The sequence below is a fragment of the Pollicipes pollicipes genome, unplaced genomic scaffold (genome assembly GCF_011947565.3).
Source record: "Pollicipes pollicipes isolate AB1234 unplaced genomic scaffold, Ppol_2.1 Scaffold_5724;HRSCAF=6776_pilon_pilon_pilon, whole genome shotgun sequence".
Classification (NCBI taxonomy): Eukaryota; Metazoa; Arthropoda; class Thecostraca; order Pollicipedomorpha; family Pollicipedidae; genus Pollicipes; species Pollicipes pollicipes.
In genome coordinates, this window is record NW_023596746.1 from 3244541 (window position 1) to 3302626 (window position 58086).

Consider the following 58086-nt stretch of genomic DNA (forward strand, 5'->3'; position numbering starts at 1 on the left):
CCAATACAGAGCTCCTGCCTGCTATGTTACCGTGTCTGGAAAACTGAAACCCGCTGCGTATCGGTCGATAGAATGTACGGCCTTTTGTGTGAATTTGTTGTTTTCTGGTATATACCCATTGCTGAGAGAGGCACTTTTCACAATATTGGTGCGTCACCAATTTAGGCTGACGATTCACCCCTTCGGGTTGCTCCACTGTGAAGCAGTTGTTAGTGTGACAATAGCCCCAGGTCCAGACTCTAGCCATGTGTGAGGGAATGACTCAGAAAATGGGCGTGCGGTACCTGAGACCCCGGTATGTCATCATCGTTGCTGGTGTTTTTAGTCCCGTTTTAAACGAACCTTATCCACATGGTTGTGCTCTCCGTCTTCGTTTCGTAATTTGATTCATGAAATGATGATGGGCTATGAGTTGTTGCCGAGCGGTATAAGTGTTTTGAACAAGGTTGCAAACCTGTCAAGTCTAAACGTCAAACATATACAAATTTCGCAGCTTAAGTGGTCTAGCATAGCCAAGCCTGGTCAGTAATACTTAGACACAGTACGCAAAATTCTTTAAAAGTTGCGTATGAAAAAACCTATGAAAAAAATGCCCTAACTGCTGCTCTTGCCAGCTGCTGCTATTCTAGCTGTCTTGACATTGGCAGCTGTTCGGACCGGTTGCCAGATGTGCTTGACTTTATGAGATTTAGTTTTCGCAATATCTACATAAATACTGATCTCTCTCCCATCAGGTATCGCCTCACTTATTCCGCATAGCACAAGGCGTCTTACTGGCTCATTGTTCTTCATCGTATGCCCATTACCGAAAGTCAATTCTTGCAACACTAGCGCGTCATTACTGTATGCCGACAAACGGTCTCTGCCGGTATATTCACCGTACATCGTTGTTCGAACGGAAATGGCTCTAGTCCAGCCAAAGGTGACGGCACTTTTCGGAAAGTGAGGGTGTCAAGCTATTTTTGCCACTTGTTTCCCGGGATCATGTGTCTTATTTTGAAATGTGTCCAACTGTTTGACGTGCTACAGAATACCCCAAGCAAGGTGTTTTGAAAAATCTTCCGAGATTCAGGATTTCATCTTTAATTCTGCCAGAAATTTTCCAAGATCCAGCATCTATTTTATGTTTGTGTGCCAGTCCGGATTTGCCCCCCCCCCCCGCCCCAGAAACAAGTTCACCAAACGCACCGCACCGTCGCAATGGGCTCTAAAAGTCTGACGTAGGAAGGCTGTGCATCGCTCATCCCACGGACATTGCATGGCCGTCCGTTTGGCTAATTATTTGCTCATCGTAGAACAGCCTCAGCACCCCTCGTCAAAAAAAGAAAGGCGCAGCGGCTTTTCATGCGTATTTTATCCCAAACAATTGAATGATGAATCCGAATGTTACCATGCAACGTACCAATATCAATTTGGACAGGACAACAGGTGACGTTACAGCCTACAAGGCAGATGACGTTATTTAACGATTAACGAACACCAAAAAAGCAAGTTCTCCGCTCACAAAGGTCATAAACGTCTTTACCCCAAAACCCCAACATCTACCGCAGAAGCGTTTCGGTGCATTATGAAAAGTTATGGTTACCCCGATGATCAGGTTGCATCCCAGGAACGCCGCCTAGCGGCCGCAACGGCGGGACACGGGCCTGGTCGCCGCTGGCGGCCACGCCGGCCGCAGCTCTTGGTGCCACCTGGCGGCGGAGCCCCGAGATGGCGCACCAAGCTGAACGGAGCCGCGCGCCGGCACGGTGTGTCGAGGCTTCAGTATTCATATATCCTTTCTCCAAAAGGGATCGGATATATGGGATCTTGATCCTGGGATCTTTGGGATCTTGTGGCCGTTCTTTGGCCAAACTCTGTTTGTATTTCGTCATCGTGCTACTGGGATGCGTGATCCAGTCCCATCGCCACGCCTGTGTCCGCTGGCGTTTGTTTTCACAGGTCCTGTCTGGCGGTTCTACGCATCACTTCAAGCTTTTGCCACCCTTTCGGACTTCGTGATCAGGACAGACGGCAAGGGAGGTGAGACTGTAAAGGTTATGAGCACTGTGAGAAGGGTGCCAGCGTGCACAAAGCACTGAAACGAAGCAACATGGAAATGTCAGCATGATATGACGGATTAAAGTGAAAGAGTGGATTCATACAGCGAACGTGACCAGCATGATGAGGCGGTTGTATGATGTGGGTTGTGCAGCACCGTGACCAATTCGGTTCGCGGCCGGCTGTCGCCCTCAGAGGGTCGGGCGACGCAGACCCTGCTCGACGTGCTCTCCTGGCTGCGGCTGGGCCCGGCGCTCTGCAGGAAGGGTCCAGCCGACGACCTGGCCAGCGCAGACGGCATCAGGTGACCTCTGGCCCGCATCAAGCAGGCTGGCTCGTTAAGCGCTACGAATTACTGTTTTAAAGGAAATATCGAATCATATCACGGGTGTGTCTCCTCGGCATGGGTAGGAGAATATATCCCTGACCATGATGGGTAAAAAAATCCCCACGCCTTAGCGTCAGCGAGGGTGATTTCAGCAGTCGCACATAACCCGACGTATCCTGTTGTGCACCTGACGTCACAGTGACAACCCAATCACGGTTATGTGCAGGTGGTGGACGGCAGCCGGTCACTGGGTATTTCAAATGTCATAAAGGGAACTTTGTGTCCCACAATTTGGCTTTTCAATGTCAACATCCTTTAGAGTTCAAGCTGGGGTCAAATGGTGGGGACCTGACAGATCAACTAAACCGATGCCCACCCCAACGACCTTCTGGTCGTGGGGTGAGCTTCATAAAGCGTAGATATGTTTCATGTAGTACGATACGCGTCGACCACGAATGCCCGAAAAAAGTTGCTAGAACTAGATTCTAAGACATTTCACGGAAGCTAAACCGCGTTATTTTTTACCCAGCTCCACCTGCCCGTTTCAGTCGCCTTTTCTCTCACACGCTCGCGCAAAACCTTGCGATCAAAGGTAGAGGAGGCGGAGGTTCAATACATTAGGCCTGTGGCCGCAGCACATACGGCTTCAGAGATTTTTAGAAACCGAATTCGTTCATCCAAGGAGCACCATTTGGAGAGAATATTAGGCTTGCAGCTTACAGCCCTTGATGGGATGCTGGCGATTGCGTTCACAATTACAAATTGCGCACAGTGTGTTTGGGACTAGCTACGGATGACCGCACACACAGCATCGATGTTTTACGGAGGCGCTGACGCGTCTTTATGAAGACAGACGGCGGGCGTCCGTTTAGAGCCGTGCGTTTAGAGTAGCATACGCCTGCAGTGTCTGCAGCACGAAAGGTGCGCACCGCACAGGCCCCAGTTCAGCAGGTCATGGGGACGCCCGGCGTGCGCTCTGACGTCATCTGGCTGCGGCTGCAGGTTCTTTGCGTTCTGCTGGCTCGCATTCCAGCTGACGTGGCTGAGCTCGCTGCTGGTGTTGCCGTACACGAACGTGACGTCCCTGGCACGGAGTCTGGAGGGCGCGGCGCGGCCGCTGCTAGTCAGCCTGGGCGCGTATGACGCCCTGCTGGCCGTCGGTGGCCTCACAGCCGGCTACAGCCTGAGGCGACGGATCCTCAGCTGCAGCCGCCCCCGCCTACTGGCGGCCACCGTCGGTCGCTACATCAGGTGATCCCAGGAGAACATGGTCTGAGGGTGGTCAGTTCTCACCCCGGGAGGCTAGTTAGCTGTCACCTGGGGTGGAGCAATGCTGACCTTAGTTGAAGCTGTCCTGACATCCAGTCAGCCTGTTCTGGCTTCAGGTAGGGGGTGAGCCTGTCCTGGCCTGAGGTTAGGCAGTCCTGACCTCCGGTGAGCCTGAGCTGTCTTAAGGTGTCATCCCTGATCCTGTTCCAGGGTTACCGGCGTCACTGGCCGATATGTGCGTGGTGAGTGCCTGATGAGATGAGATGAGAGAGAGCCTGAGAGCGGGTGTCTGCTCGACAGCGTGATGACGGTGCTGGGCACGACACTTCTGCTGCTGATTCCCTTCTATGACCGGCTGGGCGGCGGCCCATTCTGGATCCCGCTCGCTCAGGACCTGGTGGTGGCTCCCTGCTCACGCAGCTGGTGGCCCGTGTTCACGCTTATACACAACTACTACCATCCGCACGTGAGTAGCCCAGCCCAGCCGTCAAATGTGTGAACGGGCAGATGTGATGGAGGATTTTTTTGTTTGCGATGTAAATCTCACAATATTACATGGAGAAGCCCAGGGCGTTGTTTTGAGTCTGGCTGGTCACCAGTCATGACATGCATTGTCTTCTGCCCCGCTCAGTCGACCGCTTCGAGTCTCTCGTGTACCCTCTTGTGGGATAGCCCGGACGCTGAAGCCGAGGCGGAGCCCGGCGTGGTGGTGCCTCTCCGCGGGCTCGCTGCCGCCCTCTCCACCGCACGAGTCACACGTAGCGTCCGGCCGTCACCAGGGTCAGTGCCTGGGCCACACGTGGCTGCTGGCGGTGGAGGCTCAGCTGTGGCTGGTATCACCGCTGCTGGTGCTGCTGGCGGTGCGGCTGCCGCGCGCCGGGCCGCCGCTGCTGGTGCTGCTGACGGCCGCCGCCGCCGCCGTCCCGCCGGCCCTCACCGTCCTGCACGATCTGCCGCTGCTCTTCACGCTGGACAGCCCACAGTATGACTGGTGCAGCCCCCACCCTCCAGCGTCTGCTGCGGCGGGTGTGTGGGGCGAGGCTGCTGTGGCCGGTGTGTGACGGGGCTGTCTGCTGTAGCGGCTGTGTGTGTGAGTGTGAGGGGGGGGGGGGGGGGGCAGGAGCTGTCTGCTGATCCCAGGGTGCGAAACAGCTTTTGAAGTAGTGTTTACTGAAGCGTAAAATGACTTCCAGGACTCTTGGTACCAGTATAACGACGGTGCAAACGAGGGTCTACCTGAAGACGTGGACCTTCGAAGGCAAATTTTCCACACTGACACTACTAAGTTACCACCCTCTAAGAACTGTGACTCGAGCCGAGCTCACCGATGAACACCGTGAGCTGTAGGTCTATTATCTGTTGGGTTTGCAAGCAATCTTAAAACCCAAAAAGATGTGTGAAACATTCCACGACACGCTTAAACTCCACAGGATCAACAGAAAAATCTGGGAGATTCTTTTTACACCGACGCACGCGCGTGCGACACCCTGGCTGATCGGCCTCCTGACCGGAATGATGCTCCACAAGAACCGGGGCTGCAGTGCTCTTCTACGCAAAAATCCGGTATGTCTTATCATTCTACTGGCTTGTGAAACACTATGAATGAATGGTTGGCAGAGATGAATGGTTGTTTTCTTCATAACAGGGATAATTACAAATGTGAAAGCACCGGGTCGATCCAATATAAGATCGATGATACACATATATGACAGATATTGCTAAACAATATGGTTATCCCTATAATCCGGCACCAACATATCACAAGGATGACAGCCGATCGCACGACCTGATCGAGTACGCAAATAATGGGTAGCATTGTTTACCTATAAGGAGTTGATAAGCCTTACCATTTAAAGTCATGCAATAGAACGTGTCAATTAAGAAGTGCGCAATGTGAGTCAAACAATGCTCTTGTTGGTGCAATATCTTGTAATCAGATACAGAACAATGCGCAACGACGCTCATAGCTTCCCTCGTTCAGCTTCCCTCGTTTGACCCACGCTTGAGCCGGTGTTCCGTTGACAGCCGGTGGTGGCCTGCGGCTGGGTGCTGGCCGCGGGGGTGCCGCTGGCGCGTGTCTTCGCCTGTATTAACTTCACGGCGCCTGACGCACCGCCGCCGCCGCTCGCCTTAACAGTGGCGTACTCGACCCTCTGCGCGCCGGCCACGGCCGCCGCCGTCTGCTGGGTCGTCTGCGCTTGCCAGCTTGGTCATGGCGGTCAGTCTGAGCTTGGCCCGAGCCTCGGGTGAGGGGTGCCGAGAGGGTCGTCTGCGCCTGCCAGCTTGGTCATGGTGGTCAGTCCGAGCTTGGCCCGAGTCTCGGGTGAGGGGTACGGAGAAGGCCGTCTGCGCCTGCCAGTTTGGTCATGGCGGTCAGCCCGAGCTTGACCCGAGTCTCGGGTGAGGGGTGCCGAGAGGGTCGTCTGCGCTTGCCAGCTTGGTCATGGTGGTCAGTCTGAGCTTGACCCGAGCCTCGGGTGAGGGGTGCCGAGAGGGTCGTCTGCGCCTGCCTGCTTGGTAGTGGCGGTCAGTCCGAGCTTGACCCGAGCCTCGGGTGAGGGGTGCCGAGAGGGTCGGCTCCACCGAAGCGTAGGGACGGACTGGTGCGTGCATCATGCAGGGGAGGTGCAACTGGGGCGTAGCAACCGCGAGTAGTCAGCCACATGCGAATGAAGCCGGCCGAATGCCTTCCGTCAGGTTTCATTCGACGTAGCCATGCAACGTTTCGGATCCCTCTGAAGCACGGCCGGCAGCCATGTCTCCCTCGTATCACCTAGTGCGCTTGGATAGCAAACTGGTTGGAGATCGCTGATTCATTTTAGCGTGCCAAGTCGTACCACCGGAACGTCGACGAAGGCAAACACCACCTCTGGTGCCAGCAGGTGTCGTCTCCCGCGTGCTGTCGGCACCAGCGTTCGGCTGGTTCCGGCGCGTCAGCAGTGGCTGCTACGTGTTGCTGCTGCCGGCGCTGCTCGCCCGCTGGCTGTCGCAGCAGCACGCCCAGCCCTGGACGCCGACGCTGCTGCTGACGGTCTGGCTGCTGACGCTGCTGGTCGTCCTGCCACTGGGCGCTGTGCTGACGGTGGTCGTCGCCATGCCACTGGCGGTCGCCGGCAGGAAACTGCTCCCACTGGGGAGACGAGGTCGGTTTACCAGCCGATTTCACTTAGCTGAAGACGTGTCAGATCGGGAGGGGGGGGGGGGGGGGGGAGGCCGGGCCGTGACTCCAGATCGTGATAAAACGAAAAATCCATGTGAGTCCCCGCTTCGTCAAGCGTCTACACGCGGAAACTGTTCAGCACCAACTACACTTCTTGTCCGGCAAACCATGGACAGGAGATAGGCGCCCATGACAAAACCAGTTGGGGGCGGTGGAACATGTGAATCACGATGGACGTAGCTCGGTCCCACGGTGTGAATGTAGCTTGGAGGATGGACCAGAATCGAGATGGCTCCACTCTTGCTTTACGGCACCACGACTAAACATGAGAAGCCGACGCTTGTACAGTAGGTCAGTATTATACTGGAGCTTAAGATGCGCATCTGCTCGTCACCGAATATTGTGAAAGGAAGCACCTCCGTAGCGTGCCCGATTTCCCGCCTTTTCAACACCTTGCGTACGAAAACAACCTCACGAGAAAGAATCGACAGCCAAATTACACTACGCATGGCACGACACAACAGACAACGACCTATAAACACGCAGTCGTTCGCTTTCCAGACACACCGACTACGTCCTCGGCCGGGAGCTCTCGGAGGGCCCTCGATCACCAGATCAGCGCCGTTGACTACCGAGACGCAGCGACGGCGTCCTGCGAGAGGAGTCGGCCCTTCTCGGGGCGGCGCCGCCGTGCAGCTGGCAAGCCCGCCAGCTGGTCGGCCTCCGAAAGAAGCCCGACGCGCTCCGGCAGCGGCGACCGTCTGTCGGCGCATGAGGCCGGTCCACGGACCCTCGAGGCCAGCCAGGACACGTTCGTTCGCCGTGACAGCCTCACTGCACACCTGGTGGGCTCCTGGAAGGAAGGCCAGACAGCGTCCGCTCGCGGTCGCGGTCTCGCGGCCCAGCCGGCCTGCTCGGAGACCTCGGACGAGGGCCCAGGCTCACCGGCCGGCCTGCGGCGGCTGATGGCCACGCTGCCTCGCCGTCACGTCGCGCCCGACCAGCTCCAGCGACACCTACGAAGGCGAGTGGCACCACAAACATGCTTGGACGCCCCTTGCACGGCGCAAAACAAGGGCAGACAATGGTTATGAACCTATGAACCAATCATCGCGAAATCTTTCCATACTTGTACAGCGAGGGGGTAAGCCACTCGCAGTGCCGAACATCTAGGTATGCCGGAATACGCGATGTTGGCGCAGGATGACAATATCGCAGTATTTTTCAAGTGGACGTCGTCAAACATATCAACAAAATACTATCAGTAAACCGTAGTCACTCCTTCAGCGCTTTGAACCTTGGATTTAATAAGCGCTTGGGTCGGGGTCCAATTGAACCCCGAAGGTTTTTCCAAAGTGGTTTCCGAACGACACGGGGCAGCCGCGCCAAATTCTGCTTAGCTGTTGACAATTTAATAGTAGATCGTTTCGTGTCAAAAATTTATATTTACCTTGTAAGACTGCTGATCTATGGCAGGTCAAAATCAGGCCATGGTTCAGCGAAGGCAATTTCTGGGGAATCGTTCAATCTGATGCAGCAAGAGTGTAACACAAAGTCATACATTTAAGGTGCTTTCTTAGGCAACACAGCAATTGAATGAGCAAATTACACTGACCTAAGGGCAGAAACGAAGGTCAGTTTCTGCGGAATCGTTTAATCTCATGCAACATCGGAGTGTTAGACGAATCCATGCATCTCTGAGATGCTTTCTTAGGCATCACAACAATTGAACGAGCAAATTACATTGACCTAAGATCAGGTATGACCGTCAGACCAAGGTCAAAACCAACCTGTTTTATTACTCTAGGGCTTGCTGGACGGGATGGATTCTGGTGTCCATTTCGAGTTTATTGATAGCAGGAGCCGCATGCTACATCTTCAATATATTTCTTAGAGGTCAGAATAGGTCATTGACCCAAAACGGCCCAGGTCAACAGCATACTGTTTAGCATTATCTTTGTCGCTTATTCAAATGCAAAACTCAGAGCAATCTTGTATGATTTTGGTCACCATGACTTTCAAAGTCAAATAAGGTACCGGACCATAAATGAGCATGTGACATTTTGCCTAGAAACAGTTATCTAGGTACCGGGGCCATCTTATAGACCAGCCTGGAGTTTGACTTTGTTTGACCTTATTTGACCCAAAGGCCATGACCTAGGAACCTAAAACATTGACTACGTGAGTTCACGTATAGGTCAACACACCCTGTGAATTTGGTATCTCTAGCTTTCTTAGTTCCCGAGATCTCAGGGGGGCTTAAGCTGGCCCCCTTCCCTCACCCGAGCGAAGAGTATCCAGCCGGCCACCCGGGCGCGTGTTAAATGAGAGCAATTCGTCTAAAAATGTTCTGGTTTCTCCGAGCTTGGTTAGCGGAGATCAACACATTGTCGTGATATGTGCCAGTTTTCCACTGATCGCGCCATGCTGGGCCCGGCTTCAGGTACGACAGCGTGCGCCTGGAGTCTGGCGGCGGCCGACGCCGCTTCCCACTGCACCCGCGCCGCTGGCTGCCGGCGGCGGCCGACCGCGCCGCCCGCAGCGATCCGGGCCAGCCCGAGTACTGGTGCGCCGTCCGACAAGACGGCTGCTGGCGCGGTGGCCGCGGCGTCAGCAGCTAAGCGGCGCCGTGGCCGCTGCAGTCGGCCGAGTAGACGCGTCACGAACCGGCCACACCACACCCAGAACCAGGCTTCGAAGACAAGGCGGGGGGCGACAGGGGCAATACAAGTGTATTTTGTGAACGCTAGCACCAGTATCACATTGCACACCGTGGCGACAATCCGCGTTAAGAGACAAACACGCAAGCTTGTCTGTGTAAGACGTAACAACAACATGAGCTACTCAGGCCGCACTACAATAGAGCCTTGACCTTGGTCAGACACTTGCTGGCCATATCTAGGGTGTGGTCGTCGCCCTGGCGCTGGGCCAGTCGTCTTCCGGTGGCGCACGACCGCTCCGCCTCGCGCAGCAGCCCCTGCTGCAGCTGCACCACGCCCAGGTTCACGTGGAACGCTGCCAGGTCGGGCAGGCCGCGCTCCGTAGCCAGCTGGACGGCCCGGCTCAGCCGCTCGGCCGCGCGCTCGTAGTCCTCGCAGAGCGAGTCGAGCGTGCCAAGGTCGTTGAGCAGCACCACCGACTGCTCGCCCGACTCGCCACTCAGGCGCACGCACACGGCCAGCGCGCGCTCCGTCAGCTCGCGCGCGCGGCTGTACTGGCCGCGCGACGTCAGAAAGCGCGCGTACCAGTCAACGGCCATGCCCCAGAGGCCGAGCGTGTCCGGGTCGCAGTGCTGCTCGCCGACGGCGTCGATCTTGCGCTGCTGCGTGTCGATGCAGTAGCGGAAGCCGTGCTCGGCGCGCTCACCGTCGCCTGTGGAGGCGTACACGCTGGCCAGCTTCAGGCTGACTTCGACGAAGGCGTTGTCGTCAGTGGAGGAGGCGGCTAGCCGTCGCGACAACTCCAAAAGAAGTCTCTCAGCTTTCTTAAAGTTTTCCTGCTTGAAGGCGATGTTGGCGAGCAGGTCGTAGATGTAGGTCACAGCAGCTGCGTTTGACTGTTCCTGAGCCACCCGCAGGGAAAGGTGAAGGATTTTCTCTGCTTTTTCAAGTTCACCTTTCTGAGAATACACCATGTGTTAAGTCACATAGTGTATAGTGTGATATGCAAACCAACCACAGACAGCACAATGGCATTACCATATGCAAAACAGATATCATAACAAGCACAATGCATATAATAAAAACATTACACATGGATGATTTTCCCATCTATAATGCTGAACTGCAAGTCAAGGATAGTTACTACAGCTGATTATGCACTGCATTGTGTATGCCACCATTACTGCCTTGAGTATGTCATACAGTAACACTGACAACTAACCACAGCAATAAAAGTTACCATGTAGCATACTACATAAACCCCGTACCTGGATGGAGAGCACAGCAAGCTTCATAGAATGAACCAATTCACTGTCTTCATCCTGCTTTGCACTGGCAGCAGCAACCACTGCTGAAGTCAGCACAGGCATAACATAATGTGACCCATCATTATTTCTCCAGCTTTGTTTGCCATACACCTTCAACTGAAATGATGACAACCTTAAACTACCCACTATTGTTTTGCAATTTGGCAATCTTGTGATCACATCTGGATGAAGTCTATTAGTGACAAGCCCTTTGGCTGCCAGCATTCGCAATGCTAATCTTCTGAATGCCATAGCACAAATGTCAAAGATAATGTATTGGCTCCTAATCACCTGGAAATGAAGGGCTGTCAAACCCAAATCCATCAAAACAGCTGCACAATCCACACAGGCATATCTTACTCAGGGTTCATAGTGCAAAACAAAACAAAACAAATGCTAATACCATTCTGTACCATTCTGTATCAGTTTATCAGGAATCAAACAGGCAAACCTTACCAATGTCTCACCAGTCTTTACAAAAGTCTTACCAATGACCTAATCCTTGCATCACCAACATGTATAATATGGCCACCAAATCACAATGCCCATTATCTTTAAGAATGTCCTCTATTTTAACTACACAACCAGCAGTTACATATTCATCATAGTTCAGAATGAACAGCTAGAATGGATCTACACTTTGTTGCAGATATCATCACAGCTATGCAATGCATGGGGAGACTCAACAAAAGGCCACCATCACATATGGTAGAGCAAAATATTTGAAGAGAACACCATAGTTGCACAGTAACAGTGTTGCATCAAGCCAGCTATATGCTTCACAGGCACAAGAAAGGTGACCTAAGGCTAGACTGCAAAGATGCACAACATCCTGAAGATGTTAGGTATAGCAACAACACTGCAACAATTTCAACATACACACATGCCTCATACATAAGGGCTTTCAGAGTTTGACACATAACTACCACCAATTTAAGTCACAGGTACTCAATATTTCACAATTTCAACACATGCAATTCACACACAAGAGCATCCAGAGCTCAACACACAGTCACCAACAATTTAGCCACAAGTAGCCATTGTTTCAAGAAGCTTTGACATTGCAAACATAATTTCAGACAAATACTCCAAAAACCCTCTTCCAAAAAAGAACAATCACAGTGATTCGGCCAAACCTGCATGCGGCACGCACACATGACCCAGGAGTTTGTGCACGCATGAGCCCAAAAATCTGGTATGGGTATAATGGATGGAATTTTTGCAGACTAGGTCCAAACGTGCCATAGCACCTCTAACCGAGAATGTTGAACAACCCAATGGACAATGACGAATATAATGAATCCACCTCACAAATGGCTTTAGCATCCAGACTCTCTCAGAAGTTTCTTTACTTACGTGTTGCTCAATACCCTATAAGCCATACGACTCGCCACACTGCCAACCTCAGTTATTGAGCATACTAACTGTGGCAACAGTGTAGTGAAAACGACGCGATAAATTCCTAGTTTGTGACAGATGCGCCGTAACCGTAGAGCGAGGCGCACAAAATCACTGCTAATGGGGAGGGTCTGACTGGCCGACGTAATCTGTTGACAGCCCCCATGCTCCGAGCCTATTGTGCTGAACGGACAAACTGTTCGCCAATAAATACGCCATCTCCAATATCCTATCGCTTACAGAATATGGCGACCTTGCGTCAGGCTAAACGTAACCAAAACGCTCCAAACCACCAAAATTGGTCACGGGCAACCCTATAGTCTGAGCCTCTGGGGCATGTCCGCACAACACCTTTGCCAATTGATGCGCCATGGTTGGTAATCTATCCTTTCCAGAACATGGTGAGCTTGGGTCAGGTCAAAGTTCTTCAAAAATTCTCTAAACCATAAGAAACTAGTTTGCAGACAGCTCCATACTCCAAGCCTAGGGCACCGACTGATACGAAACCTTTACCATTCCGTGCCGCTTGTCGGATTACCCACCCTGTCCAGAACATGGTCACCTTGAGCCAGGTCAAAGGTCACCAAGAACACAAACGAAAAAATGGTTTGCAGACAACCCAATGCTCCTAGCTTGTGGGACTGATTGGCGCAGCAACTTTGCCGAGCGATGCACTTTAGCGGATAGTTTATCCTCTCCAAAACATGGTGACTCTAGGCCGGGTCAAGTGTCTCCAAAAACGCCTAAAATTTCCAGGTTTCGTATGCATCGGTCTCATAAGCTTGAGGCGTGGAGGTTGCCTGAAAACTAATTTATGGTGGTTGCGGGCATTTTTGGAGACTTTTGACCCGACTCAAGAATACCATGTCCTGGACAGGATCAGTTATCGACCATGACATTAAGCGTTTTGGGTTGATCAGTCTCACAGGCTCTGAACATGGGGTTGTTCGCAGGCTAACTTTTCGTAGTTTGGAACATTGTTTGGCCACCTCTGATCTCACCTAAGGTTACCATGTTCTGAACTGGAAAGATAATCGACGATGGCGCATCGATTGATAAAGCTTTTGTGCCAATCCTTCAAATAGGCTTGGGTCGTTGGGTTGTCAACAAGCTAGTTTGTGTTGGCGTTTGGCAATTTTTGGTGACGATTGGGGAAGGTTTCGTGTCGACCGCGACCGCAGGCGCGAAGCGTGCGGCCGTCGGCAGGTTGCGGCGGCTATTTAGTCCCTCCGCTGCTGTCCGCTTCCCGGGCGCGTATTGAAGACACGTGCCATTTGGCGATAGTGCATGCGCTCCAACTGGGATAATGCCGGCTCCGACCGCACCGACCAGCCAAACGTGTCCATGAAATTAGCGACGTATTCAGCGACAAACTTTGGTTTCAACGAGAATGCCCCAGGTGATCAATTACGGCACAACACCAAACCCAGCTTGTTTCCAATACCACTTGACCAAACTTAATTTCAGGTCAAATGAAAGGAAGCCCAACATTGCCCAAACGTTACTCGCCAATGTCACGTAAGTAATGTTTTTCAGCGCATGGGGCAACGTACGTTATTCCTGATGACTTCATCCTCGCTGGAATAGTGGTAGCGGATCGCGAAATGATTGATTGCGGTCACGTTATATATCGGTAATACCAGTCGAAATATACAACACTACCACAATGTATTTTTACACGACAGAAAAGCCATTCAACACGGCACCAATGATCATTTAAGCAGAAATGTTTGATTCAATGATTTAAATCATACACATACCAAATACGTGATGACATTCAATCAGAAATTCAAAACCCGACGACGCAACAAGTAAGCAACACGAGAACTCTAACTTCGATCGAGTATCCAATGTGTAAAATTGGGCACAAACACCGTTCAGCAATCGACCATGACAGAAAATTCAGCAAAAAGTGCTGGCGGCGAGTCTACAAGCAGGCATTCAAGTCCGTTAAAACATCGCAGACGACAAACGACTGCACTTCACCAGTAAAACCTATACTACGAGCGCCACTGAACTGCTGTGGAACACATCGACCACGCACGCAGTAAGTACTGACTGCTGTGCTGCGTCTGTACTGTGCCCCAAGCCATTCAACGTCGAGTTCTCCAAGGCACCTGATCGTGCTGCGCCGAACTATGGGGTACAATCAACGCAGACGTAGGCCTGCATGGTTGGTTTATCATCACACGCTCTTGTACACTTAGTCCCAAACGCGGCAGGGAGAACTGATCTTCAAGCACAAGCTGAATGTCAGATTCTGAAGAAATCTTTGATGCTTTTCTGACCACTCACTTGCTTTATCTGTTTTAGTTTTATCTTCCTTTGCACGTTTGGCTGCTCTTTCGAGATCACCTCTGGCTTTGGCAGAATATTTTCTTGGTCTTGAGGTGCCTCGATCTTCCTCTTCTTTGGTGCTTTCGATGGGTTAAACAGGGAACGCTTCGGCTGTTTTGCCAACTTTGAAGACTTTGGGGACAGAAGGTTTTCCTGAAATATATGCGTTGTAGTGAACCAGTGGATCAACGACTTACTTATCCACAGAAAATGGAATGGAATGAAAACCTCCCGGCTCTTACCATAGTAACAGTTTAACATCACCGTGGCTATAACAATTAGCTGTCTTGTCATTTCACAGAAACCGCCGCTCCTATCCAAGCCACTAATGATGTTTATCGTATAGCGTGAACCAGTAAGCCCATAAGCAGAATCTTCAAAAAGACATTTTCGAGAAAATGCAGAGCGGCGAATGGATTTCTGCAAGAGTTGCATTTTGATAAAGGCCGACTGACGACTTGTACGTACTCTCTTCCGGCATGTCTGCATTCATCGCATGCATAAATTGCGCCTGGGTAAATGAACATTTAAGAATGTTTTGTGCTGCCATGACATCCGCCCTGACTCGACCGACGCCTCATACGCCACATCGACTATTCTTCCAACAGCACTTAATTCATCAAGCGCAAACAGCCAGATTAGCGGCCAGTAACTTCCCCATCCACTTCGCGCATCACGGAGGCATTAGCCCCTTTCAACAGATTTGCTAGGTGATAATACAAATAAAATATAAAACCTTCAAAAGATAAAAACAGACTGTCTCGACACATTCAGCACATCATGGGTTGCGTAACATGTCCAGAAGAATGAAAAAAAAACAGATACGCAATAACGAACTTTCCAGGCCCATGCCCAAACAGTCAGGACTTTCCTAAGCGCCTTCAGCGCAATCACAGCTGCGGCCGGGCGCCCGGCTGGGCGCGCCAGCCGGTGTGGACGCGTGACCCACCTGCTGGCCGGCGCGCTCGCCGGCCTGCAGCTCCCGGAAGGCGCGCACGCCGGCGCCAGGCGCGTACTTGGTGCCGGAGCGCGAGCAGACGAGCGTGGGTCCGGCCACCAGCTCGGGGCTGGGGCCGGCGTCGACCGGCGCGCCGCCGCTCGGCCCGTCCGCCGCCGGCAGCCAGCCCAGCGAGGCGCCGAACCTGCCGCGGCCCGACACACCACGGTCACGATCGGCCGGCCCGCCCGGCCACCAGTCACGGTGGACGCGGCGGGACGGCCCGCGCCGCAACGCGACGGACGGGGTCACATCCAACGACGCTCATCACTAAGCGGAGTGTCGAAATCCAGCAGTAGGCCAGATCAACGTGTGGCGGTCAAGGAACAAGGCAAACCACCTTGTCCCAGATGAGACGGTTCCGATCCCGCACTGTTTACCGTCTCATGTACTATAGGGTAGAGCGATGCAATGCACGGAAGATAACGCGCATGATGCGCACGACAGTCTGCAAATGGAGCAGGTGAGACACGGCACATGAAAGATGGCAGTACGCGACTTCCGCACGTCCGCAGGATAAATCCTACATTACCCGACGACGACGCCATCCAAGCAGGCACGCCCACGCGACGCTGCAGTAAACGCAGCAGCCAGCACCAACCTCTTGCTTGTGGTGGGCGTCTCCGTGCGCGCAACACCCTTCTTGCGAAGGCGCTCCTCCAGAGACAGGCCGGTCACGTCACCGCTGTCTTCGTCCAGCTCGACCGGGGTCCTGAAAGGTGGTGGGCCGCTAGTTCCCATATCAGCGGCACAATTTCGCAAAAAAAACCATTAAGCTAAGTGCCATCCAAAATATTCACACGATCAGCTTTTAAATAACCTAAACTGCTTTCGTCAACGTGGCTCCAAATGGCGCCAGGAAGTAAAAAATAAGAGAGGTGTCATCAAATAACAGGAACGCAGTGCTCGGCGACAGAGGTAACCAATATGGTGAGCACATCTCTGGGCAGCCTAATGGCACAAGCACAAAACTGACGGCGGTAAGTTATAACGATCAGCATTTCAACAAGGCCGACAGCTGTATGAGAGCAGGTCACGCACCGTGCCGTCAACACCTCGACAGAGGCACATGGACGGTTCTAGAAAGTAGGCAGATAATATCTCGGGCGACACCTACATGATGCAGTCAATGGTGGCATAGCTGATAAATGACTGTCAGCGACAGCAATGAGATCTTCCTTTGCCATAAACAATAGCATTAATGCGTAGTCTACAGAGTATTATTTTTCTGATGGAGACTTGAGCGTGCACAGCAGCCCGAGCTACAAATGGGGCTTCACTGCTTGCAGCTCCTTTATAAATGTATTCACCAATATTCCCCGCAGTTCGCCTGTGCAGCTTTGGGTTCAGGAAACCCATCAAGTAAACATTACTGCGTAAACTCTGAGCACGCCACCCAAGCAGCGCCATCCAGTTAACGGAAAAATTTGTATCCCACTGTTCACCGGACAGGAGCCTCGCGGGGGGTTTTACGGGCCGCGCAATGGCACGGCACGGCCGCCCCGCGCCTGAGCTCAGTCCACAAACCAACACGTACGCCACCTGGCAGCTAAAGGTGCCTAGCTTCCAATACATCACGCCGTGTAACGTCACACTCGGGCAGAACCAGCGCGGTCGTCTGCCGAAGCCGACTCGGCCGCCAGGCTCTTTAAGGCCGTCACTCAGTCGACTGAGGCGGCACATGACGGGTGCGCGGGTGCTCGCTGCGTACTGCATCACCCAAAATCGTTTTAGTCCGTCTCTTTTTATACAACGCTTAAGCTAAAAGGCCGTCTTCCGCATTTTAAATAGCGCTATATACCACACCTGAACAGGGAGACGACGGAAGGTAGTGCCAGCGGGGTGCGGCCGGGCGTGGTGGGACTGCCGACGGCGTCTTCCAGCACGCTCAGGTGGTCCACCACCGGCGGACTGCTACACGACAGGCGGTCACACAGGTCCCGCACCGCCTGCCAACGACAGACGGTCACACAGGTCCCGCACCACCTGTCAATGGGTCCATGCAGGACACACGTTGTGGCACACAGACCATAGACAATATGCAGGTTATGTGATGTGCACCAGCCCTCCTGCTGATTGATTCCAACGTCTCTGCAGTGAAGCGTTGAAAAACTCATAGTTTCCATGGGCTAGTGGTAATTCCAGTACGTACACAATGTAACTCACACGCGCACACACCCACCACAAACACACACACCCACACACACACACACACAACACCACACACGCACACACACACACACACACGCACACCCACACACACACACACACAACCACACACACACACACACACACACACACACACACACACACACACACACACACATACACACGCACGCATACACACAAATCAGTCGGACGTGCCAAAGCCATTCTCACTCAGTTACGACCACATTGACCTGTACCAGCAGCTCACGTCACACACCGGGTTGGACATGATACAGCCGGCGTGTCCGCTCCACTCTCACGGTGTACCCAGACACGCCGGCACGAAGCCCGGGCGGCCTGACCTTGACTGGGGGGCCTCCGATGACGGCCGGGTCCGGCTGCTGGCCGTAGTCGCTGCAGACCCGCTCTACGGTCTGCCGAAGCTCGGCGGTCACCCGCTCCACCAGCGCCGGCCGCAGTCGGCTGCCCTTCAGCACGCAGCTCTTGATGGCAGACAACAGGCGCAGACAGCACTTCCTGAGGCACGGCTGCTGGTCAGGACGCTCAACATCGCATACAGAAGCTGCTGCCCATGGCCACGCTGAACGCCGAGCAGCATGCTGATGACAAAAAAATCGACAAAATAGAAGAACTGTCCGTCCATCTAGCTGTCTAGCGCATGGACAATCACACATACTTTTAAGAGCAGGCGAGGCAAAGTTGCCACGCATACATGGCCGACCAAATGTAGACCACAAGAGTTTGAATGGTTCACCTGAGGAGATTAAAGGGTTGTTTACCTGCGTGGATGAACATCGCATACGATAGCATGCGAAATGACGTACGAATAAAATCCGCCGCACTCCTTGAGATGGGTGGAGCTTGCACCGCTTTCAGCCACGCCCCCTCCCCTGCGTCAACAACTGGCCCCGCAGAAAAATAAGGACCCCTCTGTCCAACCACCGGTTCCCCCCTTGCCCCACTAATCCCAGGAGTGCAGAGCCCGGCACGTGTGGCCAGCTCTCCGGGGCAGGGGCCGTCAGGTCTGCCTGCCGTGGCCAGCTGTCCCACCTGGGATCTGGCTCCTCCTCCAGCACGTCGTGCAGCTTGTGCACCAGGTGGACCAGGCCTCGGAGCGCCGGCGTGCTGGCGTGCAACGGACAGTCCGCGGCCGGCTGGTAGTTCTGGCCGCCCAGCTCCACCCGGCGCACGTGGGACACCACCGTCTGTCGGAGGCCGGCGCCGCCGCGTCAGCAGCGCTCCACTGGCCGAGACGGTGCGGCGAGGCGGCGCCTGACGCCACCGTCCAGACGGGAGAGGCAGGCACGCACACACCGCCTGGGCAGGCGGGCGCCAGGCGTGGCATATATGCAACTAGCACACGGGCGGCCGTGCGAGGCCCGTTAGTATACATAATGTTTAGGTCACCCGTCTGGCACACTATGCCTCTCAACAGCTGCAAGCGTGACGGCCCAGATACTTGCCTGGTACATGGGCATGGAGCGTGTCCTAGCTGCGCGACGGATGGCAAGAAAGTCCTGGCTGGACAGCTGCAGTCCGGGTGCCTGGCAGGCAGCTGCCAACGCCAGTTCGTCTCGAGTGTTTACCAAAACACGGAACAGGGCACCTGCGCAGGTATTCGACGGGAATCAATCGTCTCTCCCGGGTTTCGTGGCGTGCATTGTACGATTCCATGGCTCTCACGACGGAGCTCAGGTGCTGGAGGGGAAAGTTGTCAAGTACGACCACGTGAGTATCAATAACGGAACAAAGATTAGCTAAACAAGCATTGTAACATTCCACACAGAACCTGCACAATGCGTCGCATCTGCCCACAGCCACCATCGCACTATTTGTCGTCATATCGTTCTGCACCTTCTGCTCTCGTCGAAGCAGTCAACAAACCTCGATGCGACGAGATCAAAACCCTAAATATCGGCACCACACCGATAACTCGGACCGGGCCGCCGGTGCCCGGCCTGCCTCACCGATCGTGGTCCTGACGTGCTGCTCGGCCGGCGAGAGGCTGGTGCCGGCCGGCTCCACGTCCACGCAGTGCCACACCGTCTCCACGGCGTCCAACGGCGGCTCGTCGGCGCCGTCGGCCGGCTCATCGCGCGTCGCGATGGAGCCGTTCAGGTCGACGGCGGCCGGACGGACGGCCACCACGCGCTCGCCGAGCAGCACAGCAGCCAGCGCGCGCTCCAGCTCGCTGGCTGGGCTGCCATGGATCAGCACGGGCCGGTCCGTCGGCGGCCAGCGGCTGGCCGTCCGCCGCCAGCCGCCGCAGTCGGCGCAACACGGACGGCGTGTCCACCAGGTGGTTGTCGGCCGCGTACTGCTCGTAAGCCGAGGTGTCCAGCTCGGACGCCGGCAGGTCGCCGTAGATGGCGTTGTTGGTCAGCCGCTGGTGGACGGCCAGCACGTCGCTGGCCTGGACGCAGAACTCGCCACATTCCTGAAACGGGCGGCCTCGTTTGCATGGGATAGACGGATTCACTGGCAAGTTACATGGCTTAGAAATGGGAACAGTACTGGGTGATTGGTGCTGCTAACATGATGAAACTTAGGTGATGGAACGAAAGGTGTCAGAAATTCATGAAGCCATGATTCGAGGCAACGGGAAGTACCCTGCTCCACTTCTGACGTATTCCCACGTGTTCTTTTTACAATAATTTAAATAAGTGCTTTCCTGGGGTGGCTTTAGGATCATGTCCTTGCTAGGCAGATTGTTGCTAGGACCCTGACACAACCACCCTGCGGTCTATGAAGACACCACGCCGTCTATGGAGACTGCAACGCCCCACGTAGTATTTGCTTTTAAACGAGTGTGTGCTTACGAGCGTGGCAAGTGCGTGTGCTTAAACACGCTCCTCAATTCTTAAAAAATAAATATCCCAAGGAGAACATCGGTAAGCCACATCAATACAAAGCTTTCCCAGTTCTACTTAGCATCTACATTCAACCAACAGGTTGCCTTTTAATAGCTCTGTAGAACTCCAGGAATTATGGTAAAGACCCTGATTGTCCTTGGCTTAAAAACAAAAGGCCATTGAAATGTTGCAAAATGAGTGGCACTGGCTTTTATTCCAAATAATCATTTCATCTTGGATTTCCTCAGTTTATGGGCTTCTAAACACAATTCAAATGACATCTTCCCGCGGTATCAGGCTTCTGTTTATGGAGTCGGAGATAGCAACTTAAGGTCCCATCAGGTCACATAACTTAACCCTTGAGGCAACCTGATACATTCCAGGTCATAAGTTATTGGCACTTGTGCCGTAATCAAGCGCTGAAGGTTTGTTGACCATCAGCTGAGCCATTTAGGTACCACACAAAGAACATTATCTGAAAAGCCATATGATCATATGCCCAAGTGTTTCTGACAGTGTTACACTGGGGCAGTGGGACAGACCTGTTTTGCCTTTTCTCCAAGACAAAGCTGAATAGCTCTGAGAACATCCTCTTCACTAAGATGGAGAACATTCCATTTTGGCAAGACCTTTGCAGCCCTGCAGACCTGCAATAAAAATGTTTGATGCATCATAATTCCATGCCAAAGCATAGTAAAGCATTCAGAGTTCAATAACACATATTGAAACCTTTGCTCAAGCATTCTGAAACATGAACTTCAACTAAGCTTCAGTGATGAGCAAGATGCATACACCTGCAACCAGCTGTCACAAGAAATGGTTGAAGGATGGACATGACTGAAATGTGACTGATGATGAACAATACCATACATGAACTTTCCAATTCATGAAACAGTGTGCTAGGGACACACAGAATGATAGCACTCACATGCAAACCTCTTTCTGAGATGGTTGGGCAATTTATCTGTGATGTTGAAAATCTCAAATGGATTACATCTTGGATTTCAGAATGTTTCAATAGTCCAGAATCTTCAGATGTGATGTGACTGAGGGCTGCCTCAGCCAGGCTATCATTCTCCACAAGAAAACAAACAGGCTGCATGACTGTCACCTGAAAAGGGGCACATGCTATGCAATAAAAACCAATGCAGGCAGCAGCCTTACCACTACACCACTCCATGTAGCACATGGGGCACTCTCTGCTTCATTACATGGAGTGGTATCAGAAGTCCACTGGGTGTTGAGGAGAAAATGTGTATAAGCATATCATGCTTAACCACTGATGGCAAGAATTTGTCAAATCCGGTTATGCAACATTATGGCACATATTGTAGCCTTCATTGAGACTAAAGCACAAAGCTTTCCTCACAAATGTTAACCATAGCACACATCATTGATGCCTTGAGCCCACATTCTTTGGATGAGCCAGAAATGACTGTTGCAGCAAACAGCCAGGACACTACGCCCATACTGGCCATACCTAAATAAAGTCATAAAGATGGCTGCTCAAAAAAAATCGCGCTGCCAGGCCATCAATATCCCACTCCCCTTGCGCTATAGCTCAGGCCATGGGTATAACTGAACAAAACTTCATAAGAGGGACCCAGATACAAACACCAAATGATTGAGGCCTACCTTCACACACAAACACACTACCTACCACTCTCTTTTATTTTGGACGTGCACCATCAATGCCCGATGCACACCATTTGTTTTCGAAGATACAATTTTCGCGCCACCACGGCGCGGCTGAGACGAGTGCTCTTACCTTGTAAAACGCAGCATGGTAATTGCAAAAGTGCTTTGCAGTGCCGCTTTGCTTTAGGATCTGGAAATGAATAAAGAAATGCGCAGCAAATGACATATCCTCCTCACTTACGTACTGTTTTTTTGTTTACCCAGAAGTTTTGCCTCAAAACAGCAATATTTACCAAAAATAATGTATCTGGCCTTAAAGAAAATCGTGGCATGAAGTGAACAGCAGCATAGAACAGCAGCTTGGAACCAAGTATAGAAGTGGTAGTGAATGTTCTTTTCTTGTGATCCCGAAAGGCTAAAATCTAGAATCAATCACTTCATCTTGCGCTTCGTCTCATGCAACGAAATGCGGGAAAATATAGGAACGGTATTGATATATGATAAACGTGTCTGCTATAGAAGGTACACATATATCCTTTAATAAGTTTGTAGATGTCTTATTACACAAGAATAGACGTCGGCGACCTAGCCCGTCGCTTGTGAGTCGTGCGATAGTGCAGAGCCAGGGTTATGAAACGCCATAATCAAGTTATCCCCGCGTAACTGTCGGCATTTTTAGCACGCCGCAGCGGTTTGCGTACAACGGGCGATCGGCTACTCGCATTCACTAAAATGGCGCGAGGGAATCACATCAAGCAAACAAGCGACGGGGACCAGGTCCCGTGTTTTGGGTGTCCTGCGGTAACCCTAAAACAGGGTCATGTGCAAGTTCCACTCGCGGAGTTCGGCTATAGATAATTTGATGCTAACATCGCGCCCAGGAAAGGCGTTGCGGCACGAGGACTATCAAACAGTGTGCGACCGTTGGGCGACAGCATTGTCTGGGTAATATGGGGAAAAGCGGCCCAGCGGTCACCCAACATACAAGATAACCAGTGGATCAGACAACGAAAGCGCAGCGACCGGTTTTTACCCGATCGGCTTAGACAGGCGGCGAGCGGCTGGCCAGGTTTTCAGGCTCGTCAGATAATCAGCGGACCGGCCAAGCGGTTGCGGGTGGCTAACGGGCGGCTCGGTTGTCTGGTGGACAGCGGGCGCCGCCGCGTCCATCTGCTGTCCACCGGGTGCAAAGGGGCGACTAGGTCTCTCCACGTGTCGTGTGAGCGTGTTAGAGTGTCACTTCTCTTGCGGTTCGAGCAGTTCGCGGCCACATTATTGGGGCCGCGTTAGAAGGAGCAGCGTCTGTGTCATGCCCTGCCTAACACCAAGGCAGACGCAATGCAAGAGATCCATACATAACCGGCCAGATGTCTTCACTGTCTGGTATGTCATGTCTGAGACTGTCTTCACGCGTACAGGGCAGGCACCTGGCTCCGGCCGGCATTCGCAGTGATAAGGCTGAAATGGAGCGAACACACTGCAACTGTGAGAAGCAGTTGCCGCCCAGGGACCAACACACTTGCCCGGATAGCGAGCGCCGGACCCTTATGAAGTGCAGAAGATACACCGTGAAAATAATTGTGAAAAGTGAAGTGGCCCAGCAGGGATCGAAACCGGCTGTGTGATCAGCACCTCCTGACAGGCATGCGTCCGGACCAGGCCACCGCTCAAAATGCGCCTCAAATTTCCCCAGGATTTCGCCCACTTTTTCTCGAAGTTGAGAGTGGGGTGGGGATGGGGTCCCAAGGCCCGCTCGAATCAAATAGGAAACTATAACACCCCTCATCCAGGCATGTGTAACTGGAAGAAATAGCGCTGCAAACGTGACTGCCCAGAAACACATGGGCACTGTCCGTCGGAGTAGTGTAGTGTTTAGTGCAGCAGTGCAGTGCAGTGTAGTGCCGCGAGTCCCTTTGGCTCTCGTTCGATGCGCTGTCGAACAATTCTGTTTTACAAAGCAATGTACCACGGTCTGTATGAAGCAGTGCCCATGCCACACTCTTTTTACCTCTCATTATTAAACACAAACAATATGCTGGTCATTGGATATTCTGGACACGCACATGCACCTAAGCAATTGCCGTAAAGTTCCATTGTGTGCCTCGTCATCAATGTGCCTATCACGCAAGTAAAGTAGTTAGTTACAGCATGTCACCACCATGATCCGACCGCTCCGGTGTCGACAGAGAAACGCGACGCTTCCATCCTCAACTAAATATTATTCACACCGCGAGACGAAATGCGACGTTGCTCATAAAGGAAATCGACACAGACCAATGCGGGCACATTTGCTTGTGTCGATTTCATCTGTGCCGCGTCTGTGTCGCACATTTCTTGTGTCGACTTCGGACAGGCATACCAACGCAGTAAATCAGCATATAAATGATGCGTTCGCCCACCACAATGTGCAAAACAGCACTAACGAACGACCACAGGTGGTACAACAGCACCGACACACAGCTGCCAATCAGTTTAGTGAAGCATGCATGCGGCCACCGACGACTCATTGTGTACAATAATCACAACCAGCTTTGGGCGATACATCACCCCACCGTGAGGCCATGCACTCACTGCATCGTTTTATATGTGCGCCATGTGCACACAGCACCATCTTAGAGACCCTGTACATTTGCAGTCATGCTGAGGTTATGTGCGCCCGTAATAGCCGTTCGTACACGTCATGACGCGCTTCGATACCAAATTTTCCTTTGCGGTCCACGCCGGTCGGCTTGTGAAGGTCCGACTTTCGCATAAACCGCTGCGCGCCACCTCTCGACAAATGTTCGGATTTGAGCTTGCGTCGAGCTCCGCCGGAAGTGGCGTTAGCCAAGTCGGTCGCCGGTTGTTTCCGGACGCCGGCGTCGGCGGCGGCGACGGCGGCGGGGATGACCGGCGGCTCTGGGGCGTGCAACAGCCGCGTGTTGACCACCTCAAAGTCGATCTGCATCATGTCCAGGTGCCGCTCCGGAGCCCGTGCCGCCACTGAGAGACGCAAACATGGTCAGCCACATCAGCGGTGTAGTTCCTTTTTCGGTTGGAGGGGCTTCAGTCCCCGCATTGCAAAAGGGAAGCGGCTTAAACCCGTGAAGAAATTATACTTACGTTCAAAATGGGTGTAGATTGGGTCAGCTTCATCCGAGTCAGCATTCTTCCAACGATATTACCAACCTAGGTCCGTGAACGTCATCATACGGGAGACGGACGACGGGTGCAGCTGATGGCCTACATAGTTCCGCTGATCAGTGCCCGCTTCAGTGTTGATACGGGCCTGGAAGACCGTGAATGGACAGGCAGCGTAACTGACAATTATTTGGCCTTTCGGCGGTGTGCCAAGCTGCAATCTGAGCGATAGGAAGTGCGCAGTGTAGCGAACTAACTGTCGAACGATGCACACCACAGTCAGCTACACGGGAAGCGGTGAAGGCAGTCAACTGCACGTAAAGCGGTGAAGGCAGTCAACTGCACGTAAGCGGTGAAGACAGTCAACTGCATGTGAAGCGGTGAGGACAGCTATCTACACGCAAAGCCGTGAAGACAGTCAACTGCACGTCACGGGGTGCGGACAGTCAACTGTACGTGAAGCGGCGAGGACAGTCAACTGACCGTTGAATGGTGCCGACGGCAGCAGAAGCGACACCCGCGGCCGCAGCGTCTCGTTGTGCTTCAGCGCCGGCAGCATCAACTGCTCCCCGCTGAGGGAGACCACGTAGAACGTGTCGTCCCGCCGCTGCACCGCCTCCATGAAGGCCGCGGGTCTGCCCGCTGGGTGAGCAGCCTGCTGCCACCTGGCGGCAGCAGCGAGTTCATTACGTCATTTTTCGGTTGAACAGCATCGACTCACCACGACTCATCCGTTATCTCTTTGATTCGTTTTTATTAAAGCCCCTCCAGCCAGCAGTGATCATGTCGTGGCTACGGAATGAAGGAGAGTGGGTGGCGGGGGCAAAACCACATACACCTGGCAGTCTTCCGCCTAGACTGGGCGTACCCTGACCCCTATACGGATGCGCGCTTGACACTTGGACGAGGCCCCGCCAGGGGGCACTTGCAGCCACTCGTGGTTGGTTCATACATGCAGCTTGCCGCGGACAAACGGGTCGTCGTGAGGATGCAGCATGAGGCGAGAAAGAGGAAAGGAGCGCAGATATCCATCATCTCTGGCTTTCAAGCTTCTGGCTGACACCCATGGTAGCTGCTGCAGAAAGGCCACTGAACTGTTGCTCATAAAAATTAACAACAGTTTTTGCCAAGAACGGAAATGCTTCCGGATCCGTCGCTGGCCCGGCCGCGGGGCGCCGGGCCAGAGCCACCCCGCCCCACCGCTCGCGCCGGCCGGGTTGGCCACTGGTGTCGCCGGCCGTATAGAAGGTCCAGAGCTGCACCGCCTCACCTCTCGCGCCGGCTGGGTCGGCCGCTGGTGTTGCCGGCCGTGCGGAAGGTCGGGTAGCCGTGCCGGTCGGCCACAGGGTCCAGGCCCGGCGCGGTAGGCAGATGGAACCGCTCGAACCAGCTCCGCAGCACCTTGGACAGCCTGTGGAGCGGAGCATACTTGAGTCCAGCGCAGGCCAACGGGTAGGCACCCAACTGGGCTGTTGAGCGGTCCTGAGTCCAAGCTTCGATGCGTCCCGAGCTCGCATGCCCCTCGTAACTCGCATCACGCCGGCGCCACAGAGCAGACTGGGAGCTGAGATACCGAGCGAGTGGTGGTTGCATGCGTCGACACGTAGTCGGCTACTGATCATTTTGGCCCCCGTGTTCACGGCAGACGATGCAATCCAGTCGCACAGGACTCTACCTCACCTCCTGGCCTCCAGCTGGCTGACGTGTGGGCTGCAGTTGGCACCTCCAGACGAGTTGGTGGCGTCCTCCACCCGGGTAACCTCGCCGGCGGAAACGCCGGTGTCTTCCGTTGGCGGGTCGGCCGGTGCCCAGAGCAGCGTCCTGCCGGGCGCCGTCTCCGCCGTCCGGTCCCCCTCCGATGGATCAAACGGAGGCGGCAGCGGTCCGGAGAGCAGCGAGCTGGCGACAGGCAGGCAGACAACACCGGAGTCGGCGTCAGTCAGGCGGCGGGCGTGGCCACCGCACGAGCTGGTCAGAAGCACCGGCCGGGACGGGACCACTGCAGTGGCATTACCGAGCTGTTCTGTGCAGCTGCAAAAACCGACAAAACAGGTTCAGATTTAAGAACCTAGCAAGACGCTGTCGAATTCGTGGGTCTAGGATATCAGCCTGGAGGTGTCAGTACTAATATGGATGGAAGTAGCCATACTGGTAAGCCTTTATAATCTGTGCTGACCACACATCAACAGCGTGCCCGCTAGCTGCGCAAAACCCAGTGGGCCCCCAGGTTCTGGACGACCAGCAGCCGCCGTGTCGAGCCCATGCTGGCTCCGTGCTCAGAGACACCGGCAGCATCAGCCGCGTGCGCACCTGATGGGCGCCAGGTTGAGCGAGGCGATCAGCAGCACGGAGAGCAGCAGGAGCGGGCGGCGCGGCGAGGGCGGCGGCGAGGCGGGCGTCTGCAGGCCACGTAGCATATCCACCTCCACCTGCAGCTGCGCCAGGCGCCGGTGCAGCTGCTGATTCTCGGCGCGCAGTCGGCCGCAGTCTGCCTCTGTCCGCTGCAAGTGCGCCTCCATCTCCGAGAACTGGTCCTTTTTCTTCTTGCGCGACAGGCAGGCGGACATGCGGTTCTTGATCATGCGCTCCTGGCGCTTCAGTAACCGTGACTGGCCAGCGGCGGAAACCGGCGTCAGTCGAAGTGGGGAAGACAGTGGCAGCTACAGCCGTGCGGAAGTGCGAACAAACTCATGTGATGCATTACATATATGGCGTGACGTGTCGATGACAAACACAGCTGAGCACTGTCATCGCCTGGTCTGGACAGTTGTGACTTACGGCCAGCAAAGACCAATTTCAGGCCTTTGGAGTGCAGGAGAGAGGTGAGCAGGGAGCAAGACCGGGGCTAGACCGTGGTCATCAGGGAGTCCTCCGCTACGGAGACTTACCACGCCCAAGGAACCTTCTTTGGGCTACGTGCGGGCGCCCGTGCGGGGCTCCCGATAGGGGTGGGGTGGGGTGGGGTGGGAGGCTTCAGCCCACTCACGGCTGATGTGCGCAGCTTGCCCCGGGGTGAAAGTGCGTTGCAGGTATTCGGGATGAGGCCGTGGATGAAAAAAGGGGATGACGCTTGTCACAGGACGGTTACCATCATAACGATGGAGGTTCGGACACCTTACCGCCACGACGGAGCGGCATAATACCAACGGGCGCGCATGGTTCTCATATACGTTGCGTTAAACGGCCCAGCGGAGCATGACTCATCAAACAGCACGCATACAGTGTACCTAAAGCGTGTCATGTGAGGCGGATGTAAAGTTGGGGGCATGGAATGAGTGGAGCTTTTAAATTGGGCCGAATTCTGCTAGGTCGATTATCCGATCACACATCAGAGTAGAGTCCCCATCCACCACGACTGACCATTTCATCGGACGCGTTGCTTCGCTTTTACATCCCCCCCCCCCCCCCCTGCATCGATCGCTCTTTTGTCTGATCATGACGTCAGCAGCTGTGATCCAGGCGCCGGTGACTCGGGGACTCACGTCCACGTGGCGGCCGGCCGGCTGGGTCAGCGGCGGCCGGCCGGCGGCCCGGACGGCCGCTGCCGATGGAGCGGTGCGCTGGCCGGGCTGAGTCAGCGGTGGCCGGCCGACAGTCCGGGCAGCCGCTGCGGATGGAGCAGTGCGCTGACCGGGCGCTACTGCCGCTGCCCTCACCACGTATGTGTGCGCCACAACCGTGGCTGCCCCGGCTGCAAGGAAGGCGCACGGCTCAGCACTCGGTCCGTAGAGGGCCGCCAGGTAACCGGCGGTCTCGGTCCGTAGAGAGCCGCCGGGTAATCAGTGGTCTCGGTCCGTAGAGAGCCGCCGGGTAACCAGTGGTCTCGGTCCGTAGAGGGCCGCCGGGTAACCAGTGGTCTCGGAACTGCGACGCAACTGGCTTATAGTACAAAAGTCGCAGAGACTGACGAGATCGGTACAGCTTCGGACTCGGCGGACGAACACGTTAGTAGACAGCGGACACGTGTCGGCGGGACGCAATGGGGACAATGAAAACAGGGCTTAAAAAGAGCTTCAGCCATATCAATCATTTGTCCGCGCAGCGTCAGGATCAGGAGTCATACTCAACAATCTAAGCTAGCTAGATTCTGACCCGACTTCCAAGTGGTCGGAGCCACGAGATAATTTGGTTCCAGGCTGTTAGTCAGTGATGATGATTTTGCTACGCAACGTTATTGCAAGACAATGACCGCGAAAGCCGTACTTCCACCCCGACCGCCGACTAGAAACACAACGGCCTTCGCTGTGTGCGAACCATCCGCAACCGGCTGGTTTACCACTTGCCAGTCTTACGTCCTATCCACTTAACCGCGTCGGAGAGTTGTGCTTCATGACACGCGAGAGGGTGCAAACCGGCACAAGTCATTAGATCTCGGTACTTGCCAATTACTACCTCCGCGGCGTGTTAACGATAACTTCTCATTGCACAGACAATTGCCGCAAGTGCTACACGAAGCCAAAAACACGGGTAGTGCGTGCTTGAGGCAAACTACTTGTGTTCGCATCGCGGGATGGATGTTGGATGTTGGTTTGACGTTTCGCATGCCGTTGCTAAAACCGTGACGCCAATTTCGTTTTTGGTAAAGCTAGATGATCCGTCGACATCGATAGCACAAGCATGAATTTTGCAGGCACAAATCTTTTAGTTCTTTTTTTTTTTGTTATGCAACAGACAGAAAACCACTGAACAAGAAAGCAGCTTCGGACTAATAAGAACTAAGGACTAATCAAAAGAGAACTAATGAGGCGTTGAAAAAGTCTGCCAACAGGGGAGATGAGCGATACGATCCATAAGTTTATGGAGTTTGGTAAATACTGAGCTGAAACGGACTGAAAGATCAACTCCCTTGGTTTATCCAAGCCTACACTTGAATGAATGATGAGTGTTTTGCACCATTCTTGAGCATTGCATGTGCTATTCTTGTAAATGTGTGGTCCGTTGCCTTATGCCAGCATTCCCGTAAAACCGATGCAGCGCGGGTGAAGCAGGTAGTTGACAGCCATTTCGGTATTTACATTACCTCACGAAGGAATTGATGAGCGGCGCCACACAGTTTAAACGCTGCCCTGCGACACGCACGTGCGTACCGGCGCAACGAACCATCCGGGTCATCCCACCATCTTCTCATCCCCCCCCCCCTCCACCCAAAGCGTCGCTTTGGGTTCACCCTTGTTGGTATATCTCTGCTGACGTTATGGTAGTATGTTAGCACCTTGTCCTTGCCTTGAAATCCGTGCCAGCCACTCTGATAGACTCGGCCTTCCCGCGCGTTGCCCCATGAATGGGCCCGCTCAGCGCAGCTGGTTGCACGTTCGCGCACGGCCGTGTACACCAAGAGATGAGGGCTCGGGCCCAGCTACCAGCCCGATGTTACGTTGTCCTCGGCGACAATCAGTGAGAGACTCCGACGCTAGGTCTCCTGCAGTGTTCGAGGCGCCCCTGCCAGATGTTTGCTCGACTCCGGGCGCGGTCCGAGCAAACTCAGAAACCAACCGAATTTCCTTTCCGTCACAGTGAAATTGTTTCTTTGCAAAATTGGCGGGAGTCGGGGCTGAGCCGGCTTTTTATCAGAATCATCGGTGAGCCGGCTCAAATACGTGAGAAACCGCCGAATACACTTCATTCCGATGGTGAGAATGATGGTCCAGTGCCAAGAGGAACACAACATATATATACGTATATATATATATATATATATATATATATATATATATATATATATGATATACATATAATATAGTGTTTGATGGAAGATATGTCTAAATCCTGACCTGTATCAGAACCAAAATGCATTATATGAACGCAAACCCACAGAATGGTTTCACTCCCACGAAGTTGATACCAGAATCGACTGCATTCGGATCGATTCCGCGGTTGCGCCATCTTTATATGCGCGTCAAGAAGCAGACTAGATAGAAAACTTGCGCTGCATTGCACGGAATCCGGACCGGTATCAGCCCCACGTGTTATAAGTTGGATTCGGTATCGGCTCTACTGGATAAGAATGGGACACGAACCGGTCATTACGCACCACAAATTTCCGTTTCGTTACGTGAAAGTTAATCACCTCGGCGTGTTCACAGACAGGCAACTCGCTGCGCTTTCCTGCACTGCTCACGGCATTAAGAGATCAACGACTTTTTACATGTAATTCAGTAATCTAGACTGAGGCTTACGCTTCATTTCTAATCCTTGTTTAGCTGGACCGTGGCAGCAAGGCACACATAACGGCTGATAACACCACGCACTATTGGTATGAAGCGATTGTTGCAAAGCAAGAAGCACGTGTTTCTCCCCTTACCGTACTGAGCAGTATCGCAGTGGTGGCCTATTTGCACGAGGCCTGCCCGGTCCGAGCCCATGTTTGTGGCATGCCCCCACGCGCGCAGCAGCAGCGCCCTTCGCAGCATCACTCACCGGCTGGTGAGACTGCGGCGAGGCCACCACGGTGAGCCGGCTTCCGCCTCAGGGGTCCGGGGTGTGGTGAGCAGACGGCCAGGCCCGGCCGGGCCGGCGGGTCCTCACACTGCCGGCGAACGGCCGCTCAGTCAGCACCGCACGGATCGGCAGGTCCCACCATGGACGGGATAGCGCGTACAGGCCATGGGAGCAGCCACCGGCGGTGAACTCGCCATCCGCCAGTGTCGGGAGCTACGGCCCCCCAACGTGACAGAGACTGGCTATGGCCCGTTTGAGCTGGGGAGTTATCATCAGAGGACATTTGGCGCGGCGGTTAATATGCGTTGGTGCATAGGCCGGTTAGGGCATCAGAGGAAAGAGTAAAAAATAGAAATGCTGAGGAGATGGGTGACAGAGGGATCCTCTCGTTCATTGTTTTATTCTTTCAACATTCCTTAGCACTTCAGGTCGGTATCTACGAAATCCATGATCCACACCGCGCTTCATGAACACCATCTTCACCCTTTGGACGCTGAAGCCTCCATTGTAGTGGCGTTGCGCTTCACTAGCTTTTCATTGAATCCGACCTTGAGGTGGGAACGGTGGAATTACAGCAATTACTAGCGCGTGTAAATATATATATATATATATATATATACGCATATATATATATATATATATGCGTGTGTGTGTGTGTGTGTGTGTGTGTGTGTGTGTGTGTGTGTGTGTGTGTGTGTGTGTGTGTGTGTGTGTGTGTGTGTGTGTGTGTGTGTGTGTGTGTGTGGTGTGTGTGTGTGTGTGTGTGTGTGTGTGTGTGTGTGTGTTTCCCTTTGTCTTTTGAGCTTTAGAAATTAAGGACTTCAGGCCATGCCAGGTCACGTCTGTATAGTTTCCTTTAAGCCATGCCAACATAATTGTCCCAAGGTAAGGTCGGGAATAAGTCCTCGGATATTTAGGGGGATGCGTATCAAACAATCAAGGAACAGAAAGCGTATAGCGATGAGGACATAGTGAGTACGTGATTCTCCAATTTTTTTGCGCCAGCCCTTGACAACAAACTTTCTAAGACCCCTGCCTGAAGTGTGTTCTGGTAAATCCACTTGTCTACCACTTAAAGCAAACTGCAGCAATGACAACCCAGTTCCCACCATCAAGAGAAAAAGGCGCACCCGGCAGACGTGCAGCCACAGACGTGTCTATGGTTTCTCAGCGATCCCACAGGTTTAACTTGGGTTCAGCTTCCCACTCAGCAAAAATTGCTTCTAAACTGCCCTACTTGTCTAAATTATTGTCTACTCAATGCCCTGTTGTCTAGCTCTGGTTGTCTAAATGTCGCTTGCGGTTGCAACGAGAAATCAGCGTCCATGTCTGCAAATTTGTGCGTCGCACACCTGTACGTTGTTCTGTACCAGCCTGAGTAGGTGAATGTCGAAGCGCATGGCATACGCCTTCGCAGATATGGCTGAAGGGCTCTTAAAAAAGTTGATAAGCATTTCTCGCTGAGTGGGAATTTAATCCCCGGTTGAGTTTGACGAATGGCGAAAAACCAGTTACTTCACCGACCGGGTGCGCCTCTCTCCCTTGATAGCGAGAACCTATTTGTTGCCGCCAAAGTTTGCTGCGAGTAGTAAGCAAGTCTATATGCTAGAACGTCGCAGGCATTGGGTTACGCATGCTTACCAACGTGTTGCAGGCTTGCTCGTGGGAAAGATGGCTATCAAGGTCCGCTTCCAGGAAATTGTGGAATCATTATTGAGGAATTAATAAACTCATCACCAGCTCATTGTCACTGATTTTCGGGAGCTTGAATGTTAATGAATGTTATACTTTTCCCTGAACATCTGATGTTTTATCCATCACACAATTTTGTAAAATATCTGTTGTCATTGGGCCGGGCTGAAGTGTTCCTACCCCACCTGAAGACCACCAAAGACCTAAAATCTTTGCTTTTGTGCATCATTTAACCGGAATAAGATTTCATCGACCGTCCCCTTAAAAATTATATTTTTTGTTGAACCACCCTGTCAGATGCCGGACGTGCAATCCTCGCGAAACCACATCCCTAAGAATAGCTGGTACAGGTGGGAGCTTCGCGATGGATTTTAGGGTAACGCAACTCGTATAGCACAACGTGCAAGCCAACGAGGAGGCAGAGCATCGCCCGCCGCTAGAATGCATTGATTGGTGGCATCGACATGACCTAAATACTCCATTCAACAAGAGAGCCGGGCGAACTGGTCGGCACGGTAACCGTTCGTCAACACGGCGTGGTCCAATGCCCGCTGACCAGCCTGGCTAACAGCCAACTGTTGGCGTGGCGCTACTAATGAGATCAGCTCAACAGCAACAGCTGATAATGCCCATCGTGACTATTTCAGATCGACGTCACTCGAGGAAAAATGATAACATTGATGGGATGCCACCAACCGCCGACGCCAGGTTCGAGGTTCGAGGCACCCGACGCACCGGTCACCCACCTCGAAGCCAGCTGGGCTGGTGTCTACGCCGCTATCTGAGCTCTCTGGAGACGGCGGGTCTTGCTTCAGCTCTGACGACGAAGGGAACACCGGTTGGACACGCCGCACACGTCGCAAACTCAGCGGGAAATGCGTACTGATAAATACCGACAACTCAACCGGAAATATCGAGCGCCGGCACACATAGACGTGACAGACAAACAGGCATGGGATGACATACGCTAGGAGGTTAAGGGGTCACTGGCCTCCCAGAGCTTTCCGTTGCCCCGCCCCTTCCCCGCCACCCGACCAGCGGCGATCGCATGGGCGCTAAGGGGTCGGCTTCCTGACACAGCGATCTTGTCCCAGCTGTATGCCAGCTCCACCCCCTTCCCCACCCTCTTCACGAGCATCGACTTGTCCTTTCCCTGAGCATTGGCTTGCCCTCCCCGCTCCAACTCTGGCGCGGGCCTCGGGACTAAAGACCCAATAGGGTACACACGCAGTGACGGGTTCAGCGAGATATAAAGACCACCGGCTCATCAGACCATACTAACCAGAGAGTCGGCAGGCTCCGCAACTCACCAAGCATACTAAACGGAATACAGATCACGGACCAACGGACGTGCAGACCGCATACTCGACGGACAGATCACAGACCAACGGACATGCAGATCACATACTCGACGGACAGATCACAGACCAACGACTGAGTGGAACTGGCAGACCACCGACCCAACACAACATACCTACAGATAATCTGCTCAGACCCATATGCCTACGGACCACCAACTCAGTGCGATATCTCTACAGACCACCGACTCAGACCTACATACCCACAGACCACCAACTCAGCGTGACATGCCTACAGACCACCGACGCGGACCCATATACCTACGGACCACCGACTCAGTGCGATATCTCTACAGACCACCGACTCAGACCTACATACCCACAGACCACCGACTCAGCGTGACATGCCTACAGACCACCGACGCGGACCCATATACCTACGGACCACCGACTCAGTACCATATATCTGCAGACCACGGACTCAGACCCATATACTTATAGACCACCGACTCAGACCTATGCATCCACGGACCACCAACTCAGCGCGATATACCTGCAGACCACCGACGCGGACCCATATACTCACAGACTACCGACTCAAACCCATAGACCTGCAGGCCACCCTCTCGGACCCATATACCTACAGACCGGCGATTCAGCACCATATTATTACAGACCACCGCCTCTGTACGCTATACCTACAGACCACCGACTCAAACCCATATACCTACAGGCTACCCTCTCGGACCCATACACCTACGGGCGAGCGATTCAGCACCGTATCATTACAGACCACCAACACAGACGCATTTGTGCCGTGAACTCTGCATGACCAGTTCAGTATGACCTACCAGCTATTTCGTAAACTAAACAGCTTCCTCAACCTCACGCAGAGCGTATCGCAAACAAAATGATGAGCCTGTTATACGAAAGTCATAATAACACCGAGAGTCGACAGACGAGCAACAAATGTTATGAACCACTTAGTACTAAACATAATGAAGGGCCGGTCATTCATACAAAACGCCACGGGATTTCTCATCCCTTTCAGATCATTTTCCCAGGTCGTGCTACATCGCTGATGACGAAGACGAATACTGCGCACCTGATCCGTCCTGCAGTCCTGCGTGCAGCTCATCGATGTCGATGGCCGAGTACTACGTACATGATCTGTCCTGCAGCCCTGCGTACAGCTTATCGATGTCGATGGCCGAGTACTGCGTACCTGATCCGTCCCGCAGTCCTGCGTACAGCTCATCGATGTCGATGGCCGAGTACTGCGTACCTGATCCGTCCTGCAGTCCTGCGTACAGCTCATCGATGTCGATGGCCGAGTACTGCGTACCTGATCCGTCCTGCAGTCCTGCGTACAGCTCATCGATGTCGATGGCGTGGTCGGCGTCCATTCTGAAGAGATCGGACCCGTCCTGTGTGAGCAGACTCTCCATGGCTGGCATGCTGGGCAGTTCGGGCGGGCCGATGCCGTCCAGCAGGCTGCCGTGTAGTCCATCGCTGAAGAGGTGCGGCACCGCCTCCTCTGCCGGCGACAGTGACATCACACGGCTCAGCTGTGTGATCTCTCATCTCCTGGATCACAAACGGAGGCACGGGGCGCCAAAGTCGTCCGGAGGTAAGTGAAGGTGGAACGGAGGGTTTAAACGGTTGGGAAGGCTGTCACGACTTGGAGAGAATGCTTCATGTTTGAAGACATTGACGCAAACAGCAGATATGATGCAGACACTTACTAAATTTTAGTTAGTGGCGTAGTTTTGAGCGCCAGACTGTTCTCGACAAATACAGTATTATTTAGTAAATATACTCCACAAGACGGCATCGTTTGGTTGCGTCATCGAGCGTTTATATGACGTCAGAGTGGCTGGCAAACTAGCCGTGCGAAATTGCCACCAGCTAGCTCACTTGTAGTACTTCAGTTTCCCGAGCGGTGTCGTGTTTGTCAGTGCTTTGTTTGCAGAAAACACAATTATCGTTATGTGCGCGTGTTTTGGCCCTTTCTAGAGGTGTTCTTGCAGACTTATCCGTGCTTTCTTATCATATATTTGCATTCACCCACCAGGATATGGTGCTTTTCTTAAATCATTCAATTATTAGTATTAATTCCGTCATAACTCGTTTCACTGCCCAAATTCCTGTACAATATAGCAACAAAAAAACGTGATTCGGGTGCGAAACTTGCATGGAACGCAACATCGTTCTATGACCATTTGCAATCCGTTGATGCCAGGAACGAATATCTCGATGATAATATTTTTCGTGGCCTTAAGCGCTACGCGGTCAGTGATGTGGCAGCATGCATGTGACGTGTCTGCAGCGCCATGTGTGCCTTGGTGACCATGGGACAGTCTGTAGAAATGACGTGTCTGCGGCGTGATGTGTGCCTGGGTGACCATGGCACAGTCTGTAGAAATTTGCGGGCGTCAAGCTCAGAAGCCAGAGGGTTCAAGTCTTAAAGAGACCAAGGCTGTGACCCCTCGCTACATGATCTTTGGAATAGCCAGCGCAGTTCAAAGCCCCACATAAATGTGAAGCAGTCCCTTAATGAATTGAGCCGAACATTGAATATTTTCTATAATACTTTTTATGGATGGCACAAAATTTGGATTAAAAAACGCTTGCCACATCCAACCAATTCCGAAACACTCCGATAATTTTTCACTTTTTTTTTGTTTGGCTGTGCCCTTAACGTTTTGACGCACAACACTGCCACATGGGAAGTGACACTGTCGCAGTTTCAACACCAGTAAGGCTCATATTGAGACCATGGCTTCGCAACATCATTGCATCGCAAAGGGAAAAACTCCTGGCAGAAGGTAAGATGCCAAATTAATAAGGTAAGTATGCCGAATCCACAATAGCTAGCCGCCAAAACGATATATGTTAGGTTAGTACAAAGCCATCAACAATGTGTCTACCAACAGAATCCAATGCTAAACTACATTTGGCACTAGTATCACATACATGTTGCACCAGTGTCCGTGAAGTCTGGAGAAGGTCTCACGAGTGACCCCCGCTGGCCATATGTGAGTTGGCCGCAGACCCGGACGCGTTTCAGAGCGGTGTCTGGGACCTGCTTGGTCGTATATCACCCAGCCACATGCCTGGCCGCCTGGCAGTTCTGCACCAGCGTGTCAGCATCGCCCTCGACGGCGGCAGATGTGGCGCATGCCGGGTCAATGGTCGCGGTTCGCCTCGCCCCCCACGTGACGTCACGCCCCCTGCAGCTGGCCCGTCACGAACCCTGCAGCTGGCCCGTCACGAACCCTGCAGCTGGCCCGTCACGAACCCTGCAGCTGGCCCATCACGAACCCTGCAATCCCTGCGCGCCGCCGTTCTGCCGAGACTTGTGCGCCACGCGTGCACCCCCAGCGCACCCGCCAAGGCGCAGCGGTGAGCCGCCGACGTCAGTGCTGACCACTGCAGCGACAACGGGCGCTGACCACTGAAGTGACAACGGATGCTGACCATTGGAGCGACAGCACGCGCTGACCACTGGAGCGACAGCGCGCGCTGACCACTGGAGTAACAGGGGGGGGGGGGGGGGGGGAATAATCGTAATCGACTCGGTATTGTGGGTACCGTCCGGTTTATTGCTACTGCGCACTACGCGGTCTAGCGTTCTTGTATGGTGGTTACGTACTATGCTGTTGTGAACGGACCCGTGGCCACACCAACCTGCGGATCTTTCTTTACATATCGCCATAACTTGCGTTGCATACCACTAGCTAATAATTCCATATTGTGCATGAAGTGCAAGGGCGCGAGAACTATTTCGAAGTGCCTGGTAAGCGAAAAAAGACTTGCCAAGCCCACCTCCCTACATTTTTACCACGGGCTTACGCCATTTCAACGCCGAATTTGAAACAAGGTTGCTTCGTTTTGTTAACATTCATTATCGGCGTCCATGCGTGGCCTGGCGCGACGTGCAAGGTGAACAATAACTGTCGCATTATTACATACTACATATTAAATGCCGCATTATTGCACAACTTTTTGCGTATTTGCACAGTACGGTCCCATTTTGTTGTTTGTTAACAATGTCTGACGAAACTAAATGTTAAGAGTATATCGTTACATCTATATCCCGAGAACATGCAATCGTCTTTCACGTGCACGATACCCAACGAAAGAAAAATCACGCCTGACATGTTGGAAGACCATAAGTGCCTCCACTTACATCACATTGAGATTGATCACGGGCTACCACTTGCCAGCGATGGAATGTTTGGCCCATCATCCAGCATACCTCGGCTAACTCCTGCAGTAACTCCGCGTTATTACTAGAGACACCGCGCTGTCTCCAGTTCCGACACTAAGGATCGCCGCCAGCGCTCTGCTGGCCACTGCAGTGGTCTTTAGAGTCTGAATAGCAATGCCCTTTGAAACATCGCTGAAGGAATCGCATGCCATTGCATTGTCACCTTCAACATTCCAGTCTATTGCAGCGTCCAGTCGTGCTCCTCAGTCATCTCAGACCACGGGTACATCCACTGACAGTTCAGGAATGGTTAGCGACTGAGCTGAAGCCAGGTACATACACAGGCGACCTATGCACCATAATGCAACGGGATCGGGCTGATGAACGAAGCTATCCCTTGACCATAAAACTATCGCAGCATGATTCCAGGAGAGGATCAAGATTTTTCAAGACAATTCCTCGCTTTTGCGTAAGAGGCCGTCCATAACCTACCTTAAAAGCGTGACAAGGGCAAAGGAGCTCTCGCCTTCGTAACCAGTGCATATCTACTGGAGAAAATTTGAGACCTTCACGAGTGAGATTTTCTGTACACCCAACACCCATGCGGACATATCTATATCTACTAGCTACTTATTCCTAACCAGCTGTACCCACCCGTCACCCATTCGTTTACATTTGGCTAGCAAACTAGTTTTACTAGTTTTAAATCGTGAAAGATTTCCAGCGACGCCTCAGACTGGCTGTTTTTCGTTCACAATTGTAAAAGTAGCGCGAATGGAGCTTATCGCCACGTGAAGGAACTAATGGGAACGGCACAGGCAGTAGGATTGCAAAGCATGCTTTGGAACATGTACCCGCATTTCGTCAACGTCCTACCCATAACCGTAGGCACCATATTTGCAATTTTCCCGAAGTTGGTATCCAACCCAGCCCGTTACTCCTTCCGCAAGAGCACCCATGGCTTTCCCCATCCCCCAAATCCCCCGAGAGATTGGCCCAACGTGCGTCACGTAATTTAAAAACGTTCCCAACCGAATTGGAGATAACACAAACAACTATGCATCTAGCAATTTACAGTTCAGTGCTTCAAATGTGTGCTTTGAGTAAATCCCGTGGGCATATGCTCATATGCTACACATTTTGTGCATAACGCTTGAAAAAATGACAACATATGACATAACGCCTCTGACAAATTGTCGAGTCTTACATCCGTGTCATGTGACTTCCCCAGACTTGCCCGTACCGCCTGTCCGCCCGCGGTCAGCACCCCCTCCCCATAATCCCCTGACTTTGCATTCCACGTCTTCCGTTGTTTGATCCATGTCTCTGGGACACCCCCGTAAGACGGCGCTGGAGCAGCGCTGCCTCCCCCACCGCTCCAGGCTAATCCGAGAGCAGGACACGAACCACTGTCGGCGGATCACTGAGACGGCGCTGGAGCAGCGCAGCCTCTCCCACCGCTCCGAACTCAGTCTGAGGGCTGGATGCCAGCCACTGGCGGCCGACCACTGGGCGTGCCGGCTGTAGGGGTCAGCCGGTAAACCGCCTGATCCGCCGCGGTTTGACCTTGAGAGCCAGCCGGTCGTCTACCCCGGCGTGCGCGTGGATTCTGGCGCCGAAGCGCGACGCCGAGCCCCGGAAGCGCCGGCATCGTGTGTGTTGGGGTGTGTGTGGGGGGGGGGGGAGGGGCGAAATGGCGGCCGCGGGCCCAGGAAGCGAACGGTTGGCCGAGGGAGGGGCGGCGGTGAACGACACCGGGGCCGAACAGTCCGGAATGCCTCGATTCCAGTGCGAACAGTTGGCTGGACCGAACGCCGACCGTGCCGCGACGGTCAGCACGTGCTGGTGGAGTCACGGGCGACCGGAGGAGCGCCACACCTCCTCCGCCTCAAGCCACCGTTGCGGGCGTTTCCAGCAGGGCGGACACCAGACGCTCAGTCACTACGCCATCGGACTGGGCGAAACAGACGGAGAACAGCGGCCCTCTTAGCACAGCGATGGGACGGTGGAGACAGGACATATGGGCAGGAACTGGCAAGCCCGGCTAGTATTATGCACAATTTCTCCTATAAAACTGACCAAAGACGCTGTCCCCTTTCAGCTCACTACCTGAGGTCGGGGCCCTTGTTACTTTCTTACCACCCTTCGACAGTTTTCCGTCTGAGGGTGACTCCGAGTATCACCAGGCCATGAAGAGAACGCATATTTCAGAAAACCGTCATGCCATCAGCACGGAGCGGAAAGCAGGCAAGTATAATAATCATGCTTCAAGAATGTTCCCCTTGCGAACCCTTGCGACCGAAGTCCTCACGCTTGGTCGCGCCGCGTTCTTTCGGCAGTGACTGTCGATTTTTGAGTGGCGTGCTCCCCATAAACACATTCCAAATTGTTGCGGTCGGCAAAACCACACGGAGCCCAACGGCGTGGCGCTTACAGGTGGAGCTTGATAGGAAAACTTACTCAGTCAAAGCAGTGAGCATTCCGACACATACAACCGACTTCTGTACAGATACGTTCGATTGTCGTTTTCCGTATCCTAACGTCATTCCCACATCACGCTGCTGCGTTGCAAGCACGCGAAATTCTTCGGAAACTTGTCATGCATTCTGTGCAGCCCGCTACTGGTGATATCACCAACCAACACACTTTGAACCCAACACCAAACCAAGTCCGCCAGAACAGCGGTGGCCGAGGCGCACAGGGGTCATTCCCCCGCCCAACGGAAACTCACCGCGGTCGCCGGACGCTCCCCACATGTTCCCGGTCGCGTTCACCCACGTCCACGAGGCCTCGGAGCCCACATCAAGCTCTGCGCAAGTGACCGCCCGGCGCCACCGCTCACTGACGTCGCAAGAATCACTGAAGGCACCGTCACGCCACAGTATGCGCTCCGCCACGTGCGCCGACCGGCAGCCGCCAGCCTGCCGGAATCGCCGGGCCCAGTCGACAGGCGGCAGACTCTACGACGCCGGACCGGCTGTTCGGCGTAGAGCTATCCAACCGGCTGGACATGTCAGACGCACGGCGCATTGAACGGGGAAGGGGGAGGGGCAGGGGGCGAGAACACGCCAAGCCAGGTGCTGTGCTCCGGGCTTTCTTCAAATTTGCGTTGGCTCTATGGGCGTTGACTGGGAAGAAATACCTGAAAACAGATACTGGCCCCAGCATTTGTGAAGGCTAACACCGCCGCTGGTGATGGTAAGATCATGGATTTAAGCCGACGAAGGCGCTGTCCGTTCTCGAATGCTTACCGGCGGCCAATCTGATTGAGAACAAATTGCAAAAGAGTTTTCAGCAGCATGTGTTAACGGATGGACCCCATATTAAACTCACTGGCCTGGTATTTTATCTAGGGCAAGCTCGGCGGGAGGATAATCCAAGTTTTTTGAGGTTTTTCATTTTATCGGAGGGCCTATTATGCCGTTAACGGAGACTCAAATCTTAGGAAGCACCAGGTTCGCTTTTATGTAGAGGTACATCGTGGCAGTGTATTCAACAATTCCCAATGGCTCTTGTACGTAAATGTAAAGCCCCCGCTGTCCTACATAAAGCTATCTTTGTGCGCATCGGCCCATCTCCGAGGAATGATGAACACCTTTTGTCGGTGATCACTAGAGCTCTCATTACTGAGATGTTCCTTTTCTGTAAATTACATCCGATTCTACGCCTTTCACAAAAATAAAATTTCACGTTGCCTTGAAGTGGGAAGGCGCTACTACGCTGCAAAAATCAAGATTGAAATCAACGAAGACATTGCTCTATAATGCCTTCATCGGGGACGCGAATTAAAATGACCGAAATCCGAGGAGAGAGATTTTGGAGTGGGTTAGGGCAGCCTTGTCGGCTCAGTCCTCCGCCCGACCGGTATATGACAGTGACTCCCCTCGCGGAGTGGGTTAGGTCAGCCATGTCGGCTCAGTCCTCCCCCGACCGGTATATGACAGTGACTCCCCTCGCAACATGGTTATCGGACGACGGTGTCCATTTATGGGGTTGCACCATGCCAACGTCTCCCCCCCCCCCCCCAATATTGACGCCATGCACTGGAGGGTGGTAAAAAACAACGCTTTTCGCAGATGGTCAGCGAAAGGCTATTCCCTTCACTTGTTTATGCCATGGGCAATGCAGGTCAGCATGCATACAATGCATGATGCTTGGGACGCCTTTTACCTTTTCGTGGTATCTGACCTTGCGGGTGGGACGGTCCGATGGCAGAGCTAATTAGTGCGCATGATACTCGTGCTTACGCGTGTGTGTGCCTACGTCCGCGTGTGCGTTCATGCTGCGTGCGTGCGTACTTGCGTGAGTATGCATGCATGCTTGCGTGTGCATGTGCTAGTGCGTATATGTATCTTGTGCATCTCTGGGTTTGAACAAGGATGCTTAACCACCATTCTTCATTAGCACTCACTTAACTGCTAGTTTCGATTATTTCAGCTACAAATGCACACGGTGCATTCCTCGCACGTGAATATGAGTATGTCTAACACGGTGCCGTATGTTCTCAACCTCGCTTCAAGCCGGCTATCCGCAATAAGTAATGTCTGTGGCGGGGTCATACCAATAAAACGTGGTCCGGCGGTCGACAACGACATAATGGTGTCATCTGAAAGCGCTTCCGCAGTGCTATCAAAAGCACACAGTCATATCCTCTGCGCACAACCATGGGTATGTTATAAATGACTGCCGTGAGTTGCCAGATTCACGCTGAGGCCAGGGCGCCAGCATTGAGTGATGTGCTGTCAGCAGGTCATACAAATAAAGTGGGTTCCGTTACCAACAGTAATGCTATTGTGAAATCTGACCACCCTTTTACAGTCCTATCAAATGCCCATGGTCAAACCGAGTGGACGTAACTATAAAAGTTTTAAATGACTACCGTATCTTGACAAGCTCCTGTAACCGTTCGGCCAGTTAGCATCCAGTAATGCAATCCGAAGGGCCATACCAATAAAATTAGTGCGATGAGCAGCGAATAACGGTACGTGAATTCATTGTCATTGCGTTTCGAAAGCCACTCATTAATTTCCGTATGGAAATTTGGCCCTTGCTGCGGCAATCATGCTGCAGCAATTCCGCGGAGGGATTGACCCATGCGAGCACTCTCCATTTGTTTTGCCTTCATAGGTCAAACCAAACTGATAAGTTCAAATGTTTGGATGATGCTGTAAAACCCCGCATCCCATAAAGAAGCTAAATCCAAAGTGACTAGCATGTAGTGTAGTTTCAATGGCGATCTATCTGCAGCCTTTTACGCTACGTCCAAAGGCGTTTTTCGCGTTCCAAGCGTTCAAAGCATTTTTTTTTGTAGAGGGTTGAACACTTTCTAAGTAAAGTTCCTTCTGACCGAACGGCAGTCTTCACCACTGCTTGTCAACAAGGAAAAGGACAATGTTTTTTCTTGGTGCAAATTATTTTGCTGTTTTATGCACCTTTATAGTGGTTTTAAATCACACTCTACCATATCATTTCATACAACACACACACACACACACACACACACACACACACACACACACACACACACACACACACACAACACACACACACACACACACACACACACACACACACACACACACCTAACCACCTACGAAACAGAATCGTCAGACGTTTATCTGTACACAGACGTTTTGCCCTGAAGTATAGCTATGGGACGAGGAATGACAGAAACTCGTTTCTTAGCATTACCTTGTTCCATAGACATAGGAACGTTTCAAAAAGTGGTGGGAGGGAGGGCCAAGTTCAGAGTGTACTTGAGGAACTTTTTTTGGAAAGCAAGCCCGATGACCAGCGGGGGGGGGGGGGGCGGGGGTTAGGGATGGAGGTTGTTATCACTCTTTATTCAAATGTCATGGCTGCTACGCTAGATATGCATCTAGAGCTGTTTATCACTGGTGCACAATTTTGCCTATTCGACTCATCTGTCGTTTGGCAAATAAGGCTGTCCGGCTTCCCTAGATTATTCCTCCGTTTTAACATTGTCTTTCCTGGGGAGGCGAAATTCCGCGAGCGGGTAGGCATTTTGGGTCATTAAGGAAACATCTGCCTCCACAGTGTAGATGCCAAAATAGGGTCTGGATATAGGATGGTGAGAATTTTGAAAGTGGATCGATGGCTCACAGTGCGACAGATTTTTCATGCGTTTTCATTTCGCTGGCTGCTTTTCAAGATATAAGACTTGTCGCAGAATTTTAGGCAGGAAACAAATTCGGGAGCTTGAAACTGTTAGAAACAATGTGACAAAAGCCATAAAACTAGAGATTCTCTTTTAAGAATCAAGCCACATAATAAGACCCATCTGTCATATGTTCCTTGTCTACGCCCTGCTTCTGTCCGCCGTCGGTGGCCACTGCCCTGACCCGGTTGTCTCCTGCATGACTGACCGCGAACTGATCGTATGGCTGCTTTGTTGCATACTTTTGTACCATCGTTACTACTACATGGTGTATGAAACACGTGCAGGACACCTGCAACAGTATCTTTTTCCAAACTATCTTCCCTCACACCACACCACCGCAGAAAAATAGTCTCCGGGAAGCTGTCTGCCTTAGGAATGAATTGGCCCAGCGGACACTGCATTGCCCATCATGCAACGCATAAGCTTGATCTGCTTTTGTGTGTGGGCAGGGGCGTAGCCAGAGCCTTGCCAAGGGGAAATAGAAGGCTGACAAAAGCCCATCTTACGGTGATCCCCCAAATCCCCGGATATAGCTTACTTGTTAGCAAGTGACACAGTTTTCTTCGCTTTATTGCTATATTTACCTTGTAACCAGAACAGAAACCAGGAGCTATCGTGAGCTCAATTCTGTTTGTATTTTGAGGTGAATAAACTGCTGAAATCAGGCGTTGAACGACTGCATGGAGTAAATCACCGGCGCTGTTAATTTATAATGGTTGGTTGACTCTTTCTAAACCGGTATAATTCAGAAGCCTTGTCAAAATTTTGTATCTGGGTTCTAAAAACATTGAAGACATCGCGAAGGGAGATTGTAGATCGATATGTTTGATCCAGATTTGAAGATGAAACGTTAATTGCAGATCCAGTGGTCAACAAGGCGTATTAGCATGGCCAAGCCATGTCTGCCTTAGAATATTCACCATGCAGTCACAATCGATTAATGATACAATTTATGCAACGTGCTTTTTACCATGCGCCAACAAAAACCTCGACACTAGGCGTTGCAGTTTCCATAGTCCGCGGAGCGCTAGCCCAGTAGGTAATATTTAGCCGTGTCCCCCAGGTAGACGAAAATGATGACGCTTCTAAAATGATTACCTTTAAACACTTAAATCGTCTAGTAATATAAGTTATGTGACGTAATTTTAAGCATGCGCACTCGAAAATTTTGGAAACGCAAGCCTCAACCCCAGGCGTTGCAGCCTCTGTAGGCCGCGCAGCGGCGGCCTAGCAGCTAATATTAAAGTGTGGCTGACGGGTGGACGAAAATGACTACGCTTCTGAAAAGGTATCCTTGGATGCTTCATGGTATCAGATCTCACATTTAGAAGGCAGTCTGAGTGCATATTTTACGTGTGCAATTTTTAGACTGATGAAAAGAACTGATTGGCCCTTAAAGCACCGCGAAGTGGGGCTGGAATCTGGTGGTTGAACTGGACGAGTTCAGGTAAAATCTCTATTTTTCGTATTTTTGCAGCTATTTATCTATCCAGAAGACAGATTAACCCGGCGCCCGCCGTCTGGTGGCACTTCAGTGGCTGAAGGCGGTTGGTTTTACGGAAGCTGTAGCCCATCCTTGCCCTTGCTCTCGAGGTTTTTGGCTGGCATGTTCAAACCTTTTGATGTAATTTGTTTCACTAACCCATTCTGAAAAAACTAAACGTTCTCAGGCAAACATGGCACGACCTTACTGATTTTTAAAATTCATTTCGACCCACCCCATCTAACAATAATGAGACCCTCACTCTATTCAACAATAATAAGACCCCTTATTTACTTCCGGTCATGGAGCCCCTTGAGTAGAACAGCAGGGGCACATTACCGATCCCGGTCAAGGGCCTGAAGGGCCATTCCATCCCATCACGAAGTGTCTTCTGGCTATCATTCTGGCGGCACGGGGCGGGATCTCCTGATCGACCCGGAGGCCATTAGCAGGATATATCATATCACATTTTTCCCATCCCTGACACGGGAAGCCTCCTGACCCGCGCAGTTAGCCCCGGATCAGCACAGGAACCCTCATTGACGTAAACATCACTGATCACCGCAGGTAGTCCGATAGTTGTCACATAGATTCCAGTTCCGTGTTTTCTGTGTCCTTCAGAGATATCGAGTTCTCCTTTACTGTAGATTGTAGATGAAATGGGGTTCTTGTGTTGACATGCCTAACCCATGTTCGTCTTAAAATGCTCAAGATCCTGTCAGAGCTGATAACTGATAATAAAACTACGTAATATGGTGTTGAACATGCGTGCTCGCAAGTCATAGCAATAGCAGCCTCGACGCCCGGCGTTGCAGTCTCCACGCCGTGCGGCGTGGGCCTTGTCGGTCTAACATTAAGCAATGGTCAATGAACCAACGGAAAAGATGACGCATCTTAAGAGAGATGACTGGTGACTATGTAAATCGGTATGCACGTTTAATGCAGTGCAAAAGTAAGCCAAATCCAGCCTTAATCTGAAAAGTGTGTAGTGGGGGGAGGGGGGAGGGCAGTTAACATTGCTGCCCCCCCCCCCCACCTTGAAAAGCGGGGGCAGGGGCCTTGGCCCGCTTGGCCCCCCTGGTCCTACGCCCATGCGCTGTTCCTTTAAATGCATTTTGCAAGCAGTTTAAATGCTCACCTCAAACCTTCAAAGTTCGCATTTTTTCAAACAGGAAAAAAACGCTTTTAGAAGATTGAACTAAGGTTAGGTAAAACGATGTTGGGATATTAACGTGCACTGACGATAGTTTTTGTGGTATTTTAGATAATTAGTTAAAGAAATCCACTTCAATTTGTGTCAGAGTGCGCCCCCGGCCGCCTCTCCATTACGTCTCTGGCTCCCATTGCCTAGACCAACGGTTTGAAACATTAGTCCTGCTCTAGGTCACCACGCACCATGCCGTAGTTACCATGGTCACGTCCTGGCCTAAGGCCGCCATGTTCTGGGGAGGATGGGCAATGGATCATGCCACTTTGGCTGGTGAAAGTGATCAGTAGTCGGTCGCCTAGGCTCGGAGCATGAGTTTGCCTGCAAACTGATTTTGTCAGCCTCAGATGTTTTGGGCAGGGACACACACATATCGTCGCCCTGGGAGCACATGTTTCTGCACCAAATTTCTGACAAGCACGTGACTAAACGTGTGCATAAATTCCACGTAGATGCGTAAAAATTTGATAAAATATGTACAGTGTTGTTTTATTACGCGACGGAAATTGCGCGACCCTGCGGCTCGATGAATCCGGTTTTCGATGCAATTGTTGAGTTGTACCCCTTCTCCATTGTAAAATTCTACATAGCGCACCCTTCTGTATTGGGGTGACCCTTGAACTGACCCAAGATAATGATGTCCTGAACAAACATATTGTCAGCCACAGGGTGCGGGGTCCTCGTCAAGACTTAGCCCGCGCAGCGACTCCTGCACGGGGCACGTCCTCGGCACTCGGACGGGACCCGGACGGGACCCCACCAGGGGCTTAACATGCACTCTTGGCTAGTATCTTTAGTCTGGCCCTAATAAACAGGGCGTGGCGAGGGTGGAAGATGAAGCGAGGACGAGGAAAGAAGGACAGATGTGGTGACAGCTTGGTTCTGTTGTTTGGTTGTTTGGATTAAAGCCGTTTTGACCAGCCGTGACCATTTCAGGGCTATGGGATGAAGCAGAGTGGATAACGACGGGGCAGAGCCACACGTAACGGCATTGATCCGCCGGGCACAAGCACGCACAGAGACCTCGATGCGTGGTATGTGCTGCAACGCCCCGTCCGAACGGTGCGTCAGGACGCCGGGGCGCCCACCAGAGGGCGCCCACTGAGGGCTGGTGCCTGTAGCCCGCCCAGGATGAACGAGCTGTCACCGGGGTCAGGACGACGGGGCTTCCACCAGCGGGCGCCCACTGAGGGCTGGTGCCTGTAGCCCGCCCAGGATGAACGAGCTGTCACCGGGGTCAGGACGACGGGGCTTCCACCAGCGGGCGCCCACTGAGGGCTGGTGCCTGTAGCCTGCCCAGGATGAACGAGCTGTCACCGGGATACGGGATTAGGTAGTAAGGAGGACAACGGGGCGGATGATGAGGATTTTGTGGCGACTCAACCCGTAAACTCGCGGATATGGGGCTGTCAGCAAGTTTGGTCGGATGATGGGCACCAGAATTTCTCCCAGGTTTAGTGGACAGCAATAGTCTTGCCTATCTTTGTCCAGTCAACGTCCACGGCACCACAGTCGAATTTTCAAGGAGTTGGGGGCGGGAGGGGGGTTCATTCCCTTGAACACGCCGTTTCCCATGCCCGTGGTCGGTCGTTTACTCCCTGTCCTTTCCTCTGCCGCCGCTGAATTGTGAACGCCATCTATAGCAATAACGCCACAAGTGCAGCTTGACTATAAAGCCGGTAGGTGGTAATGCGCACTCATACGCCAGCCAGACGTTTGACGACACGATTTCTACCAACGTCGCCTGCCAGCTTGTGAACAGCCGATTGCCCATCTAAATGCCTGATCCAGACTCAAATAACACTTAGCATGGCATATGATTTGACATCTCATGAAATAAGGTGTGGCACGACGCAATACCTTATGATGCTATGATGTAACAGGAGCATGGTGCACTGAAAACGATTATACCCAATCCAAGCAGGCAATGAGCTACGACCATTTAGCGTAGGTAAGTAAGGGATCATTGTCAGTAATGCATCACACTACTACGATTAATGCCACTTACTTTTCGGTGCAAAATTTAGTCGGGGATATGAAGCCTGGTAGCTTCCGTTTTATGCTTGCACGGGTTTTTGACCAGTAGGCCCAAAGGTTGATCTTTGGTTGATAAGGAACGAAACACCTTATCGTTTATTAGCTTCATCTAGCAAAAAGGCCAGTTTTATTCTACAGAACACAAATAAGCATGAATATATCAGCCTAGTAGCATGAGTAAAAAACCAATTATCCACTAATGCCTGATTCGTGGCAAATGTTCGCTGATCGCGTTGGACCCTGATCACTTCTAAAAACCTCCACCATGGTCATAATGCAGTTGGATCGGATCCTGACCTCTTCTATTAACTAGTGCCTTCAATACATTCGATTCGGTAATGCTCGTCGAAATATTGAAACAAGGGTGGGTGGCCATTCCCACTCGCATCAAGTGTTGACTTAACCTAGGATGAGCCCGGCCTGCAGCCGAAGTGATGTGATTCCCGACAGACACACGGGATGGGTGCCAGTGAAAAGACTGCGCGTGGGACGCTAAAAGACCAGAGGAAGGGGCAAATACAGCGATCAGCGTCGTCGAACAATCTGATCTCACATCAGATCGTTTGCCGTGGAATGCCGGGTGTCGTGATCCGAGCGCGTCGGATGTGTGACGTCACGTAACAGCAGTCAGTGACCAAGCCCGCTTCTCCACCGCGGTCGGGCGCCGACGTCGGATGAGTGACGTGACGTTAGACTAGTCAGTGACCAAGCCCACCTCTCCACCGCGGCCGGGCGCCGACATCGGATGTGTGACGTCACGTAACAGCAGTCAGTGACCAAGCCCGCTTCTCCACCGCGGTCGGGCGCTGACGCCGGATGAGTGACGTGACGTTAGACTAGTCAGTGACCAAGCCCACCTCTCCACCGCGGCCGGGCGCCGACATCGGATGTATGACGTCATGTTGCAGCAGTCAGTGACCAGGCCCGCCTCGTCGCCGGCGGAGCGAACTTGCCGGCTTCGCCTCAGGGGTCGGGCCTGCAAGTGCAACATCACGGATCTCTGATGGGACTCCCACCTCACGGGACAGACCGGCTGAGGCTTTGTCCGGCATCGTTCGAGTTATAACAGCAAGAGAACTAATGCACCAGGCTGATTCATTACTGGAGATTCGCGCATGGGAACCGACACAAGACCGGATGCTGGTAATCGCGCCTTACGGACAGAACGTGAGCGTAGAAATTCGCGACACAGAGAAGAGTCACGCCAGCAAGCACTTTGCAGCTGTGTTCTGGAACAAATGACAAGGCTGACAAAGCGCAAGAAGATAGACAATGCATTGTCCACATGACACTCGCCGGTTTATCAACGCTTGCGAGCGTGCAGCATTACCTGCCCGTGACACGCAATGCATCCGGTAAAATAAACACCTTGACAACTCCCAACATCGCTGCGAATGGTAAAGGGAGTGTTTCACATTTGAAAGTGGTTTTGAACTGAAATAGCCACTTTAAAGATAATTCAGCCCAGTTCACAGTCCCATCCTTACTAAGGCCTCAACCCGTCTAGTTTTTTAGCTGCACGCCCGCAAATATGAGCAGTCTATTTCGGGAAGGCCGTTTCAAGGACACCCAGACATCCATGACGTCGTTAAAACGGCATTAAAATCCTGCCATTTCATTTGCCTAGCGACCATCAAGGCCAAGAAGAATATGATTGTCGAGTCGTTTATATGGCGTTCGTGAATACGATCTCCAGATATAATGGCCGTCAGTTAGCTATTAATCGATGTTGTTCAAGGTACGATGACATAATCAAACAATTACGTATTCAGGAGCGAAATACTAAACGGAGGACATTGTGTTGTCTACAGCACTTATTCCACACTTAAAAGAATACCAATAGCTATGAGAAAGGTAATTTCATCATATTGGATGCATGTTTTGATATCTTCAAATGTGAAAAATTCCCTTCAACGTGCCGCAGCGATGGAGTAGCGGTGCCAAAGTGAAGGTGCCAGACCGGCCAAAGTGCAGGTGCCAGACCAAGCGTACCTCCCGCCAGGGCCTTGGCATCGGTCCGAGTAGCGACTAGCAACACCTCGGCCCCAAGTTGCTGTCTTATTAGGGCTGCCGTGTCCCGTTGCGCCCCACTTGTGATGACGTGATTGAGTGTGATGTGATGTGACGGACCCCGGATGATGATGTGACGGATGTGATGGACCCCCACAGTGATGAAGGGGGTCCTGAGTGCTGAGGTGGCCGCCTCGCGGGTCAGTCGTGGCGTCCACAAACACTTACCTTTGACCCGGATTTGCCAACCTGTGAGTGCCCATGTCAACTCCGCACGCGGATAACCGGCTGGTCAGGCGCCGTCCTTGTACGGCACTGGCCAGAAGCCAAGCGGGTCAGGCGACGGGTGTCGAGGGGACCCGCCAGATGCAGTGTCTGCCTGATGTCTCAGCTGCGGGGTCGTGCCTTGGCTCACTCTGTGGAGGTGCCCGGTCAGCCCCTCGTGAGTCAGGGTACAGCTCCCGCAGACAGACAGGGTACAGCTCCCGCAGACTCTCAGGGTACAGCTCCCGCAGACTCTCAGGGTACAGCTCCCGCAGACAGTCAGGGTACAGCTCCCGCAGACTCTCAGGGTACAGCTCCCGCAGACAGTCAGGGTACAGCTCCCGCAGACTCTCAGGGTACAGCTCCCGCAGACAGTCAGGGTACAGCTCCCGCAGACTCTCAGGGTACAGCCCCCGCAGACAGTCGGGGTACAGCTCCCGCAGACTCTCAGGGTACAGCTCCCGCAGACTCTCAGGGTACAGCTCCCGCAGACTCTCAGGGTACAGCCCCCGCAGACAGTCGGGGTACAGCTCCCGCAGACAGTCAGGGTACACCTCCCGCAGACAGACAGGGTACAGCTCCCGCAGACTCTCAGGGTACAGCTCCCGCAGACTCGTATTCGGGCGCTCCGCAGCGGCACTTTTGACGCCCTGTGCCGTGTATGACGCGCCTGTAGCCCTGGCACCACAACAATGCCCACTGTGCCGTCAGACCACCTCAGCATATGGTCATCCGCTCATTGAGCCTTGAGAAGGGGAAAGTCTTTGCCGTTGAAACTCAAACCGCTCCAGATTGAGCAGGCTCTCTTCGAGGTTGGAAGCCCTAAGAAAATGTTTAGGCATCGAGATGGAGGTTTATAAGTACAGTTTACGAAGGAAAATGATATCAGGGGGATGCTAAGTGCCAAAGAACTTCATTTTCGAGTTCACGGACATGACTTCCAGTTCGTGCCGGTAGACGTCAAACCACACCAGCGGAAAATCTCTACGCAAAGGTTCATTGGCTGCTGGGACCTTAGGGGCCTCAGAAAGAAAGAAATTGTCGGCAGCATGACCAGAAAGGGGGTGACGAGCGTCAAAAACCTTTTTGAAAGGGGTAGGTGGTGAGTTGGTGCACACGGACGCCAGCGTCCTTACCTTAACAGTGCTTTGCTACCAGAGAGGGTGCGAACAGGCTTTACCTATCTCGCAGTCCGCTTCTACATACCAGATCCGGTGGGATGTTTCAAATGCAAATCGTTTGGGCATTTTGCCGACGAATGCCGGAGACATTTAGAGCGTGGGAAGTGCGCAGTAGTTAGGACAAACGCTAAGAGAGAAAGAGAAAACGCTGGGAGTCCGTTGTCAAAAAGTGTACTAGCTGTGGAGGGGCCATTCATCTTGGTTTTGCTCACGTAGTTCCTTGAAAAGAGAAAAGGAAATTCTGACTATAAAGGTCGAAAGTGACTCTCCTTGCCGTGAGACGAAAGAGAAGTACAACGAAAACCGCCCAGATGAGACAGAGGTAGTGACCATATTCCTTGTACAAAAATCATTACAATGGAGATATAGATGCGTTGATATTTCGGCAACATTCCTGTATGGAAAAGGAATAGTAAATACTTCTGCTATTCGTTTCGATAAAGGCATGTTGCCGAAGTATTAACGCATCTATCTCTCCATTCTCCTTTTTTTCTCCGAGAAATAAGGCTATTATTGCTGTCTTATCTATGTACGTAATGTTCCCCACAAACGCGCTTAACGACTTAAGTAATATTGAAAGCCACGCAGTCCGCTCTTGCCGGGATGCGGCCGCTGCCCAGCTGAACACCCATTCATTGGAGGCACCGACACCTGCCGGCCTGCCAACAAATACAAATCATGAGCGCGTTCCGAAGTAATGACTGTGGGGCCTTGCTTCCCCTACAGCAGCTGTTCCGTCCCTCGGGTGTGTCTCCGTCCCGTCCAGACACGACATATGCGTTTTCTGCCGCGCGTGCCGATGCGGCGCCTTCGCCATCGGGCGCGATCCTAGCTCCTGAGGCGACCCTCCCTGATGCCTCCCGGGAGCAGCCGCGGAGCGCTGGGGCCCCGAAAGAGCATCAGTACGTTCGGAAACGGAATCCAGACCGGGAGGGGCGAGCTGGGCACGAGTCCAGCGCGGGTGGGCTTCGCGCCCGTCCTCAGGGCGGCCGGTGTCGGTTGCGCCTAAGGACGCGATGGTCAGGCGGCCGCCCCTGTTGCCCCGGCGGATGGCTGCTGACTATGACTATAATATTTTGGCGCTGGCCGCCATAGACTGCGGCCGGCAACGGTGAGAACGGAAAAGGTCACGTGACGTCAGTGTGTTCTACCCCCAGAGTGCGACGGGTAATGATAAGTGTTTCGACACGTTAAGCTTTTCCCTTCAAATTTTACCTGTGATCCGGAATTTTACAATCGATGGTGGTGTCAGGATTCATGCAACAAGCGCCACTTCACGGGGGTGGTGACCTCAAAATGCATCCAAAAATCTGTTAGGGTTAGTTTTTTTTATTGCAAAAAACGAGATGCCGTGCCCGATTCTTTCCTTTGTATTTCGTGTGCCCAACCGAATTAAGACCAGATGGCGATATATGCCTACCACCCACTTGTGTAGCATGCGAAGCAGAATCGACCGCACTGCGCGATTTTCCGCCCATCCTTGATTCAGGTCAAGCTCACTACATCGCCGTCGAACGCAATGGCCGTCCGTAACTCAGGTCCATGCCTCTCACCCGTCTGCTGCCGAGGGTGTACGGCTGGATCAGGACGCACACCCACACAGCAGCCTTCTGTCCTGTTACAGGTTGAGGCTCTGGAATTGCCACTCGGCGAAATAAGGCGCGCTGGAGCGCAAGGAGACTCTTATTTTTGCTATAATTGTACTTAGGGCCATAGCATTAGCATTGAAAAACGTAAAACATTTTTTTTGTAGATGGAGCGGGTTTATTCCAGTGTGAAATACAGGTTTAAGATTACTCTGACTGCTTTAGATTTTGATTGGAAACTGAAACGGACGGTGAAACTTCCCAAATTCGCACTTTCACCGCTCACATTAATGAGGGGGGGGGGGGAAGGAAGGCAATTACATCTTTCGTAAGATTGTACCGAATACCTACCTGGCAAGTCATGTGATACATACCAAATTCTCGGTAGCATCTGGGACATTCGTTGGGCGTGTCTTGGTACCAAGCACGTTTCTCTAGCGTTCTTAGTGCGTAAAAAGCAGCGTCTGAAAAGCACAGCATGGCAGCCTACCTATTACCTGTGATAGCAGAGGGCGTCTACCAAGGAATGCGTCGATCAGCGGGCGGCGGGGACGGCACTGGGAACTATTTACGGAAGCCTTCATCTTCATTTTGTATCAAGACGCACAAAAATCACACCAACACACTCAAAACTAGACACGGAACACGCATGCCATGTGCTATGTCTCTACGTTGCATCGTTTTGTAAGCATTGACGTGCAAACTGAACTAGGTGGAAGTTTCAGGAAAAGTTGATCGTTGACCCGGCCTGGCGGGGTCTCTTACAGACTTAGCAACGCTAGCCTTGTACCCAGTGACGAGATCTCACTGAGGCCAAGCGACCGTTCTCTCGCGAGCTTTATCAGCTTTAGCTTGGAAAGTTCACAGAGAACTAAGTCGCAACGATCTCCTATCCGTTCGCGCACAGGAAAAGAAACGATGAATTCAGACGAATGGAAAATCTTTATATTTGCAGAGCATTTGTGTGATGACTTGTAGTGTCATTGCACTTGGTTTTTTTGCGGTTTAAGATCTGAGCCTAAACTTGCCAATAATTGGATGTTATTTTTCGGCATTGGCAATTTGCAGAGGGTGTCAGACAAAAACCAGACAACGTGAATGCAGTAAGCTGATAGCCTTTCTTAGTGCTGGGGAGTTGTTGCCATTTAACGTGCCTTCAACAGAGATATCATCCAAGGAGAAGTGCTGCTGCGGGAGAAAGCTCTGCCGGAGAAAAACATTTTTAAGCAAAAGTTTTAAAAGATCAGATTTCCGGGGATCTAACAGATTGTCCCAGACCTAGCACATCAAAGCCAATGCTAAGTTCAAACCTCTGGCAGTCATTTAGACCATCTTGTGAAAAAGATGGACAAATCTGAGACATGTTGAATAGTTCAAACCTCTGGTAGCCATTTAGACCATCTTGTGAAAAAGATGGACAAATCTGAGACAGGTTGAATGGAGTGGCCTGAACGCAGTGGAACAAGGCAATGAGAGGGCACTTGCCTTCAGGAGCTGGACAGGACGATAGGATCTCACTGTCTGCCCCCACACCATCCACCTAAGCCAAGATCTAGAGCCTCAACAAGCTGCGTGACGCGCCAAGGCAGTCGTCATAACATATGGCATGTCCGCAATCACTTGAAAGCAAGTTCGTGGTGACTGGCTGAATTTTTAGGACAAAATGTCTTACGCAAGTGATGCATTGAAGTATACTTGTTGTCAGAGTAAATACACCACAAACTGATGACATATTTTTGGATTTTGGAAAGCGCGACAGCTTCCAATTAAATGAATGGAAAGGCAGTGGCGTTTATATCCAGTTGCACAAAGAACACCCGTATCGGTCTGGGCACATGATTGGGGCCTTGTACGCTGTGCTCTAGTACATCGGTGTCCTCGTTCCCTCAATTTGTGGCATAATCTGTCCACACAACGCCTGCAGTACCAGCTCCTTCTTCCGCGTCACCATATAACACACTTTCAGGGCAACTCAACATAATCTACAGACTTTACACTGCCCTGTCCTAAACTTTTAAGACTCGCAACTCACAGCGTTCTTTTTTCGGCAGCCATCTTCGTGCTTTCAGTTGGTGAGCGTAAAGTGCGGCTGGCAACACGAAAAGCGAATCATTTAGGAAGGCAATAATAATATTGGGAAGCTGGCAAAAACGATAAACTAAGCTATGCAAAGTGTGCTGGAGCCATTTTCCGTATCGTCTACGGCGGGATGCACGTGGTCAGTCGTATATGCTCCGCCTGGTCTGAGACATGTGTGTCGCAATATTTTGCCGATCATCCATAATCACGTGTTTAATCGATTTCCCTTAAATGTATCTCCGTTGTTGAGAGATACGTACGTATCTGTATATTTACATACACCGTATGCTAGTACTATATCCGTCCGTAGCATGACCCAGCAATTATTTTCCTATTAAGAGCAATGACCCCGTGTCTGCTTATTCAGTACCATGGGCCATGCTTTGCATGTAATCCTTCTGTCATGTCACCGCGGATTAAACGTCAACAACTGTCCGAGTTTGATGTCCTGGGAACTACTCGAATCGGTCCTGGATCTCTCGCCCGTCAACAGCACGCTGATCCGGCACGCACGCCTTTCTCACAGCTCCTGACACGTTCCCGCCCATGGTTTTCACGGTGACCAGGGCCTGGGCTTCACGCGACTGACCAGGCGGTGACTCAGCCAGCGGTGCCGGACTTCACGGCGCTCTCCCATTGGTCACCACTCCGCGGGCACGGCCGGGCGGAAGACGCGGCCGACCTTCCTACGCCACCAGATTGAGCCAATAACCGGCCACTCCTGCTCGAACCAGTGATGCAAGTGGGATATGTAAATGCAAGCCAGTCGTGCCCATTCGGTGCACGTGGTCGGAAATTCCTACAGAGCGGGAAAATCCATTCGGTTTTTCACCTCTATCCCCCGCTTCGGACCCGACCTTTTAGCGGTGGCTGGTCCGCTGTTAATGATGTCTGGGCTAACGGTAGTGGCCATTCAACTCCTTGCAGATCTCTCTCTCTCTCTCTCTTCTTCTCTCTCTCTCTCTCTCTCTCTCTCTCTCTCTCTCTTCTCTCTCTCTCTCTCTCTTCTCTCTCTCTCTCTCTCTCTCTCTCTCTCTCTCTCCCTCTCTCTCTCTCTCTCTCTCTCTCTCTCTCTCTCTCTCTCTCTCTCTCTCTCTCTCTCTCTCTCTCTCTCTTTTTCTCTCTCCCTCTCTCTTTCTACC

General features: G+C 52.4%; 3 protein-coding genes and 1 long non-coding RNA gene across 7 annotated transcripts; all 4 read right to left on the reverse strand.

Moving 5' to 3' along the window:
• Window positions 1-9511: 9511 nt before the first annotated feature.
• Window positions 9512-12193, reverse strand: LOC119103513 (tetratricopeptide repeat protein 19 homolog, mitochondrial). 3 transcript variants are annotated; one of them, XM_037227088.1, is made up of 3 exons: window positions 12121-12193; window positions 10726-10805; window positions 9512-10416 (listed from the first exon to the last, which is right to left on the reverse strand). In XM_037227088.1, the coding sequence occupies exons 2-3, from the start codon at window positions 10750-10752 to the stop codon at window positions 9652-9654; spliced, it is 792 nt and encodes a 263-aa protein (XP_037082983.1). In that variant the 5' UTR covers window positions 10753-10805; window positions 12121-12193; the 3' UTR covers window positions 9512-9651. The 3 variants fall into 3 exon arrangements, with proteins under 3 accessions (XP_037082983.1, XP_037082982.1, XP_037082984.1); XM_037227087.1 differs by having other exon boundaries at window positions 10726-11055; window positions 12121-12192; XM_037227089.1 differs by having other exon boundaries at window positions 10726-10808; window positions 12121-12148.
• A 3831-nt stretch (window positions 12194-16024) lies between these two features.
• On the reverse strand, window positions 16025-19745 carry LOC119102323 (PCNA-interacting partner). Its single transcript, XM_037225689.1, has 6 exons — window positions 19633-19745; window positions 19129-19271; window positions 18716-18870; window positions 18007-18181; window positions 17303-17445; window positions 16025-16208 (listed from the first exon to the last, which is right to left on the reverse strand). Exons 2-6 carry the CDS (start codon window positions 19141-19143, stop codon window positions 16025-16027), a joined length of 672 nt encoding a protein of 223 aa, XP_037081584.1. The 5' UTR covers window positions 19144-19271; window positions 19633-19745.
• Window positions 19746-19943: 198 nt separating this feature from the next.
• Window positions 19944-22216, reverse strand: LOC119102197 (uncharacterized). Of its 2 annotated transcripts, none has more exons than XR_005094661.1 (4): window positions 22153-22216; window positions 21446-21628; window positions 21060-21164; window positions 19944-20102 (listed from the first exon to the last, which is right to left on the reverse strand). It is a non-coding gene; the product is annotated as an uncharacterized LOC119102197 (long non-coding RNA). The 2 variants fall into 2 exon arrangements; XR_005094662.1 differs by having other exon boundaries at window positions 22178-22215.
• A 2043-nt stretch (window positions 22217-24259) lies between these two features.
• Window positions 24260-55228, reverse strand: LOC119102324 (uncharacterized). Its single transcript, XM_037225690.1, has 12 exons — window positions 55217-55228; window positions 52308-52748; window positions 41648-41837; window positions 36049-36240; window positions 34152-34222; window positions 31693-31801; window positions 28932-28966; window positions 27586-27884; window positions 26956-27174; window positions 26546-26686; window positions 25759-25940; window positions 24260-25137 (listed from the first exon to the last, which is right to left on the reverse strand). The coding sequence occupies exons 1-12, from the start codon at window positions 55226-55228 to the stop codon at window positions 24791-24793; spliced, it is 2238 nt and encodes a 745-aa protein (XP_037081585.1). The 3' UTR covers window positions 24260-24790.
• Between the last annotated feature and the right edge of the window lie 2858 nt (window positions 55229-58086).

What these genes read in the sequence shown, in the direction of transcription:
- LOC119102324 (XM_037225690.1), bottom strand. An exon ending in TTGTGGCGCACACATACGTG is followed by an intron (nt 27,885 to 28,931) that starts GTGAGGGCAGCG and finishes GCCGCTGGCCAG; the next exon opens with TCACGGTTACTGAAGCGCCA. An exon ending in CTCAACCTGGCGCCCATCAG is followed by an intron (nt 27,175 to 27,585) that starts GTGCGCACGCGG and finishes GCCTGTCGCCAG; the next exon opens with CTCGCTGCTCTCCGGACCGC.
- LOC119102323 (XM_037225689.1), bottom strand. An exon ending in GAGGAGGAGCCAGATCCCAG is followed by an intron (nt 18,182 to 18,715) that starts GTGGGACAGCTG and finishes GCCGTGCCTCAG; the next exon opens with GAAGTGCTGTCTGCGCCTGT. An exon ending in TCCGTCGTCTCCCTGTTCAG is followed by an intron (nt 16,209 to 17,302) that starts GTGTGGTATATA and finishes ACCACCTTTCAG; the next exon opens with GACCCCGGTCGAGCTGGACG.
- LOC119103513 (XM_037227087.1), bottom strand. Translation starts at nt 11,016, where the DNA reads ATGGCATTCAGAAGATTAGCATTGCGAATGCTGGCAGCCAAAGGGCTT. An exon ending in TTGCTGTGCTCTCCATCCAG is followed by an intron (nt 10,417 to 10,725) that starts GTACGGGGTTTA and finishes GTGTATTCTCAG; the next exon opens with AAAGGTGAACTTGAAAAAGC.